This window comes from Thunnus maccoyii, chromosome 2, assembly GCF_910596095.1.
Source record: "Thunnus maccoyii chromosome 2, fThuMac1.1, whole genome shotgun sequence".
Lineage (NCBI taxonomy): Eukaryota > Metazoa > Chordata > Actinopteri > Scombriformes > Scombridae > Thunnus > Thunnus maccoyii.
In genome coordinates this window covers 26,517,569-26,575,609 of record NC_056534.1, presented here as the reverse complement: position 1 = coordinate 26,575,609, position 58,041 = coordinate 26,517,569, and the positions used below count along the sequence as shown (strand labels likewise).

Below are 58,041 nucleotides of genomic sequence, written 5' to 3'. Positions count from 1 at the left end.
GTAATGCTCATAGAGCCAATGTTACATGAATATATGCTGTTGTGAGTTTTTTTTTCCATCACCACAACTGGACCCATTAAAGAAGGGCATATGAGTGGAATACAAACTTGATGGGTCTCACCAAATGTGCTGTTTCCACAAATATGTACAAAAACGGCTTCACCCTTTATTGAAAAATCACAAATATGCACAATAACTACAGTTTCATTGTAGTTAATATTTTCTTACACAAGTGTAATGATAACATAACTAATTCAATTCCAATATCAACACTCTTACATCACACCCCTAACTTTACAATTTTCCCTGTCTTGTTGCCCAGTAACAAAATGACTACAGAACATCAAAACTATATATTAAATAGTAATTTAAAAAGATACTTACAGTGAAATTTATTTCCAAGTCACCTTACAACAACATAAAGTTGTTACACCCTTATTTCCTAACCTGCCGTCCTCCTCTCCTGCAGGATATATTTGTCCAGCTATAGGTAAATCGAAAGTATTAAAAGGCTTTAGTTGGTAAATGTAAGAAATAAAAGTATTATAACAAGTGACTATCTATCCTATATAATTAAAGAAGTATATATACATATACAGTACAAGTAACACAAATACTACACATTCATATACTTTATTTGAGTACTACAGAGGGTATACAGGCTAAATAGAAGCATTCTGGATGTATCAACTCAATCTTACCACTGGTCCTGCCATGCCGAAAAGTTGTTTCAGCTCATTCCACTAGCCCAGGATATGAAGGGTAAAGCCTTCACTGTGCCTCAGGCAAGAGCTGCAGTCTTCCCCAGAGCCCTGAACAGACGAGGCCACATCACCTGCTGTCAATAAAGCTCCCTTCACATTGAAATTGACTGTTGTTTTTGCAGAACCTTCAATAGTGAGCGGGATCAGGCACCAAACAGACAGCAAGCTCTGATTTAGAACTGATTCAACACAGTGAAAATATGTAACAAGGCTGGTAAATGTTAATGTTGATAACTAACAGAGGATTCAGTGAAAACCTGTCATATCCATGAGTTAATATTTTGTCTTCTGTAATGTCTCATAATTTCAATTTACTTGACTTACTAGCTCATAATCGTGTCTCTAAATGTCATTGTATCTAACATAGTAAATCCAATAAGTTTAACTTGAATTAGTGTCTCATGATGTTGACTTAAAAATTCATAATTCACAAGTCACTTGATACCAGGTTGAAAAGCAGTGTGTCACTGCCATAATCAGTGTCAGTGATGGCTGTGTTCAGATGTGTACTCTATAGCACATCTAATCCCACCCAAAGGTAATGTCTGGGTGTACTGGTGAGAAGTCATCAAAAACAAGATTTTCAGCTGGTGTTACGTTGCCTCCTAAAAAGTAATAATTTTGGATTCTTACCTCATCATTTTGAATTTTCATTTTGGGTTTTGTTTTGGCCATTCCTACATTTTAATGTACTTTTTTCTTGTCCTGGTAGAATTGGAGTGTTTTTGGATTTAAGTGCCACTGGCCAGACTCGCATTGTACTCATCATACGTGCAGTTTACTTACATTTGAAGTATTCAAACTGTTGCACAATACATACACTACTTTACTATGGCTACAATACTGGTTATACAATTTTACATTGCATATACAAATGTGAAGGAACCAATTCTGGAGCTATCAATCATAATAACATGATCTTCAGTTGTCATGGAATTATCGATATTAAAAATTTTTCTGAGCACTTTAAGGACATAATGTACACAATGGTTTGAAAGTTGAGTTACAACATATAACAAATTCAGTAGTTTGAGAACAACCGATGCTGATGTTTTTTTCTGGTTACAAGGCATTGTCAGTTATAAGTATCATTGCTGTGAATTTGTTTTGAAATGTTTTTTGCCCTCTAGTGGTGAAATCATTTAATGCAGCCTCTCTCCAGATTTATTCACAGTGCCAGAAGTGCACTACTTCATAATCACAATCTTTAAGAGAAATTAACAGCGGCAATTTCATACAAACAAACCTGTGCAGAAGCAGCATTGACATTATGTGAGCATGTGTGTTTCACTCTTTCACTGATGTTGAGAATTTCATCTATTTTAAATGACAGATGATGTGATATCCCCAACTCTATTATTTCTTTCAATGCCACATCACAGGAACAGGAGTAAGGAATATAAACAGTTGAATGAATGAAAAAATAAGTAAAAATAGGTATCTGTGTAAACATAGTGTCAGTCATCTTTGGTGCTAGTCTATTTTTGGTGTCTCAATACCACATTTTGCTATGTGACATCTGAGTTTTCCACCTCAGTCTGGAGATGATCTGACGATGCTGAGAAACAAAAGTGGTTATAGATGTAAATGTCCTGGTGGCTGTTTGGCTGAATGAGCAAAGAAGTCACAAATGGATGAGCAATAAAGAAGTAATAGAAAGAAAATCTGGACATAGTTTTTAATGGTGGGAGTTGAGCATTACAAAGCAAGAGCAGACGTCATCATTCAGTCAATCTCAGATAAAATCCCTGATGAAACAACAATGCATTTTATGGCTTATTACAGCATGCTTTGTGAGCACAGATGATGATTTAAAAAAAAAGTTTTTTTTCAAACATTTGTATGGGGCAATTTCCTCCTGGAGATAATAGTTATTCAATTCTTCTGCAAATTGGAAATAAAATATAAGAAATTATATTTTGTTGAAACAAAGGGAACAAAACATTACAAGTTAACGAATAAAATGTTTCAGCAAAATAGCCATTATAAATATATATAGAAACACTGTCTGTAATATATTGTGTTCCCAGTTCTGCAGTGGTGAAATTTCTCCAGTGAACATGCAAGTCCAATGTGCGTCAATCCTTTTTATTTTAAGAAACATTCCAAGTGAAAATGCTGCGATACAACAGCTTATCCACAAAAGCTTTAGGTAAGTCAGTGTTGCATATGATTTTGTGATGAATGTGTTGAGTTTAATGAACTCCAATGATTGGATCAGTTTCACTGATTTTCTCTTAAACCCTTCCATACAGTGTGTCAATCAAAGGACAAAAAAGCACATACGGATAGTTGACTGTGCTGCATTCTGTATTTCTGCACTGCTTGGGCTATTTGTGCCCATATTTAGTCACCGGTTTACTAGTATTTGTGGCCATACTGGAGCATCTGTAGTATTAATGCACTTAGTGTAAGGGACAGTGTAGTCTAAGTCAGCAAAAAGTCCTTCCTGCTGAAGGTCCCCGTAGTTCAGACACAGATATGCAGGTTTTTATGATGTTAAAAAGCTTGCAGAATGTTGCAGAATGTAACTTAAGACTCTTAAAATTATCATCAAACTATATAACACACTGTATGTATCTTTGGGAAATGGCTTCATCAGGCCTCCTATAGAACAGAGATTCATGATCTCAGTGGATATTTGTTAGCACTAAATAGAAAAAATAAATTAATGTATGGAAAAGATCAGTGGTTGACAGCATCATACTCATGCACTGGAGGGCTCAGTGTTTCACCTGCAGGTGGAGAAAGCAAGTGCTGACAAACCAATGAGAGAAAAGCTAGCAAATGTATTACACTTCCATAAATTATACTAAATGACAACAAACTGAATGTGCAAAAGACTGTGCCTCACCCAAACCTTAACTGTTGTTTTATAAAGTCATATAATGCGCATACATCAGCATTCTGCTACTAGATTTATAAAATGGCAAACACAGCTTTAGGCTTGATACATGTGATTTGATAAATCATTTCTCACTCTTGTTTTTGGTTTTGTAAACAGTAACATTCAAAGAACTCCTCACTGACAGCCTGGCAAATGTCAAGGTATATAAGCATCAGTAAACTGCAGTGCTTTTTATCAGAAGATCAAAGGAAGTTAAGTCATCTTTAGATGGTCAGTCAGTCGGACAAAAGGCCTACATATGAATGGATGAATCAAAGACTGATTCACTCCATGTATATGTATGTGTGTGTGTGCGCGCGCTTGCGTATGTGTGTAAAAGGCCCACTACTCTGATACACCTCTACTCCTGTGTCTAAAGCTATGCCTGTAAACATTTCCAAATGTCTCCCTTCATTGTCTTTACATTCCTTGCTTGCTCATAAACACACTGTAGTAACTCATGAATTAAATAAATGAATTGATAAACGTAATAGAGAATACATTCAAGTACATCAGTTCCTCAATACTGGAATGCAAGCTGGTTCTGCTTTTGCAGCTTGCACCACTCTATAGTCTGGTTGTTTGGTTTGTGGGCTTCAGTACGTGCACAGCATACAGTCAGTAACCACATGCACCTCACCAATCTATGCCCTGTAAACTGCACAAAAGTGCAAACCTGCTCAAAGAAGTTGTTGTGATCATTTGAGCAATCATGGAGCTCAGTGACACTAGTGTGTTTCACATGTAACCTCACCGCAGCTTTGCTGCCCATACATACCCAACATAAACATGCCGACTGTCCCAGTTACACTCTGCCCACATCTACAGCAGCTGTGGACTCACTAGTGACCCCATGAGGTTACACACCACAGGTTGCTTGAAGGTCATTTCAAAGTCTGCAGAGGTTGTTGTCTCATAGTGCAGTGAGAGTGCGGAACAGCTGAGTGAGGCAGAAGACAGAGGCGGTGAGCGCGGTGCACTGTTTGGCTAGCAGCTTGGTGCTCAGGTCCTGGCAGCTGCGCTTGCTACTGGCACGCTCCGCTGCCAGACAGAAGTCCCTGAATGACCGAGCCACATCTGCCAGACCTGCAACTGCCTCAGCGTTCCTCCGGTCACACCTGTCACAACCAGAGAACCAGAGGCATATCCCGGCCAACTCCACCAGGGTCCGGAAACTGTCAGCCAGGGAGTGAAGCATTTCCTCTGGGCTCTGTCCAATCCCCACCACTTTCTGGCAGCCTGACATCAGCCGCCGTGCCTCTATTTGGAGCACCCGCTTGTTCTCTGTAAAGTGGGCAGGACAGGTGTCCCTTGGGTGGCGACCTCCATAACCTGCCACAGATCGGTCAGCACCACTATTCTCCAGGATGGAGAGGAGTTGGTCCACGTCTACACGGAGCACTTGGAAACCTGTGGGGGGTTCCGGGTAGTGCTGCTGGCCTAGTCGACTGATGGTGTCCTTGTGCGTTTGAGACATGAAACAGTCAGAAGCGTCAGACAGTGGTGAGAGGAGAGGGCTGAGCTCAGAGGTAGAGGAAGAGAAAAGGATGGAGCGTGGAAAGGAGGGAGAGTGGGTGGCGGAGGTGGAGAGGAAGGAGGGAACAGGAGGGGCAGTTATGAGAGGAAGACCTGCTCCAGAAGTCTGAGTCACACCGCTGCTCTGTGTGCGGCAGGAGAACTCGTAAACTGTCAGCTCCTCATCAAAGCTGTCCCCCCCACTGAAGCAGTTGGTGTAGACCGCTGGACAACCACAAGCATCCAGTGGCACCTGTACCCCCTCCACAACTGACTCACATCCAGATGCTAGCACAGAACTGCAGCCAAACTCAGACTTCAAGGGTGGGGCGGTCCCCATCTCGGCCGTTGTTTTTGTCTGGGAAGGGTCCTCACAGATGGTAAACACCCTGCAGCCTGAGGAAAATATTTTTGGCGAGTCTAAGTTCTGCTCTGTAGGTCTACAAAGACCCATTAAAGGCCTGTCACTACTGTTCCTTCTTACTTTGTGTGTCTGACTATGAAAAGGGAGTCCTGGCCCATTTAGATTCTGTGTGGTCACCACTATCGGAGGGGGGATGGAGGGTGATGGATTGCTCATTTTATAAACTGGAATGTCTTCACTTGGAGTTGTGACTTTCACCTTTGATGCTGGGGCATCTTTTATAGGGCCGGGAGTGTCCATATTCAGGCCTGTAGAATCTCTTTGGAGGCTGCTCAATAAGGAGGCTGGAGGCTCTGTTATTGGTCCTGGTGTGTTCTTGTTAGGTCCACTGTAGAAAACTTGATTTCTGTGTTGTGGTTTGGGCTCAGTCTGGATGGGAAACAATGAGCTGTCATCGTCCACCACCACCAACACCTTCTCTACTGCTTCCTTCACTTCTGATACCGAATGAGAACTCTTAGCTGAGGTTGTTTCCACAAAAATCTCCCCCTCTACCTCTGATCCTGTGACCGTTGTATCTGAATCGTCTGACTCCACTGATTCTTCATTTGTGCCCATTTCAAAATCTATCGTTTGTGTGACATCATGAATGTCTGTTACTTTGATGGTGATCTCTTTGTTGTCCCTACTGTTGTCCTTAGCAGGACTCTGGGCTACATTTCCTACCCCAGCTTGGTTGAGGGTTTCTTGGGAGCGCGATAAATAAAGGGGCAACTTTTGAATCTTCCCCCTAAGTGTGGAGGCAGATAAGCGGCCCATGATGCCGGGGGAACAAGATTGGAAGAGGAAGTGAGTTGGAGAAGGAGGTTCTTTGGAGAGATCATGGATCGTGGCTGTCCTAGCTTTTGCTAAGCTGGGACTAACCAAACCTTTAGCTTCAGCACATGGCATGGTGAATTCACTTCTGGGTTTATCCACAGTTTGATTTGAGCATGAAGAAATTTCGTGTGTCACCTCACTTTTCAATTTAGCACCTGAATTAAATGTAGGAGAGGTGACACTTGTTGCAGCTCCAAGCTTTGCTGTGATAGAGTTTATAGCTCGAGTATATTCAGAATTAATGGAATGAGTTCTTGTATGAGCTTCAGTGTTGGTAAAAGACGTACATATACTAATTTGAGACTCACCTTTATCTGCTGTGGCTGATTTAGCACTGATGCTAGGCTTTATCGCTATAGTCCAATCATCTCTGTCTATAGCTTTCATGTCACTTGAACTAGAATTTAGGGAATTAATCATTTCGTCATCATCAAAAACATTGTCTGAATTGGTGCTGTTGGTTACTTCATCGCTAGCAGTCATGGTAGAACCTACAAAACTGATGGCTTTGTCTTCATTAACACTGGATGTGATTTCTAAATGTAATTGTGCTTTGTTAGTGTGATTTTGATTACTAAGTGGCATCTCCTCGGAATTAGATATAGACATTTTGATTGAACTTCCTGTGTTTGTGCCATCCTCTTCTTCCCTTACTAAACAGTCACTTTGGGATTTGTGATGAACTGGTGTTGGAGGTAGAGGGGATGAGGGTGGAGGGGGTGGCGGTGAGTATGACGGAGGATTTAAATCAGCACTCACATCATCAAGCATGCATTCCTCTACATATGAATTTTGCTCTGGAGCAATCAGATGGGCTCCCAGAAGGCCGTTACTACCTTTTTTATTCACATCTATCAAACATGCAGTCAGTGTGTTGGCCTCTGGATGCCTTTCAGCACCAATGAGAGGTCTCTTTGAACTGGGCAAGTACTCTGACGTTCCCCCTTTACTCTCTTCTCCTGCGTCTTCCCCCTTACCATCCTCTTCAGGGATCTCTGGCAAAAACATATGAGTAGTGAAGGGCCCGTTCCCTGACACACCTGATGCCTCCTCTTCCTCGCTCTCCAACTTCCCCTCACCCATCTCCTCCTGTCCCTCCCCTTCCTCCTTTCCATCACCCCTCCGATCAGCACTCTCCTTCCCATCTGGATCCACTCGGCACCGGACGACAGTGATGGTAGGAGACGCTGCCTTCAAGAGGTCTATGACTGATTTGGATTCCATTGCATCAGGTTCCATTTCCATTTCTTGCTTCCTGGTCCTGGAGGAGGCCTGTGGGTCTTTCATCTGCTCGTGAGACACAAAACCAGAAGGAAAACCTGGACTGTGGGGGCGGGGTTTGGACAGGATGGGTTTTGATTCGAGCTGGGCTGGTTCCCCTTCAGAGTGAGTGAGGGAGGAGACAGTGGGACTGGGATTCTGAGTTTGCTCTGAGGGTTCAGGGTCAGAACTCAGCATCTGGGCATCACTGATTTCAGCCAAAAGGTTTTTATGAAGCCTGTTGGAGACTGGATCATGCTGAGGTTGTGGATCTGGTTCTGGATATGACACCCTAGATGTGTAATCAGTTTCCATGAAGGAACGCCGCTTACGGGATCTTTTTCTGAGCTGGTACAACGTTTCTCTGCCTCCTCCTTCCTCTTCTCCTTTTCCATCCTCTTCTGGATTCCCATCTTTGTCTGCATCTGACACAGAGACTCTGATGTCACTGAGGCTAAGAGTGCTTAGGAAGTCCACTTTCATCTCTCTGCAAATATCTGCAAGATAGTAAAAAAAGAGGTTTAACAAAACTTGTGTTTTAAACAAGGGGTACATGAAAACGAGCTTTTCACATTATCAAAAACTAGTAAATATCTCTCATGTTCTTGGCGCTATAAAAACAATGAATACTGATGAACATAAATCAACTCATAGACCAGTGAACTTCTAATTTTGAACCACTTCACAGTATTTTGTGGAAAGTCCAACTTAAATCACAATTAGTCATCTGTTTTTGAGGTCAAAATCATGTCAAAGTGAATCTTAAAAGTTAATTGACTTTTAGTACTATAAAGTAAAAAAAAAAAATTAGATATTCTATGGGGATATTAGAAATGCTCCTTTTTCTCAATACTGAGTGGACGTTCTTGGTGTTTGTGTTTGATTGACAGCGGCAAGCTGAGCCCTCGCAGGGGCATGGAGGGACAAATTAAACAAACCTGTACTAAGAACTAAATCTCAGACAGTGTTTTTTTAGTGGTGGTGTAGAAAAATAAGGACAAAACGACTTTGCTTCTGCACCACCGATGTTGACATTTGCAGGTAATTTCCTAAGCTGTTCAATGTGCAGCAGTTGATCAGCTTATTAGCTATGTAGCCTGCAAACTGCCTTTGGTACTACATTTTCTCCAGGGGCTGATTGTTTGGTATCTCATTCAGAAAACAATGGTACAGGGCAAGACATGTCCTTGTTTGTAGGGAAGAGGGAGGCGTTAGCTGGAAAAGTAATGTGGGTTTTTGTTGTTCAAAGTCTGTGTTTCTGGTTTTGTTGTGTCTCAGGCTGTAGTCAGGCTGGCTCCATGGTGTCCATCTGCCTAATTTAACTGGCTATTTGCAAAGAAGTTCTCCATCTCCAGCTGGTTTATGCAAATATAGGGGGGACAATCACAAAACCAAAATTGTGTCACTGTTGGATTCCATTTTTTTTTCAGGAGATCACAGGGCATTCATTTGAGTTGGACTTAAAAGGTTTATATCAAAGATGAGTTGCAGATTAATGCTCTATATAAAGCTTTCATTAATTTGTTTATTTATTTACTAGTATATTGAACTATGGGTACTGCTAAATTTCTTCCTCATGAGACCCAAAACCAGGGAAAGCATGGTTGCTCTAACATCTATAGGCTGAATCTTTAAAGTTGGTATACCACATCCAACATCACTGGTAGGTGTGGTCAGAAGTGTGGCCTGCAATGTTCCTGCTAATGATAGTACATTGCTCTATAATGCATTGCTGTATCACTTTTGCAGGGCAAGAACTTCAGCCACCAGATGGCAGCAATTTCAAGCCTGTTTTTTAATCGCTCTAAAGGGCTTGAAACTGACAGCAAATGCTTGTGACCACATGAATAAGAGGCTCAAAGAAAGCCTCACAGAGAAAACTGAATCACCTCTAGGCACAGCCCCCGAAGTCGGGTCTTCAGGTGAGGTGAAGCGATCTCTGGCATCAAAGAACTCTTCATCAGAGCTGCTGTCTCCAAAGCCGGGTGGTGGCTGGAGGATGGGGATCGGCTCCAGTTCTACCTGATCTCCCTCCACTTTATCGCCCTCTTCTCCCTCATTATGATTCAGGAGGCGGGGAAAGCTGCAAGCGCTGTCTGGGGTGATGTTGGAGCAGAGTTTGTAGTAGGAGCTTGTGTTGCTGTGGTCAAAGTTAAACACAAACTCCATGTGGGAGGAGCACGACGAAGAGGAAAGTGAATGTTCTTTAAAACTACCCTCCCCACTTATGCTTCCTCCTTCTCCTGCTCTTCTCACTGACTCATCCATCTCTTTCAACATCTTCCTTCTCCTTCTCCTCAGTTCCTCTTCTTCGTCTTCATCATCGTCACTGGCCTCTGGGGGGCTCGGCAGGAAGTCCACAAGCCGGGAGAGCTCAGCGAAACACAGGGAGCTGTCATCAGAGCAGGAAGTGCTTAAATGTTTTTTGACGTGGTGAATGTTTGCTGAGGTTGAGACGGGTCCGAGGAGTTGGGGATCAGCGCCATCGCCTGACCTCCTGCAGTCCCCTTCTCCTACGTCGTGAGTTGAGAAGTGAATAAGGGGATGGGAGTGAGCAGGTGGAGGAGCGAGGAGGTGGGTCTGAGCGTGCCTATGAGAGTAAGGATGAAGCTGTAGGGGGGAGTCGATGTGGCCATGAGTTTGTGTGGGAGCATTGGGATGGATGGAGGAAGACGAACACGAAATCAAGTCATCTTCCTCCAGGGCATCGAGAGAGTCGCTGGAGGGGCTGGTGAGGACACGCGAGTCAGAATGACATGAATCTGATGCTTCTGATACAGACGGCTGCTCCTCCGCTGCTTGCACCTCTTCTCCACCTCCCATCTTGCGTTCTTGTGCCTCTTTTTGTGTCCCCGCTTTTTCCCGTTGTTCCCCAGAGTCATTGTTTGCTATCTCGATTTGTATTTGTCCACCGCCCCGTGCTCTCACTGTCTCCTCTTTGTGCTCTCTGTCCTCATTCTTGTGCTCTTTATTCTTATCTGGTAGAGACCTTTCCTTTTCTGTGTTAGCTTCCTTTTCTTTCTTTTGTTTTTTATCCGCCCATGGTTTATCTCCCTTTTCTTTGCCATCTTTGTGTCTCCTTCTGTCTCTGTCTTTCCATTTTCTTCCCTCTGGGTCTGATGAGGATCTGACACGTGGGCAAGGCTTCTCATTGTGAGACACTTGGGAGACCAGTGGCTCCATGTCCAGGTCTGAGTTGTCTGAGTCACTGCCACACCGTGACACGTAACCTGCGAAAAATGCCCATGAAAACACGACACCATGAACAGCTGGATAAATCTAACACTCTTATTAATATCCCTTATTTTTTCAGTTACTTAGAGCCCACAGGTGTGTGACTTTTTACTGGTGTGAATGTGTGTGCTTTCTCTGTACCTTCCTCAGCAGACACTCTGTGTTTCTTGGAGACATCTATCCAGGGAAAGATGTTGAGGTTGGGGTCAACAAACACTCGACAGTACCCTGCTATTAGGCAGGACATATCTTTGGCTGCCACTGACTCCAGCAGTAATGTGATGGGCTTGGTATTAGAGAGGAAAGAAGATGATATAAGATGGGGCAAGGAAAGAGAAGGAATGAAAAGACAGTTTCAGCAGTGGAAAAACACTTAATGTAATGTTGTATTCAAAAGGATTATACATTAATATTGATGAAAAAGCATTTTTACTTCTCTTCATGCTGACGTCTACACATTGTATACAGGAAGTTCAAGAAAGAATGTAAACAGGTCAGTCAACACTAAAAACACTGCTACAGAAGGGGGTCATATTAAGTTGAATGCCAATTAAGGCAGAGAGGTCTGGCAGTCAGCGGTATGCAAACTTTTAAAGCAACAAGAGACAACTAACAGACCTCATGAGAGGCCAAATCTCCTGTGCGCAAACTGCAGGTGCATCAAACTGAAAAAGCACAAACAAGCGAAAAAAAAACAAAAAAACCAATACAAAATTACATAACTCTATTTGATATGTGTAAAATCATGGCAACGCAGGCCAAACAGACATACTGCACCAACAAAGAGGTCAACAAATAATGCTAATCGGTACGCAACCTAACATGACCATCCTTTGTAGCAGCATTTGTAATGCTGATTTAGTCGCTTCAAAGTTAAAGCGCTTTTGATGTGGTTTACAGTATTTTGCATAACTTGTGTGTGTGTGTGTGTGTAATACTGGTCTTACCTTGATGTCCTGCAGGTATATTTTGACCAGGCTGACCTTGTCTGATTCAGGCAGCAGCTCGATGCGTGTGATGCTGGTGAACTCTGTGAGGGTGGACAAGATGCTCAGTTTGTGGTTGACCACCTGACTCACCCCGTAGCGTGCCCCCACCAACAGGGTCACCATGGACTCCCTGTCCTGGAGCTGAAGGGTGGGGAGACATAAGAAAAGCAATGACAGAGACAGAGAAGATTGAAACTTCAATCAACCAAATCTCAAAAGAAACATTTATATAAATATCCAGTATACAGTCCAAAACCCTACCATCATGGTGGCACTGAAGGATTTCCCTCCAAATGACTTGAGGTCGCTCAGCTCCTCCAGATAGTTTATCCGCGCCTGATCGGCTGGCAGGCCCTTCTGCTTGGGATCGTGCTGTGATTGGCTCTTCTTCATGTGGTAGGCAATGGCCTTCCTCAGATCTTTCTCTCGCATGTTCCTCAACAATGTGGAAGACACAAAGTTCTCTATGCCCCAAGTCTTCCTGGAGGAAACACACAAACACAAATTGATAAAGTCTGTTTGTGTGTACATATATGTTACCAAGCTGAAACTCCGGTTGTACTATACAGCTTGTGTGAGTGTGTGACTGTTAGTGTCGCTTGAAAGTAAACATGTTCATGAAATTTTCCACAGATATTGTAAGTTAAGTTGTGTGTATGTATTTGTGTGTATGGCAGGCAATGTACAGGAAAAGGTCATATTAAGTGTTAAGACTTTAATTTAATGCCACCAGAGCTAAAAATGGCTTATTGGACGAACATCATTAATATGAATTTCTTTTGTGAAACTAATATTTGTCTGTTACATTTCAAGCAGAGTCTTATTTGTGTGGTCTGCATGTATGATAAAAAATAACAAAAATATGACTTATAGGGATGTGCTGTTTTAAATCAATTATACAATATTTGTCTTATTACACACTCTTGATTTCAGGAGCTCAAGGACCTGCTCTATGGTAATGTCCTGGAAATTTTAAATGTGTGTACGTCTCACGTTATTGTCTTCAGGTTGGTCTTTGGTGACTGTCCACAGCTCGCCAACCTCTCCTGGATGTGCAGCGCAGCGAGTCGCAGGGCGGTGTTACACCTCATCTCTACAGCAAAACGCTCCTGCAGCACATCATTCACCCCCTAACAAACACAGAGATGAAACAAGTTTGAGATGAACAAGTCATGATTTACTTTTCAATGACATTATGTGGCTAAGCTTAACATAACATATGTTTACATAATACAGAATTGCTGTAAGAGGAGCTTTTTGGCTTTTTCTTCCTAATTGTGAGCTGAGGAGGTCAACATTTAGCAGAAAATACCTGTAGGTCAAGCTAAATGTTGTATTTATACAGTGTTAATAGTATAGCAGTATAGTATTCAGTTTTACTTGCTGAGTGACAAACTATCTTTTGAAACAACTTGTCAAAGAACCACATGGCAGAGATAAAACTGGTCTGCTGAGTGCTATTTTACACTAAGGTAAGATGCTTCATCTGCACTAATAAGTGGACACACTAACTGGATTTCTTGAGGGTGTTAATACTTTGCTTCCTCATTTGATTTAGATATCAAAATCCTGATTGCAGCCCTTTCACATACTATATAAAAATAATCAAATTAAGGGGAAATATTGAGTTTGAATTCAAACAAACATTAAAACAGACTGGTGGTGGTGTGGATGGTGAGTTCAAATGCAGTCTGGTGGTTTTCTGTGGGTCAGAGGTTCATTAATCTACCTGCAGGTAGAGGTACTCGAAGGCAGTGGGATCCACCTGCAGCAGAGTCTGGAGGTTTTTGGGCATGAAACAAATACGGAACAGACATCTGAAGTCATGGGCCTCTTTCTTCTGGACCACCTGGACACACACACACAAAGAAGGGGAGTACACTGACTGCAACAAATTTTGCACCAAAGAGGGTGAGCTGGTTTAAACTGTTATTTAAGGAGAGAGGTAGATTTATTCTTATTTGTGTGTGTGTGAGTCTGTGTACCTGGTGTATCCTCTCTTCATCGTGTAGGAGCAGCAGTTTGGTGGCACTGTGCCTCTGCTCCAGCATCAGGGAGAAATGTTCAATACGGCTGAGAGAAAGCTTTTCCTTCAGTGTCATCACAATGTCCTGGTGCACAAAGAAAATTACATCTTGTGAGACAATATTTTATCACATCAGGAAATATATTTGCTGAGGTGAGCTGAGCTGAGGTTTGGAGGTCTCAGTGAAGCAAGGAGGAGACTGGCAAATCCAGGAAACAGATATATCTAATACTGATAAAGGCTGAGGGAGTGAGTGAATCATATCAGCTGTAGCTCTTAAATTTGGACTTATTCAATCCAATAGAGTCTCAGTTATATGGTTATGTTTAAATATGGAGCTTACTGCAGGCTTAAAGCTACATCACATTTCAAATTCACAGAGGTGAACATACAGGATCCTTGACTTCAGGTTAAACACATAATGAATGTTGGCTTTAACACAGTTAAGTATCCAGTATAAGAAAATTGTAAGCCTGAATGTTGGTAATAATTAAGAATGGAAGTTAATATGGTCGACTGTATCATTGCACAGTACCTTGACTGTGGTGCTGGGTTCAAATTTAAAGGCCTTGGTCTGCCCGTTCTCCAGATACACCTTCAGAACGTTAGGCAGGAAGAGCAGCGAGTTGCCCTGCAAGCCACACAAGGGGTCAGATGTCATGGGAGGTGTCAGATGAAAATGTGAGCATCATTAAACCTGCTGGTTCAAGAGGATTATGAGTAACAGGCGGATAGAGAGATATGAGCAAGAAACAAGAAAAGAAAGATGTGTGTGTGTTTGAGACACAAAAATATAAAGATTTAACTGGATGTTTTATTTTGCCTGGGGAATGTTTGTCCTAGATACACTGACGCTGCTGCTTTTACACACAAAACTTATTTATATTTTGAAATACTGGGAAGCCAGATTAAAAATATAAAATAGCATGTTTTGCATATTACAACACACTTGCAAGAGGAAAGAGAGAGATTAGGCCATGTCTCATTTTCAGCTCTGCTCACGGAGCTTTTCTTCACATCATATCTTCTTCTCCTCTGGCCTGTTTCTGTCTGCCCTGCTCGTTCGCTGTAGTGAGTCATCTCTCTCTACCTCATCCCTGTTCTCTCATGATTTTAGAAAGTGTTTTGCTGTATTGACACTGTGATGTAATGCAACATTGATGTCTGTGTGTTGTGAAGTTCAAACGGAGAGCTTTCAGATTTAGACAACCCCTCCCTTGTCACCCTCCCATCTTCCATTTCTCTTGTTTTCTCTCCCTTTTAACAATGGCAACCCCCCCCCCACACACACACACACACACACTCCCCCTAATCTGATGCTTATTGTCCTGTAATCACAGACATTAGGACGGGAGGATGAAGCAAATATCGATCCGTGTTTTCTCTGTGATTAGTAATAGGCACTCCAGCCTATGTGGTTTTCCTCATTCAGCGAATTTCACATCCGTTGGCATGATGGGAACTCCAACCAGAGCCAGGCTTCAAAAAGAAAAACTGCATATAGTATGGCATAATACTAACCAATTATAAACCATCACTACTCCTCATAGTGCAAAGGTATACCTGACATATAAAGCACTATCTGTTTTATCAAATATTTTCATTATTCAAAATCTAGGAGACCTTAACTCAGTGTAGAGCTGCAATAATTAATTGACCGACAGAAAATTTAATGCAAATATTTTGATAATTGATTAATCATTTAAGTAATTTTTCAAACAAAGGTGCCAAATATTTAATGAGTCCAGGTTTTAAAATTAAGAATTTGCTGCCTTTCTTGGTCATACATCATTGTTAATTAAATATTTTGGGGTTTGGACATTTGTTTGTCAAAACAACATTGGATGATGTCACTTTGCACTACGATATTGTGATTGTCATCTGTCATTGTTTTCTGATGTTTTATAGACCAAACGTCTAATCGATTAATCGAGAAAATAAGTGACAGATTAATTGATAATGAAAATAATTGTTAATCCAAATAAGTTGGAAGGTCATCGAACTGACTTTTCCAGCTATCACAAGCAAGTCTGGAAAAAAGCTACAGATGATCCTTTCCTCAGTAAAGGAAAAATAAGAGGAGCCCATATAACACCGTCACCTCCCTTCATCTGAAACACATGTTTGTTTACAAGTCCAGCAACTCTGTCTAACTAGTTATTGTTATTGAGAGTGCATATTGAGATCTGATCACACTGCAGGAAATGAGAAAATGAGATGGCTTATTAATAACAGATGTTAGACGTCATTATCCCGATTATGTATCCAGATACAGATTGTGTGCAAATGGAATCTGAAGAAGAATTCTTTAGTGTCTCAAGGAAATGCTGCCAAACAGATGATGATAATAAACACTGAAGAGAGGGATGGGAGAAGTTCTCAGAATAACTGGACAAAATGTTTTCACGCTCACCTGAGAGTGTCCGTTGACCTCCACCTCCTCAGCAAAGTGAACTTTCACAGGGTTGGATTTGAGCTTTGCCCTCTTCTCTGGTGTGATGAATGATGACTTTGGGCCCTGGGAGTACATGAAAATAAACTGTAAAGCAGGTTATATTTGCATAATTTAATCAGTATTTCATATGATGCTGGTACAGTATATGTTCAGCAGAGCATAAAGTGGTACATGTGAAGAAAATGAAAATATATGCAGCCTTATTTTGCATTTAATTCAAGCAATTAATAATAGGTTAACTATATGAACCCCGGTAGTTTTCTTGGGATGATACTACTCGGTTGTAGACTAATATTTGCAGTTAAAATCTTTGCTATTTTCTATAGTTGTTTCTTGTCTCATGTTACTCAAGTGTTGGAAAACTGTATAAACAACCAAAAGCCAATGTTGATATCAAATATATCATGTTGCAATGCAATGTGTTGAGAAAAGGTTTTGATTATTTAACAAAAGCAAGTCTTCATCTACACAAATACTATCAAATAACAAGCACTGTCAGGGTCTAATGTGAACTTTGTGGACTGGACTTCAGCTAATATTGGAAAAATGTAAACGATAGGAGGCAGAATGAGACAAGTGATTATGATACATTGATGTGTGCAAGAATTTTAAAAATGCATTATTGAAGTATTACCAATCCTATCTGTGAATACAACACAGGCATCCAAATACATTTTACATTTAGAAGATATTCGTTGTGCATTTATATTCATCGTAAGTACTGGTGCTTAGTAACAAAGATAATCTTTCATTACTGAAAGCATCAGAGGAAACTGTCAAACAATCCCTTAAAGCTCTTACATCACTGTGTGATTATAATACAAGTCTGAATCACTTAGATGAGCCTTGGTTCAGGACTCTTTTGATGGTTTCTTACCATCAACAGGCACAACAATTGTTGTTGTTCAATCATGTTTCATTACCTGAGGAGTATCTCAAAATTAAGGTCTTTTCTCTAGCAAGTCTGATCTGGAGAAAGTCATCCATGCTATTATTTAATTACTGTAATTCATTGTATTCAGGGTTAAGCCAAAAAATGATCTCATGCCTTCAGCTGCAAGGCTTTAAACAAATACTGGAAGAAAAGATCACATCAACCCTGTTTCAGGATCTCCTCACTGGTTACTGGTAAGTTTTAGAATTCATTCAAGATTTTACTGATCACATTTAAAGCACTTCATGGTTAAGCTCCCAGCTACATTGCTGAATTGCTGCTCTCCTATGAGCCAGAGCGCTGCCTCACATCCCCGGGCAAGGCTCTGCTGGCTGTTCCTAAGTCCCAGCTCAAGACTAAAGGTGACCGGGCCTTTGCAGTCAGGGCCCCTCAGCTCTGGAAGTCCCTGCCTGAGAATCTGAGGCTTGCAGGATCCGTGACATCTTTTAAATCACTTCTCAAATCATATCTTTTTAAAAAAAAAGCCTTTTATTAATCCTAGCACACTGTTTTTATTTACATGTATTACCTGTTTCATTATTACTGTTGTCTTTTTTCTTTTTCATCTTTATTCTTGGGGATTTTATTCCACTTTATTTTTATATTATATAATATATATTGCACAATATCTATCTATCTATCTATCTATCTATCTATCTATCTGTCTACATTATTATTATTATCATGACAAAGATGAATATTTTCTGTGAAATGCTAATAATTCCTTGAAGCTCAGTAATGATTTCTTGGAGGAGCTGTGAGCCATGAATCAGACCATAAAGGTGCTTCCATCAGCAGAGCCGCTGATGAGAATCACTGAGGAGCAGCCATTTATTTACCGATCCACTTCACCTTAGCGCAAACACGTATGTCAACTTCACACACACAGATTGAGGTGTACAACCTACACACACACACACACACACACACACACACACACACACACACACACACACACACACACACACAGATGGAGTGACCATGATAGAGGGTATATAACACGTTGTCACCTTTAACAGTGATGCAGTGGTGGGACCTCGGTGACACAATGGTTGTTAGCAACGACGCTTGACCCCAAGCCTCATTGACATGCTGATTTATGTGTTTGTTGACAACAGCATTTTAGAATCCCATGTGTACATAGACATTGTACATCTATAGCATGTAGGCATGTGTACACATACTGTACATGCTTGTGTTTGTTTTCACAACTGAATGAAAAGGGGAAACTAGAGGAATTGTCCAAACAGCCATCATCCAATTAAGTGTCTACAAGTGTGGAAATGAGTGTTTCTGTGAAATGTTTGTGTGTGTGTTGTTAGTTAGATGCAGTAGACTCACCAACATTGTTCTGAGGACAGTCATTGTCAACGTTTCTTGACACTCCCTGAAAAGAAAAGAAAGGGTGGCTGTTGAGGTGATGTTTGTGGAGATGTGATGTACAAATCTTAATTTTAAACACTTTTTTCTTGTGTTTGTACCAATACTTGTGCATATATGTGTGTTTGTGAGTGCAGCTGTCTGTGTAGACCTGATTATTTCAGCAGCTTGCTCCGGGGTCAGGTCATCGACAGCGACGTTATTGATCTTCACAAGCTGGTCGCCAGGGACGAGCCGGCCATCTGCAGGACCACCTGGACACACAAAATGTCCTTGTGTTGTCATGCCTGAGGGTGCTGAATTGGTCTGCATTCATACCGCAACTGGGGCTGGTGACAGGCAGTATGTTGTATTCTACTGATCTCCTTTCATCTCACACTGATGCATAATTTTTCAAACAGCTCTCCAAACCCAGCCATTAAGGAGGACCATAATCTAATCGTTGTACTTGCAATTTAGTGTTTTGCTGACCACTTAGTCACTACTGTACGTGACTAACATTCAAACAATGCCCTTTTAAAAAATGTAAAAATACAGTCACCAATACTGACAACATTAGGGGCAAAGGTAGTGGATAGACTAGACTAGGCAATGAATTGACGAAAAACCTTGTACAGTCTGTAGTGTTAAAGAAGATGCACAATAGTTCAATTGTGACCAAAAGTGACAGTAGATGTTCATAACAGGAGATGATATTTTGTACAGACAATGCTCGACAACTGCTCGAATTCTGCAGATGACACTGTCCCTTGCTGTGTTCGCAAATTTTGTAAAAGGGTGGTGAAAAAACCCCAAACTGAAACACTGAAAAACTGAAAATCTGGAATGAGAATGGAATTGCATTAGTGAAGCTGAGTTTTACACTATTAAGGCATTGCACCAAGCATTTCTAGCGCTTTGAGCCAATATGTTGAATGCTGGCAAGATTTGATTTTACAGAACTGCTGGTAGCTCTAAATTAGTTTATTATATTTATGCACAACCTCATGAAAAAAATCTGATTTCATTTTCAACAAGTAATATCCTGGGATACAGTGTATAAGTGTGCAAAGGCCCGAACAGGGTCTTTACCCTGAGTTTCCACAATACAAATGCTAAAAGACAAATCACTGGTGGATAAATCAAGTTGTAATTTCAGGCGATCTGAAATGGGTCCACTGGCAGCAAAGCAAAAATCCTGGTTCTGACTGTAGCATCTTCAGCATATTTTTTTCTAAGTAACACTTCAATACTGAGTTATATCATTGTGATTTAAGTTATTAATTGATTTTACTACCAAAATGAACATGGACAGATGCAGGTGACATTGATAGCTCTGAAAATGCTTTTAGATAAAGGATTCATATTTCACTGTCAAGATGCTGCAGCACGTGTCATAGAGACAGAAAGAAGAAAAAGTGAGGCTTAGCAGGGCCACTGGAGACATGAGCAACAGTGCGTATGTGTGTATGTGTGTGCGTGTGTGTGTGTGTGTGTGTGTGTGTGGGACAAGCAGAAGCAGATGGTGACAGAGCAGACTTGAGCCAGACAGGAGAAAGCGAGGTAATCTGCCCCTGGACCTCAGGGGGACTCAGACCCTCTTGGCTCTGCAGCTCAGCAGACAAATTGCACTTCAGAGTACAAAACATAGGCAGGATATAATACATAGCATTCATTTCATGATTTTTACATAATCATGCAATTTTCTCTAACTGACAATAAAAAAATTGTAAATACTGAATATACTTGTTAAGTTGCATTATTACATATGCAGCAGTTATGTTTTCTGCATGCACTGGATTTCTGTAAGTTAGATAGTATATGAAGTACAGTGGTGGAAACTATGTCATTGTCATTAGCTATAACATATTCATGGAGCTATAGCTTCTGGCTGAAATACTTTTCCAATAATGAACCTTGTTATAGTGCTATACAAATGATAGTTTTTATGATAGTTTGCTAGTTGGTAACAGTAAAAATGTCAGTACCTCACTCATCAGTACTATGTTGGGTTTTTATTAGCATATCTTGTGAGATGTGTGTGTGACTTTTTTCTTTTTAACTTTTCATGGGAAAAAAAGCTACAATTTAATTTTGTGGCCAATGCAAAATAATTAGTCATTAAGATGACTAAACATATATATAAGGACAATCAAATTTATAACCATGTTCTCATTCCAAAAAAATATCCTATTGACTGGGTGGAGGCTGGTATTTGTTCAAATGTATTCAGTTAATCTTGTGTACAAAGGTAAACAAGATTAAACAATGAATGAATATAATTGACTGATGTTACAAAACTGACACAGATTTAGGAACTTTTCATCAATCCATTGTTTTAGTAAAATGCATTGTAGCATGCATGTTTAGTGCTAGAAAAGTGTTGAATATACATTTTTGTATTTTGCCTCTTTCAGTCAGAGCCATAAGCCATAAGCATGCATATATGGGAGTTGTGTACAGACATTATATAACAAAACATACTGAAGGCAGTGATGGTCAATTGGCACAAGTTAAGTAATTTTTGAATGATTCACTTTGCATGGCATACAGGTTGGCATCAGCTCTAAAAGGCAATTAATCCTAAAGTGAGTGAGAACTACGAGAGCTGTAAGTAAATCATGTTCTATTTTGGGAAAGTCACTGAGGAACTGTAAGACTGCAGCTCTTCATTAGATGTAACAGCATTAACAGCAGCAGATAGTACAGATAGCACATACTGACTAGGAGTTGACCTGTAAGAGGTGCTGTGCCATGGGATGCAGTAGGGATGACATGTCCACCTATTACTGCTGACACACCCTCAAGTCCCACAAACTTAATTTAAATCAGAGGGCTTTTTTTGCCCTGAGTTAACCTTCCCAGACACACCTCAGGCTATTTGCAAATCCTACCTCCTTTGCTGAGATTCCAGCAGACAGAATCCAACCTCTATAATACCCCTAACCCCTGCATTAAACATGTCTTGCATAGCACACAGTACATAAAGCATTTGATTGGTAAAGGTTCTTGTGGACAGTACTAGTCTGGGTGGAAACACCGCCTGAGAGCCTGAGTTAAGGGCAAAAACTCCATGCCTCTTACAAATCCCAAAACCATTTTGCTTCCTCGTTATACTGAAGATGCTGCACATGCACGCACGCAGGCACACACACACGCATGCACACACAACATCAGTCCGAAAATGCGTTTCCTTTGTTAATGTGATTCTGTGTGCATGTATGCAGAATGAGCACATCAGCCTCCCTTGGAGGTTGCACTTTTTACAGTTTGTTTTGTACACTGGCCAGAGGCCTGTACTGGTCTGGCACAGCTCCAATTGTGCATTTGCTGAGGAGACTTGCTGTATGCTATGTGGATTCTGGAAAGAAGAACAGGGAGAATAGGACATTTCTTTTTTTCTCTCTTGCAAGAACAGAATATATTGGATTTTAATCACCTCCTACCAATTATCCTACAAATTATGGCCACATACTTGGCTGGAGTGTGTTCCTGTCTGAATTATTTCATGCCAATGTTGTACATTCCAGCTCTTTACGTAAGACAGGAAGTTAAGAGTTAGTCATTTGAGAGATAGAGATGGCTTGTGACTAAAAGGTTTCTACATTGAATCCTGGGACAGTCTGTTATCCACATAACAATGCTTAACAGCTTCTGTTAATTAGTATGTCCTGGCTCTGTCCAACAATTTCATCATTGTACAGTATGGCCCTGAAGAGACCACTAGGCTGTCTTCACTATGTTACATATATTTCTACTGAAGGGTGGCTGTGGAGACAGAACAGTTTCTCTCCCCTCAGCTGGGTGGTACAGGCTATTCTAAGTCCACTGTCGTTGGACAACAGGCACTGACAAAGCAGACCAATAGACTGCAGACCTTGGCAATGGAAAGTGGCTCTTGGCACATAAAATGTGATCTCTGTGGGGGAAGGAGCCTGAGCTGGTGTGGGGAAGATGAGAAGTACCAACCAGAGCTGACCTAAACATTCAGTGTCAGCAATGAAACCAAATTCACCAGGGTGAGAGGTGCTGCATTGGTTTTAGGGACAAGACAGTTACATCAATGTGGATGAAGTCTGACAGTTATTTATGCATCTGCTGTACACAGCATTTCAGAATACATGGCCTTTTTGTAGACAGTGGATGTGGAACTAGGGACCCTGGTCTTATTAAGAGCAGCACTGACAGTGTTGACAGGGACACCAGGAGGGGTGTTTCTGATTGATCTGATCTGAACCTGAGCAATGTGTTGTTACTGCTGTGTTAGCCATTTCTCCTAAAAACAAGTATAAACACACTGAGGTTTTTAAGTGTGCATAGTAGCAGACCACTTTGATTCAAAGTTCAAGATCAGGTTTTTGAAATGCTGTTTATATTCTGTATATATTGTTGTACCTGGGGTGACCTCCTGCACCAGGATGGGAGTCTGGGGGGACAGAGTGAGGCCATGAGAGTTGAGGTTTGGGTCCCGCTGGATCTGAACATTGAAGCGGAAGGGGTAATTCCTCTGGTCGGAGCCACCGGACTCTGTTGTCTTCCCATCTACTGCAACCCTGTCTCTGGAGGTGGTCATAACAAGAAAAAGGAAACATGTATTTACAATTGTGCTCTGGCAGTTTCATCAGTTTTTGGTGAACAACTTCATAATTGTTTGTATTAGAAAAATAAAGACAACAGACAATATCAAATGTAGCATACATTATTTGTTATTAGATTGAAACACAGGAGCCTCTCAGTCAAAAAACGAACAGGTCAGATTAAACAGAGAATCTAAATTGACAATTCTGTAAATGCAAATGTAAATGTTAACATAACCATCCATTTAAATAAGACAACGACAGAGGTTTACCTGCTCAGAGAGTGAGATCTGCTGCCTAAGTCTCGGGACCGTCTCAGCCATCGTCCAACTACCTGCTCGACCCTGCTGGTCCTGCGGGACGGGGAGCGGCTCCTGTCCTGCACCTCCATTTACCTGGCAGGGGGCAAAGGTCAAAGGAGTCATACATACAATAAAATGGGTAAAATGGCTCAAGAATACATGTGAGATGTCTGGAATTCAAATGCATATGACTGGTCATGAGATTATGTATGTATGTAGATCTAGCTAGCTCAAGCACTTCAAGAGCTGTTAAGAGAAGCATTTGGCCACATAAATAATAAAGTATGGGTGATATGAATAGCCAATTTAATAAATGTTTTGTGCATGAATCCAACCAGGAAACATGAGAAAATTAAACAGGAGCTCAGGTGCAAAAAACCCTTATCAAAACCACATGACCTGTATGGTGAAAAGCAAGCCAAAGGGTTTTTGTCTGTTTTAAAAAACACAAATATGATGGAAATCTGTGTTTTCATGAGAAAATGCCATGTGTAAAATAAACTCCATCAGATCTTTGCCATCAGAACACATGATGCAAGGTAATCGCAGGTGTGAAAAGAACCTGCAAAGTGTGAAGCTTAAGAGACACAGCGGCCAGAACAAAACGAAGCACACACACACACTCACACACACACACACACACACGCATTAGGCTTGGCAGTGGGACTTCTGGGTATTAGACAGGGACTGAGGCCAACAATGATGTCACTTGTGGCTTCATGCAGTCAAATAGGCTCTTAGCCAGAGTTATGAGCCAATTGCTTGCATGTTGCGTTCAAGCTTCAATAAACATCAATATCAATAATTCCTAATTTCCTTTAACATTAGCGTCTCCTTTAAATGGGTCCCTGCTGTGTTTGCTGTGAGGCAGGTGGTCATCATAAATGATTGTTGACAGGCCGTGGTGGTTGGTGAGTTGGATGTAATGGACATGGGTCACCTCTGGTGTCTGTGAGGTTTAGTTGGGCTAATTGGTTCCTTGTGGAAGCATAAATATACAGTATTTTAGGTAATGCCATATAAGCGTACACACACACACACACACACACACACACACACACACACACACACACACACGTACAAGCCTACAGACATTCATGTTCCCTTGAATGACTGGATATAGTCCCAAATAAACACAGACACACTGGGTTAGGATGACTAAAATCCTTCATCCGGTAAAAAGAGATAGTTAAAAAGATCTAAAAAGTGAACCAGTTGAGGTACTCGAGTTGAAGGCACCTATGCTCGTTATGTTCCTGTAAGCGCAATAAAAGCTTCACCAAGGCTGACTGGACCAGATGATCAGCTCTCCACACAGTGAGAAAAAAGGTGGTTAGATTAGCCGGTGAGTTGCCCCGTTCTCTGTTTATTTTCTGTGTGACTGAAGCGTCCCTGTTACCCCGTATCTCTATAATGGAGCTGACAAGTGCAAAGTTAGCATAAATCATAGAACCAACAATGGCCACATTATGGGAAATACATCAGGTTGAAATAAACGGGAATTTTCCTTTAACTATTGATCACTTGCCAAAAACAAAAGCTGCCAGATTTTGTGCTTTTGCTTTTAAGTGAACTTGCAGAGGCTTGTCAAAATGCATAAACATTAGCAGAGAATACAAGTATTTGCTCTCAAAATCTCCCTCTCACTCACCACACACACACACACACACAAAACCATCCTCCCAGTGAGAGGATGACTGAGTCAGACAAAGACTTGGTCATTAACTGTTACCTAATACATCATCAAAAGCTGAATTTACTAGGCTGTGACTGGGAAGTAGATACTCAAGTAGGGAGCACTCATGTAGAATCACCTTTCTATGAAATAAGCGGTCAATAAAGTTCTTTAAGAATGAATGAGAGCAAATGAATGGATGGTTAAAGGATGCATGAATGAATTAATGTAAAAATGCATAGGTGGATGGATGAATGAATTAGAAAGCTACAAATGGACAAAGAATGATTAAAGACAACAAACAGAGGAGGGATGAACTGATTTATGGATGGAATGAATGAGTGAATGATCTCAGCAGGCCTGCTGCGTCCCTCAGCGAGCAGCTGCAGGAAGGAATCTCCCCCAGACGGACATTGCTGATGATGGGCATTAGTAGCATCCATTAGAGGAAACAAGAGGGCGGGGAGGGAGACGAGAGGAGGCGAGGAGTTAGATGTTTAAAGAAAGGAAAGAAGAGAGTGGTATCCAGTGCATCAGGTACAGTATGATGTGACAAGAGCAAAAAACAGAATGAAAGGAGCACATAAAAGAGAGAAGTGTGATAAAAGGTGAAAGAAGAGGAAGGCTTAGTGATGAAAGTGTTGAGTGACACAGCCAGACAGCAATGTCTCCTGGGGGATCTTGAGTCATAAGCACATTATCCATCCATCTGTCTGTGAATACCCTCTCCTGCTTCTCTTTCTCTCTTGTTCTTTTCATCCTATTGGCCCCTCACTTTTCCCCTCAATTCTCTCTCTTCCATATCTCACTCTTCCTGTTTGCTCCACTTGCAGGATTTCACTTCTCAGGTTACAGAGACACAATGCAGAAGTGTACTTAGGCTTGTTGGGGTCAGAATATATCCACCATCACTCTAGTGTGGTGATCTCACAAGTGAAATAGATACATACTGTACACAAATACATAGACACATACAGTAAAAGCTCTGAAGCCCTGAAATCATGGATTTCCAGAGAAGTGGCTTCCTTCAAGAGGCAGATAATCAGTGATTTAAACAGGTGTAACATTAGAACATTAGAGGCTGCTGGGAATATAAAACTGTACTTCCCTTTCACACCAATCACAAGATGCTTTTCATTTCTTTCATTTCTCAACCGCACACTTTTCATGAATATTGTCACTGCATCAGGACTGTCACAACTTGTTTTGTTTTTTTTAACCTTTATTTATTCAGGGGAATTTTCACTGAGAGCAATGCTCTCTTTTTCAGGAAAGCCCTGATCACATTCACACAGTTACACATTCACACCTGGAAGCTGCCCAGTACAACCACCGTCTGATTTACCAGCCACTGAGAAGCTCCACTGGAGCAGGTTAAAGGCCTTAAGGGCACCTCAGTGGTGGTAATGAGGGAGGTGCAAGCACTGCTTCTTCACTTTCCCTACCCAGATTTATCCTGCCAGTCTGGGGTACTGAATCAGTGACCCTCCAGTCTCAAGCTTGCTTCTCTAACCTTTAGGCACCACTGCCTTACTATTGGATAATGTTAAGATAGCTATGTAAAGTCCCCCTCCACTCAAAATCTGTTTTTCTTCTTGGTCATTTTGTTGGAAGTGCAGAATAATGTATGTGGTGAGTTTGACACTAGTAGCTTGTTTTCAAATTCACCTGCTGAAGAAGAAAAGTTTCTCTGTGATCACCTTAAAGGTCCAGTGTGTAATATGTGTGGTATTTAGCGGCCTCTAACAGTGAGGTTCTAGATTGAAGCACTCCGCCACTAACCCCTCCCCTCCCTAAGACTTTGGAGAGATTCCAGAAGCTACAGTGGCCTTCAAGGACAAGAAGCTATTTGCTGAAGATGTCATTGTCCACGACAACTTCGAGCATTGCTAACAAGTCAAGCGATGAGGTGGAGATGTTATTTAATTATTCAGTCTATAATACTATAGGTTATAGCTCACAAGTAAGATAGCAGTTATGAGTGTTTTATTGTTTTGGTAATACAAGCTAACATTAGCAACGTCATGCTAAATAAAACTTATGTTATTTTATTCTAACGTTAGGCATTATTGATAGCGAGATAGCGTTGGCAGGATAACGTTACATATTTTATTATCCGTTTGCAGAGTCAAGTACTGGAGGTTAGAGGAGGAGGAAGAGGGCGAGAAAGAGGGCGAGTTAGCGGTTCTGTTGCAGGCAGGGCCAGGCGAGGGAGGAGAGCAAACACCAGCACTGCGGAAGCAGGGCAAAAGGCTGGAAACCCTCTGAAGGGACCGAAGCAACTGAGGTTTGTGACGTTATTTATACAATTATTTTATCATATTCCTACCCGTTCTGCATGATATTAAAAATGCCAATACAACACAAAGTGGTATTTACATAGCAGCTCTGTGCTTTACATTACTGTAGTCTGTATAGTTTGATGTGTTATCAGTGTAACGTGAGTCAGTAGCCCCTTTTACACAGCCCGTTCAAGGCGGGAATACTGCGCCTGTAATCCGCCTCGCTGTTCTGTTTAGCCCGTATTCAGACCAAATCAGGCAGCGCAGTGCATAGCTGTAGGGTTGAAGAGGTGTGTGGGTGTGTTTGTGCTTTAGAAACTAACCGCTGTAAAACAATCAGAAAATAACGTTTATCAATCAGATTCACCAGCTTCCCCACTAACTTTACTAGTGCTCCCTCTCTTCATTCACCCTCTAGCTCACTCGACCACAGCTGCTCTCTCTCTCTCTTTCTCTCGTCTTTTTAAAATGAGTTGGGAAGCCGACAGAAAGGTCTAACTTTACTTTTAACGTTATCAAACGGAGAGAAATGTCCTCCCCTTGGATCCTCTTTACGGCTATAATGTGGGTTCTCCGTATAAAAGAGGCTACTGAAAACATCAGCAACACTACTGAATGATTATATAAATACTATATAGGAACAGCATATCGAGCAGCAATATTTTGACTTTTTAAAAAAAATCATGTTATTGTTGTAGACATGTTTGGGAACACTGGACAGCCTACAATCCATATTCTGCACTACCATTACCATATTTCCAACATATCATGGAACTTATAACCTATAAAGCCTTATCTGTGTTTTTCCTGTGTTTTATTTTTTCAGAAACTTCTTGAAGAGATGACCTTGGAGGAGTACAGGCAGCTCACCAGTGAACTGCTTCAGAGGCAGCCAGGGTTCATTTTTGATGCCTTGATGATGCATCAGTGCAGGCATGGTGTCCCACCGTTTGCTGGAGTGCCAGGGGTACCATGGAGTATTTATAGTAACTGTACAGACATGCCTACGGACCGGGAGAGGAAATGCTGTGGCCAGTACCCTGCAGATTGTGTAATAATAATACCGCACTTCTCCCAGTACTGTCTTGAAAATGCTTTTTATGCATTCACAGGCGGTACTGGGAGGACATTATGGTATTTGGCCAAACCAGGAAGCCTGGGGATGACAACCGGGAGTACCGTTATGCTGTAGGACCAGGGACAAGTTCCCTGGTCCTCCAGAGACATCACACTGGTTTCACACCTGGCCTCTGAGTTTCCCTCCAGGTCCTCTGGAACGTCCACACAGTATCTCAGGTACTCACACACCTGCCTGTTCATCATCAAGGCATCAAATCATCTCATATTTATTTGTTACATTTCTGATATTTTATTTATTTTATACTTGTTCTATACATTTTCTATATTTATATATTTTCTGGATAATTATTAAACTTTTTGTTTATATATTCACATTTATTCAACTTAAATGTGCAAGTTTACCAAATAAAAGATATTCATCAGATGTGCTGTGATAATTACAATGATAAACATATTAATATATACTTATACAATGACAGTATTTCCCTGTAGTCCGTATATTGTCATTACCACTTCCACCATCAATTTATATTGTCATTATTTATATTTATAAAGTAACATAAAACAGTAGTGAAGTCAGAATACCACTGATCCTCAGAACAGGGCACTGTAGTACATGTTATGGATTCATTTTCATTGCCACTTCAGGTTATGTTAACTGTAATTCACTAGTTTGAACCACAAAATAAAAATATAAAAAACAACACTAAGAATAATGACATTTGCAATAAAAATATCTTTTATTTAACAGAAACATTTTTGGACGCCCTTTTCAATCTGGACAATAAAAGGATAACATAAACATGCAGCTTTTACTGTTCAGACAAACATTTTGACAGCTTATTCTGTGTTCTTCAGAGTTGATTCTGATAAAGACAATAATCTATCAAATCATTAGTCTGTTTGAACACTAAAAGCAGTGTGATTAAACTTATCCGATCACCGTCCAGCAGTCAAATTGCTGCACATATAATAGCTGACAAGGGTCAGACCAAAACCACACCAAAGGTATTCAATTTACTGCTCTGGATGAAGATGCTCTCATGGCAAGAACAACACCCATGATTCACTGGCACTGCTGTTCCTCATCTGCTCCAGGAGCTGTGTGTAGAGCAGCAGCTGCATGGAAAACTGCTTCTGTGGAAGACAGTACCGTTACACATAGAGATAATTTACTATTTCATACATTTTATACAGTTGTACATGTGAAAATACTGTTATTTAACCAAGAGTAGGACTTACAGGGTATGTTAATATGCTACATAGGCAAACAAATGTGTATCACTTACCTAGACCTCTCCTGACTTGGTCTGCAATACTTCTGATATGGCGGGTGTGAATGTCACAGACATGGTGAATAATGCCAACCCATAGTGCCTGAGAAAAATAAAACAGCACAAATGAATGAACTTACTATTATATATCATCTATCTATCTATCTATCTATCTATCTATCTATCTATCTATTTATCTATCTCTCTGTCTATCTATCTATCTAATGTGCTCACCAGAAACTGTTCAACCTTATTCCATGCAGATTTTCATCCCAACAACAGACTAGATCAGATTATTTAATTGATTAACACACTTTCAGTCAGAGACAAGTAGCTATTCAGTGAAATCAACTTTTGTTGTCTTTGGTTGTAATGAAAACCTATGTATTCCCAGCCATCAATGGCACATGGTGAAATACCCCTGACCTATTACACAGTCACTTTAGGAGGAAGATAAAGGCAATACCATGCATCAATGCTACAGGACCTCTCTCATAGCTGGAGAAACAACAGCAACATCAAGAAAATAAGTGCTACATAACAAAGTCACAAACCCTTGTAATACATTATGTTATGTTCTAAGATGCTGGGAGCCTTGGCTGGCCTGGATAAACATACCAAAATAAATAACAGAAAATTCCACTTCTGACTGATAAATGTAAAATTAAAACTCTGGTAGCAATTACATGTTTTTCAACATTGAAACAGGGAAAACATTACTTGTGTTGGACTATAAGCTAACTTTGCCCCCCAATGTGTACATGTGCTCCTAAATGACAAATTAGGAGCAAACAATGAAATCATGGAGCACTGTGAAAAATATAAATATAAATTCACAGGATGTATTAACTCGGTGATGAGCAGACTTCTCCTCAGTTTATCTTTCACACTAACTCATTACTCTGACTTACTGTCTTTAGCACATCACCAGCGCTAAATATCTTTGCTATCAATCAATGTGTTGTCTTACTGCCAAAGAAAATGAATAAATCGTTGGGTTATTAGCATGACGTTGCCTCCCTGTTGTCTCTTATCAGACCACCAGCTCCATGAGAGGCACAAACTGAGGCTAAAGTGTGCTAATATTTAACGTTACGTGATGGCGTTTCTTTTCAGGGAAACTAATATACTGCTAATAAACATTGTACATCATCTAGGTTTTGAACCATTACCAGCTGGGCAAAATAAATATACATTACACTCTTACCTGTCCAGCCGTAAACAGGAAACTTGGGCGTCAGTCTGCAAACATTTCTCTCATCAGGGATTTCCATCTGGGTTTATCCTCGTTTTATGCCGTTGCTTGTCCCGATTTTGTTTAGCTTCTTCGTGTTTTCATTTCTTTGACGACGACAATTCACGCTCCTGTGATTTTCTAAATAAGTATGATCCTCCATTTATCAGATTTTGGTTTCAAAAACTTCTCACAATACAAAATGTTTGGTCCGTTCTTCTTCTTCTTCGTTTTAAAACCGGTGCATTTCCGGTAGTCGCCCACTGAATCTAAAATGCGTACGGCCCTCACTGGAGCCAGTGTTAGGTTTGTCCGTTCTGCGCTACTGTAGAAACATGGCGATGCAACATGGCGGCCACCATGGAGGGGGACCCGCTCCCATGTAGATATAAAGGGCTTATTTCTAGGGTAACAAAAACACAACAATTATTATTTTCAGCTGATTAGACACTAATTAAGATATACTTATAAATAATCTATTCAATTTTCTTTTAGAGTCTGTTCTTTTAGATGTTACTAAAGACTACACACTGGACCTTTAAGTTGCGTACCTACCAGCAGGAAGTGTGACATCATAACTAGTGTGGAGCCAATCATGGTCCAGTATGCAACTTACACAAGTGCAATATGGAAAATTGAGGCCTCCAGTGCACATACACTGAGAACTAACTTTTTAGTGAAGTAGGAGACATCCTACTGCATGTGTCCAGCAGTCAAACTAAATATTTGAATATTCATGGATTCTGGATTTTTCAGTGAGGGAGAAGAAGTAGATATCATTTTAAGGATTTGAATGATGTAATTGTAATTTCCTTTGTGGAAAAACTATAATTAGAAACAAATTATTTTTCAAAGCATAGTATTTTTATATATCTAAAAAAATGTCTAGAGGGGTCTTAAAGAATGATGTTGTGCTTGTTGCCATTTTCGATATATAAGATATTTTTGAGTCATGAGATAGAATTTGGAAAGAGAGGCTTGTGACTGAAAGGTTTCGATGTTGAATCCTGGGACTGACTGGCTGGAGGAAGACACTTCCTGTCAAGTTCTGTTCACTCACTGGACCAATAATAAGTACTAAGCTCACACTGACTTATTACTAATGAACCAAGACATCTAAACATGAAGTCACATGGACTGATAACTGAGGTAACTGTTTTAGTGACTGTCATCCTGTATCATCAGTGCCACGGCTGGGAGGAAAATTAAGACAAAGTTTATTCCGAGAATGTTAAGGGGTCATGCTGCACTTTACTGCACCTTATGCATTTATTCATCCACTCTGGTGGTCACAAAGAGCTCACAAAGACATAAGTGGTTATGAGCATTATTAGGCGAGACTGCATCTGGACCACATATGACATAAATAATGATGGACAGCTGGAAACACGATGAAAACAAGACATTTTGTACCGTGATGCCAGGGGAAAGTTGCTGTGTGGTCACTCACTTTTTTATGAGGAACTACCAAAATTACACAGAGTAGGACGCAAGCACAACACACCTCTTAAACTCATTTTCCCTTTCTGATGTATCAGGGAAAATCCCTGCACTTGTGCTGATGCAAATATGTGTTACCATGGCTACCAAATAATCTTGCATAATTCTGTAGTTTGCTTATATACAGTATATTGCTTACGGAATCGCTTACTTGACAGTTCCAATATATTCATTTAATATTCTCCCAATTATGTATGAGCTTATTATACTTTTTATCTATTCTCTACATTTTTGATGTGAATGACTTCAGCAGCCTGTAGAGAATAGGCATAGTGCCAGATAACCATGTTCATGGGTGTGTTATTGTGTCCACACCCACACAGTTGGGACATGCACAGTACACTGCAGCCTAATAATGATGCCAAGAGCCAATTTTATTCAAAATCACAGTGATTCACACAATAAGAGCATTTTAGAGAAATAAATAAGACTGGATTCTGCGTTAGTGCTTTGCAGGATTTCTTTTTCTTATTGTTTCACTGTAGTGGTGCATGTAATAAGATATGGCTACATTCTACAATAATGTCAATACTGTCAAACTACTAGTTTCTTTGAGCCTTTCTAAGCTTGTATAAGTGACAATTTCCCACAATTGTTTCCTGTTTAATTGTAGTGTTACTGGAATGCCAGTTACACTTCTCCTGCTGCACCTATTTTAGTGCAAGATGAGTTACCAAAATACCAAATGAGTGCAGGCTAGGTACAAACTCTAAGAAGTGTGATTGACTGCACTGGAAATATCTCAATATGACATCATTTCCAGGGTTTTCCCCCAGGTAACTCTGTGATCTGAGACATTAATGTAATTGACACAGAGCTGAAGCAAAAGCACAAGTTCAAACAAACATTTAACTTTAAACTAACTTCAGATTGATTCAAACAGTATTGGATGAAATGTGTACAGCTCGTGATTATCAAACTAAAAACTAAACTGACAGAGTTTTTTCCTCACACATCTTCACCTGATTGTGACTGTCTGAGCTGTTTGCTTCTGTTTTACTCAATTTATAGAGTAAAAAGTTTTCTTTTTATCTAACATTATGACATGCTCTGAACCCACCATAACAATCAATTTTGTTATTCAGTGATGATCTAAACAGTCACCTCACTCCTTAAAGACTACATGTGTCTCTTGCTGTGAGAATTAATGCCTCTGCTTTCCTCCCAAAAGGTTAAAAGTGTAATAATTTCTTCTGACATAATCAGGGAAGTCTTTATCTCAGGTGAAGTGGCATGCCTCTGAGATAATACACTGTGGGAAACCCTAATGTCATCTCCCAGCAATGAAGTGTTTTAGGGTGGATTTTTCCCCTAATGCTGAGGCTGGGGCTGGGCAGGGAAACAAACACTGCGGAGAAATAAACACACACACAAGCTGACTAATGGGGCTGTGGCAGCATTTATAGATTATCCCCCACTGCCCACACTTATGCTCTCTCGTACATTCGTTCACTAGTGGCATCTCCATATTCTTCTCTGTATATGTTATTGCATTCCACACATACTTAGTCTAACTTGTATTTCTAATACAAGTTCATTAGTATTAGAAACACCTGTGTTTTTACTACTATGACAAGTCAAAATGTCTGCTTTGAAAAAAGCTCATTGTTTCTTGAGTTGTGGCCATGAGAGCCCAATATGGATAGTGGGAAGGGCGAATTCAGGTGTACATAACATACAAAGTGTGGTAAAGTAGTATAGTTTAGTTAGTTAGCTTAGTATATCCTAGCCTCATCCTTGCCTTAGAATAAAATCCCTAACCATGTATTCAAGTAAATATTACGTTTGGCCAATGTTAGTTTTACTCCAGTCTGCAAGCTTTATCTAACTACAAACAATGCTAACTGACATAAATAAATAATTACTCAGCACCTCCAAATCTGAGGCCATGGTGCTCTGCCGGAAAAAGGTGGACTACTCCCTCCGGGTTGGGAGTGAGATGCTGCCCCAAGTGGAGGAGTTCAAGTATCTCGGGGTCTTGTTCACAAATGAGGGTAAGATGGAGTGTGAGGTTGACAGGCGGATGGGTGCAGCATCAGCAGTAAAGCAGGCGTTGTACCGGACCGTTGTGATGAAGAAAGAGCTGAGCCAGAAAGCAGAGCTCTCAATTGTGTTTGCGTCCCATCCCTCACCTATGGTCATGAGCTTTGGGTAGTGACTGAAAGAATGAGATCATGGATAGAAGCGCCTGAAATGAGTTTCCTCCGGACAGTGTCTGGGCTCAGCCTTAGAGATAGGGTGAGGAGTTCGGACATCTGGGGGAGCTCAGAGCAGAGCTGCTGCTCTTTTGCATTGAAAGGAGCCAGCTGAGGTGGTTTGGACACCTGATTAGGATCCTCCTGGACGCTTAACTCTGGAGGTGTTCCGGGCATGTACAACTGGAGACCCCGGGGCAGACCCAGAACACACTGGAGGGACTACATATCTCTCTTGGCCTGGGAACACCTTAGGATCCCCCAGGAGGAGATGGACGGCATTGCCATGGAGAAGGATGTCTGGGTTTCCTTACTCAATCTGATGCCATCGGGACCCGGTCCCAGATAAGCGGGGGAAAATGGATGGATGGAATAAACACTTCCAGTCTTGTAACAATCAACCTGATATGCAGGTACTTTTGAAAATGTACTAGGTTACAGATTACTAGTTACCCTGTTAAAAATGTAAGATTATTTTTTATTACATTTGATTACTTTTGAATTACTTTTCTAACAAATGTTTTAAACTGGGTAACAAAGCCGAAGAGTTAAAAGGCGTCTGTTAGCTAGCTAGCAATTAATTGAATGAATAGAGATTAAAAATAAATATGTAGCCTAGCCTACTGGAAGGGCACCGAGCAGAATATAGAGCTAAATTACATCTAAATAACATGGTAGGGTGGGAGGTACTTTGTTTTATTTGATTGATTGCAGTTACATTAACTTACCTGAAGATGTTTCCTCAGATTTGACATTGAGCATTTCAATGTTGAAAGCCTTTTCACTGCTGGTAAACAAGCTTTACACTGTACAGTAATATTAGAGCCCTTTTCTGATATCAAAAGGAAAATATTGTTGAATATCCAGCACTGAAAGATGTTCTTATCCCACAACATAGCCACCCGCCTTGACATAGTCGGCTGGTCAGGGGCATAGCAGACTCAGCTAGCTTAGAGCAATGTGCCTTGATTTGATTTGCAGATGAGAGGTGGTGCAAATTAAAATAAGAGAACCGATTAAAAACAATGCTCAAAATTTGAGTGCATACTGCCGAATGAATGGAGCCTGTCTAGACATACACTGTATATGGAACTGCCTACTACATAATACCAACGAACGCAGTATGTACTATGCACAACACATGGTACTGCATACTGCTTTTCATAATAGTATGCAGTATGAAACTGTTCGATCGATTTAATTTGCAGTATGCTAGGACAGGCTTAGCCGGTTTATGGGTGTTGAAAGCAGAAGTAAACAATAGCAAGACTAATGACAAACCAGCACTACTGTGTAGCATCCCTGGGTTTTCATGATTCACAAATGTCAAAAAATGAATTTTCTAAACGTTAGTTAATAATGTGATGTTGACAGAATGAAAAAGGCGTAACTCAACTGCGAGGGCATTGTGTGCTGTAGAGGACAGTCTACAGCACACACAGCAGATTTGTGACATGTTCCAGATACAGAAAGCATATGTTAAGTGGGGAAGTGGCTTATATAACCAATTACAGCAAATGCATTTCATAGGAAAAATAATGTCACTCAGCTAATGTCGCACTTTTTGTAATATTTAACCAAAATCACAATCTCCCCCTTGCCATGTATAGGCTAACCCTAACAACATATGAGACACAGACTGCAAACTCACATCTCTGCTATCAAAGTCCTGTGCTCTACACATCCATCCAGACAGCCTCCCTATGACTTATCTGCAGTTTCCTCCAAAGCAAATTTGCCAAAGCAAATGAAACATGCATTACTTACAACTTGATACACAACTTTTGTATAATGCTCTGAATGCACACACACACACACACAGAGGAAGCAAATGGGATTATAGAGTGTATCTGTCTTTGTGCGTCACTCCTGCTGAGCCAGATTAGACTGAGCTTCACCTCAACCTTACAGGTCTGTTTAGGGCAACAGACTGGATAAAACCATAACACAGACACTGTCAACCTGTGTTCTCTACTCACTGTCTGTCTAACTCTCTCCTTATCCCACACTCTCCCGATCCTCTAATCCTGTCATCTTTATTTCTGTGCACACATACAAACAAAATGTGTTTCATATTAACAGACACAGACAGATGGACACACACCTGCACTCCACCCTGTGTATCAGGGCTCCATAAAGGTGCCAGTTACAGTCCCGCTCTGCTTTCTTTCCGTCCATCGTTCCGCTGAAGAGGACCAGGGTGACGTGTCTTCATCTCCTGATGAAAAACACGTCAGAATTAAGAGTTAGAGTACGCCGTGGTGTACATGGGATTGTTGTAGTCTGAATCACTTAGAATCATCTTACATCACTGAGGAAAGATACAGGCACAGGCAGAATCAGATCTAATGCTGTAGATAGATAAACAGACAGACAGATGCAGGAGTGTCAGCATCAGTGTTATACTATTAATGACTGTTCCATGAGCCACACATGATTTTCATCTGAAAGGAAGGGAAAGCTATGAAGAGGGGACTGGAACAATGGAGAGGAGCTTAGCTCTTCATTCATACGCGCTAATCAAACAACTCGGTAATCATCACGGGGGGGGGGGGGGGGGGGGGGGGTAGAGTAAGCGTAGAGAGGGAGAGAAAGAAGCAGGGCTGAGCAGAGGAGAACACAGAGGAGGAAGCCGAGGAAGAAGAGATAAAATGGGTAGAGGGAAAAGACAAGAACAGACACACACTGTCCCATCAGAGAGTTTGACAGACAGACACAGACGACGGCTGAGAGAAAGGTCGGAAAAGAGGTATGGGCCGGGAAATGAACGAGGGAGTTAAAGTGGTGGTGAAGTGAGTCGAGGGAGGAGGAAGACGGAAAGACAGACGAGGGGAAAAAGACAGCAGGGCTCCATCACAACAGGAATGGGCCTGCCTGGGCTGCTTGTGCTGTTTGTGGAGTCCCACTTGCCCCTGCTCTGCTCCAAACACCATCCATATTTAATGAGGCCCTTACAAAGCCCTGGGAAAAGAGATGCTGGGAACTCTTCTGTCCCCCTCCTCCCACCTCCACCTTCCCCATCACTCAAATTCTCACCCCTCAGTACTTTTTCTCTTTCATAATTCTCCCTCCTCTCGCCCTTTGCTGTTGTCTCTACCTCTTTTTCTGAATACGTCTCTATACATCACCCTTTAGTTATTTTTAAAGATTGATTGTCTCCTTGCACTCCACTGCCAACTCCTCCCAAAGTACGACATGATGTTAAGCAAGCACACAGCGCCGACCTATTAGCTCAGCATGTGGCTGCCAATGCTTAATTTTAGTCTGGTGCATTTCAAACAGGGCGACTCCTCCATCTTTTCTTAAAAACAGAGAGAGACTTGGGCAGGATCAGCTGTGTTCTCTCACCCATAAAGAAACAGCATGCACGTGTTCTCTTTTCCTCTCTTGTACCCACTCACATTCAAAAACAAATTGAGGCACATGCTCTTTGTGATTGTGCATATGTGTATATGTGTGTGTATGTGTGTGTGTGTGTGTGCAATGATGTGTTTGATTTTATGAGTGTATGTATGTTTTTATTATGTGAGAGAGTGGTTGGAGTTTGTGTGTGTGTGTGTGTCTGTGTGTGCGTGTCTGTGTGTGTGTGTTAGTCAAAGTGCTGCATGCATCAATAATGTATCTAGATAATGCAGCCGCTTCACTCTACCAACAACTAACAGGCATACCGACGCAAAGAGGAAGAGAATGAGGGGGAAGACAGACAGAGAGACATAGAGGCAGGAGAGAGAGAGAGAGGGAAAATACATGAGGTTGCAAAGAGAGGAAAGATGAGAAAGGAGAATATGAGTAACACAAAAAGAGAGCAAGAAGGTGACGTTATGAGGGGAAGGGAAACCTTAAGAACATATGTCCGTGTGTCACACCTGGGTGTCAGATATTATTTGGGAATGATTCTCAGTGTTTTAACACACTAAGAGCGGGTGGGGTTAATGCAAGAGGCTAACACAGATGTCAGTCATTGAATTTCAAGTACTCTACACATTATGGCAGATGTTGTATTATGTGTATTATTTACAGCTTGTGAATTTATTTAGTTTAGTTTGCCTATAAACCAATGAATGAAAAAAACAATAATACAAACATTCAAGTGAAAATCAGATTGTAAAAATATAATTTGCAGTGTAAAGCTGTTTTCATGTATTAGCAGAAAAACATGGCTCTTGTTCTGCACAAGTTGCTTTCATTCTTGGGAGGAGTGGAGGAGTCTATGCAGCAACTTATTGGAATATAGCTACACACAACATACAAAATAATGGAGGAGGTGCACATAAGTGCAGTTTTTCTGGAATAATGTGAATATGCCTTAACACATGTAACACTCAAAGTTAGTTTAATAACTGTTTTCTTCTGAATGTTCTCTTCTATTACAGAAACACTTAATGAGCTGAGCTGTCCTTGTTGCCAAGGAACCTTATTTTCTGTAAACTCCCCCATCATAGCAGACAACTCAACCACTTTCGGATGCCTGGGAACCTAAAATTTGAGTGAGAATTCTGAAATTCAAAAACAATGATCTTACTAATAGTAGATTAAAGGCCCTGCACAAACACGCAGGTGTTTTCAATGTGCCTGTCTGATTAGACTATGCTAACAGTTAGTGGTGTAACAGAACATAGTTGATCCATCATCCGTACAGATTTAATGTGCAAAATTTAATGTCTCTTTGGAGACAAAGTAAACAAACTGCTGTAGCTACAAGTCATGGACAGACAGCGTGTCGCTAACAGGGATTTTGAAGAAGAAGAACCAAACCAGCATCTAACCGGTGAGATATGACATATTCAGGTATGTTTACATGCTGTTTAATGTGCTGCAACTGAGCAGCTAATTAGCTATCTAGCTGCTAACTGATGTTAGAGGTGGAGGTTTTCCCTGCTGAATGTTTGTTTGGTGGCTCGTTCAACAAGCTAAGCTGCAGGACAAGATGTGTTTTCATGTTTGTAAGTTCATGAAGTTTTAATGATGTGGACACTGACTATTGTTTCATTCGCTACTGTGTTTAAAAGAAGAGGGTATCATGCCTCATATTGCACCTTAATTTAACAATTGAGTATTGAATATTTTATATATTTTAAGATTTCTTTAAACATTTGACTTGAATGTTGTTTTCATTTAAGACCATGGGCAAAAGTTCCTTGCTTTTAGTTTTACAAAATAATGAAGAGCAGAGTTATATTTGTCTCCTTTTTTTTTTGCTGATCCAAAAAATGACCAATATTTGACTCAAAACGTTGATACAATCTGAACTGTGAGTTTTATGATCTTTTGCACCCCTACTAGCAGTGCTGGCAACTGATTGAATGATAACAGTGTAAGTTGTCCTGCACTAACAGGTGCAACTAAACTAACAAGAGTGTGAGATAGCTCTCAATCAAGCACAGTTTGTACACACATACAGTTCTGAGAAGAGGTTTTGTCAAGAATAAATGAACACACCTGTGTGCAGATACTATGAGTGTGAAGGTGGCTTTAAGGATTCACTAAAAATCTCCAGATAAAAACATTAGGTAACTTCACAACTTTATCTATAAGGCCCAGTGCTAATGTATCATCCGTAAACTACCCACATTATTGTAATGTTTACCAACTCAGCTTTGAGCATCTGCTTCATGATGTACAATATACTTCTCCTGGACAAGATTGGACACAAGAGTGTGAAGACGTTTCCTGTTCTGGAGGTTTCACCCACTAATTCCCATTTGACAGCAAACCATTTATAACAATAATCTCAATATTATAATCAATATCAATAATATTCAACACATTGACAGCACAAATGCCTTTACATTTCACTGCAAATATAAAAACTATTGTCAGTATTGCACTAATTTGATGAAAAAATGCAGATATTTATATGAAAATGTCATGGATTATTTCAAATATATGAACATACATTTTGTATATAACATTTAACGTGAATTATCTGGTGTACCTATGAGTGAGTAAAATAGGGCTGCTGCTAAAAATTATTTTCATTATTGATTAATGTGCTAATTATTTTCTCAATTAATCATTTAGCCAATGAAATGTTAAGAAACTGGCCTCAGTGATGCCTTCAAACTTCCTGTTTTGTCCAACTAACAGTCTAAAACCTGAAAATATTCAATTTACTGTCATGTATGACACAGGAAAACAGCAAATCGTCACATTCGAGAAGCTAGAAGCAGAGATAGTTTGGCATTTTTGCTTAAAAAATGAAACAATTATTCTACTATCAAAATAGTTTCTGTTAATTTTCTTTCAATCAATTAATGAACTGGTAATTGCAGCAGTGCTACAGTAAATCATATCAGTCTCCTCCTACTACATGGTTGATGCTAGATTGGATCAGGGACGGTTTGAAAAACTCTTTCAACATTAACGTTAACCATAAGCTAAACCTAACCGCACTTGTGACAGTTTGTCTCTCCACCTGATCAAACCGAGTATTTATCCTACTACATGGGTCTGTTGCCTTATGTGCTAATTCAGTGTTTTTATTCATTCAGTCTAATTCATACCTTTCTCAATTTTTTCTCCCCTTTGTGCTGCTCTGACCCAAAAGTATTATATGTTCATTCCTGTAAGGGCAGCAGAGAGGGGACACAATCCAATAAGCATCACATCACAGTCAGACACAGACACACACGCATCCACACACACACATTCAAACAATCCTTGTAATCTAATGACCTTTTAAGGTAAATGCCTACCATGTAATTGACACAGACAGTGGCTTACACGGGGTGTGTGTGTGTGTTTGTGTGCAATGATGTGTGTGTGTGTCAAGTTGCACATGTCAGCAAGTGATTTACATGTAATTTACATTAAACTTATCAGTTATTTGACTTCAGAGCAAAGTTTACAGATATTTCTCAAGAATCTTGGTTTAGTACGCAGTGCCAAACAGAGTGACGGTTAAGATGATATGTTGCCTTTCTCTCATCAGTTGATTCATATTTCATTGCAGTTTATGAGTGTTGTCTCAGGGAGCAGAAGGTTGGCTTTGATTCATTTATTCATTTACATTTATCTTCGATCTCCACTCTGTCAATAAGTTAAATGGGTGTTTGGCAAAAAAGAAAATAGGATCGAAGGTAACACCGGTGCTATCATATTCATTCATGTGTATTTTTGTCTATCCGATGTTACAAACTCTGTTTCTATTTTTTGAATTCACAAATCCTTGAGATTTATGATCTATGACTAATAGATATAAATCTCAAGCTGGTTCCTTCCTGTTAGGGAGATGAAACAGGCATCATAGGGATCAATTGTTTGCCATTAGTCTTACGGATCATTAAGTTTTTATCAATGAGGCACAGACACGCAGACAGTGGCTTTACTGTTTAGTAGGGTAATTAATCCACTGACACGTGGGCAATTAGACTGGTTCTAGTGAGAGGGATGGGTTTTCTTTTTTACATTGGCTTATTACTTTATCTGTCCTCTGCCAAATTCACAGTGAGAGCTGACAATTAGAAAGATAGTCCTCATGAGTCCCTGAGTCATTTGGCTACCTTCATGATTTGGCTTAGTCGACTGTCTAAAATATCTTATTTTGACAATTGATTTCATGCAAAAATGACAATTGATGGTTCTAGCTTCTTGAATATGAAGATGTCATATATGACAGTTGATTGAATACCTTAACATTTTATAGTGTTAGTCAGATAAAGCAAGCAAATTGAAGACATCACTGTGGGCTTTCCTTTTTTAACATTCCATAGACTAAACAATAAATCAACTAATCAAGAGCAGCCCTTGCTCAAATCAAGCCTGTAAAGAACACAGATATGTTTTCTGGCGCTGCTAAAAACTTCATGTCCCCTGGATGCAGCTGCATCATGTTCAGATTGCGCCATGGCTGCCTCATGTCTCTGTTACTGCTAAAATGTTGACTGAAAGTGCCAAAAGAGGAGCGTCAGTCTACTAAAGCCACATTTCCAATAATGTTTAGAGTTGTTTTGCAGACAATTTCCGTGTCTTACAGGCGTATTGGAAACAAGTTTGCATGACAACAGCTTGTAGCTGTACTGTTTTAATAACTTGTCTTTACTGAATCTTGTGTATTAACAAAGGAAAACCGTAGAATTCCTAATTCTTAGATTTTGTCAGAGAGGTAACATGAACAAATAAGAATAACTAGTTTTTCCTTTTGTTCACCAAGTAAAGTAAACAATGAAATAATGAAGGAAATGCATCATTAAATGCTAATTAAAAGCAATATATATAAATATTTCCATACAAGTGAACGACACACGTCTGGAAAAAACAGACCTACCTAGCGTATAAAGCGCTGCTACATCATGTGGGCTGGAATGGCAGCAACATGATCTAGCCAGAAATCAACACAGCCACATTTGATGGACATTGATGGACATAGGCTTCAGAAATATACTCTAGATACTTTGAGCATATGAAGAGTACAGACAGGTAACTAGAAAACAACCAAATATGGTTTAGACATATATCCCACCTATATTTATAAATTTCAATCTGCACAGCTAGAGGAGGAGAGGAGCTACTTTAATGTGGCCCTGAACAACAAGGGCCCCTCAGACAGACAAGGTGATGCAGTACGAAATGACATGATCAAAGGAATAAATTGACATTTTGGGAAATACGCTTGTTTTCTTACCGGGAGTTAGATGAAAAGATTGATACCACTTTTATGTCTGTATAATAAATATGTAGCTGGAGTCAGCAGCTTAGCTTAGTAAAAATGCTGAAAATAGGGGAAAAGAGTTAGAAAGGTTCTGTCCAAAGTAAAAAAAAAGCTCATTAATTAACACATTATATATTGTTTGTTTATTGCGGTGCTGGAAGCATCAATGTTTCAATCAAGTTTGTTTAATCCTTACAAAAAGTGTAAAATGACAACTTGTGATTTTACGAGGGGCTGTGTGCTGGACTGTTTCTTGGTCAGCAGCAGTAACTTCCTGGAGTTTCCAGTGGTTGCCTGGCAACTGTTCCTGGCTATATATTTATCGTACAGACATGAGAGTGGTATTGATCTTCTCATCTAGCTCTCTACTCATCTAACTAAGAAAGTTAATAGGTGTATATTCCAAAATGTCAGACTAGTCCATTGGGAGTGGGGCATCAGATCATGTTGTGGAGGAGAAAAGCAACACTCTTATAACTCTGTTTAGATATTCTTTCTTCAAGATCCTGAAGAAGTCAATGTGATGAAACATCAATCTTCAGAACTAAACATGTGCAGCTTTCTCCTCCTGCCTTTTATGGCTGCCTGTACGCCAGCACCTCACTAGAATAGGTGGGCTGTTTCCTTCAGCTCTTCATCGGTGGCCCAGAATTCCCACTAACTGCTGCATATATCAGATTTACAGAGGTAAAATCTGAAGCAAAAGAAAGCACAATGAATCAGCACAGTGGCATCAGTTTATCGTCTGTCCCCATCCAATAGGAACTGATGGATAGCCTCTGATGGGCCTAGTGCACTAAAAGCGCTTAAAGAACTATTTCTGCTGTTGTCGGAAAACCCTTTAATAAGGAGTTTCAGATTGAAGCCAAACTGGCTGAAAGTGCCGTCTATATGGTAAAGGAGATTAGGGTTGACCTAAAACCTTTTAGACCTTATTAGAGCAGTTCTTCCTAGCCTCTTTACTTTCTCATTCACCGCTGTGCTGTAACAAGTCAGGGAGAGCTGCATTTTCAAAAGTAGCCTAAGTATACAGTAGCACAATGTAAAGGCTGATATTGAGATTTTGGGGTCGAGAGTTTGATACGTAACTTCTTTGGTTTGTCGAAATAACAAAATTTTACTTTGCTTCCAATTTTACCTCTGAGTGTAAAGCTTAAAAGCTCTGATGGAGAAGAATGCTGAGGAAGATTTGGTTACATCAGGAGACCAGAGCTGAACAGAGTGCTATGCATGTGTGTGTGTGTGTGTGTGTGTGTGTGTGTCTGTCTGTCTGTGTGTGAACCAAAACGAGTGGGCAATAAGCACTTTTCTAATCTTCGTTTTGAAAAGTGCAATCTGCACAATCTGTATACAAATTAACTTTATTATTATTATTATTAATGCAGTGCCAAAGGTCCTTACAAGTATCTGCATACATCATTTGTACGTCTGAATGTGTGCAGGCATGTGTGTGCACCTTATGTTTGTGTGTAGAGAAACGTACACACAGCTTCGTACCAAGGTTGACAGACACACCCCGAGTTTTCACCCAGTATTAAACTTGACAAATACGAAGCATCAAAAATGTAGCCGAACCTAAAAATAACATCATAAATTAGTAAAGCCTGGGAGGGTCTTCAGAACTCAGCGGGCCTCATATTCTTCTTCTTCTTCTGTTTCATTTCTGCGCTGAGTGTCAGGGCTCGCTTTGTATTCACATCTCACCATGAAACACAGATACATGTTTGCGTTGTACACACCCATGGATGTGGGCACACACAGTTCACATGATACAGATGCAGACAACCCACACACACAGACTGTGACACTTATTAGCATGTAACAATGACATCTACACAGTGTGCTGTGTTTCAGGAGGCACGCTGAAGCATGATGCAGCAAAATATCTGGAGCAACATCTTACTGTAAAATGCATGTAGTAGTGTGTGTCTTTGTGTCTGTATGCACATAATGAGTGCTTGTGTGTGTGGTTGTGCATGTTCTTGCTTGCAGTGATGCATTAGTAAAGCACATTTTGATTTTACACAGACTATGTACTATTAGTCTATTCATCAATTGTTTAGCAGTAGTTGAATATAGAAAATGACAGAGGCATTTGCTTTGAAAGGAGCCAGGGAATGCCTCAGTCTGTTTGTATCTTATCTGGCTGAAGTGAGATATCTGAGAGCATTAGGACCACCTTCCTGATACCTCCCAGTCCTTTCCGCACAGTCCATGTGTCAGACTGTCTCTAAGCTTAAGAGTCCCTGCCTCCTCCCCCTCATGTGCACCTCTCCTTCATCATATGACTTAGGTGGATTTAAACAGGTAGAGTCGTCAATGAGTGGTAACTTTCACCTGCTTTATCCCAGATGGAGTATTTTTTGGGAGAGAGCAGGTATTCATTTGCTCATTCACTGCTGGTTATGCATTTAGTTACAACTTAGTGGTTTGCATAAGAGTTTAATGATAAATTATGACTTTTCTCATTTCGGGTGGGCTATATTGAAAGGCTAAACCTGCCAAGCTTCTTTTACATTCTCAGTTTGTTAGACAATAAACAAGATAACAGTGTAATCATACATATTTTTAAGCATAACTTGAGTTTTCTTTTTCTTATTTTTCTTTTAAAAAATGTGTGGCGTTTGTCGAGCATCGTCATTTGCTTGCTAGCTTACATCGGGGTACTCAGAGGAAACAAATACAATTTGTATTGACAGAAATATATTCCTGGCTCTTTGTATCTAGTTGTTGTTCAGTCTAGTTGGCTGCATAATACTAATGAGGTTTAAAGACCTTACCGAGTAGCGGGTATCTCCTCTCTAATCCCCTCCTGAGCGCAGGGCGGGCCGTCCAGACCGCCCTGGATGTTGAACAACTTCGAAAAGCGGTGCAAAAAAAAAAAAGCCGCACCTCCGACAGACAGTGAAGAAGTCAGTAATCCATATCAGCTGGTGTGTAGACAGCAGGAGGTACACTACACGAGACCCCTGTGAGAAATCAAAAGGTGCGTTTGATAAAGTCCCAGAGCAGGTGAGCGCGCGAGATGCGGATGGGTGAGGCGCACGCGGCTCGCGGCTTAAACTACTGTAATCTCTCTCTCTCTCTCTCTCTCTCTCTCTCTCTCTCTCTCTCTCTCTCTCTCTCTCTCTCTCACACACACACACACACACACACACACTCGCACGCACGCACACACATACACAAAGTTTTAATAGTGATGGTTGAGTCGTCGCTTCATAAAGAGTAGCCTAAACAAACAGTCGAGATATACACTTTGAGCTCTCTGGTGTTTACACACCTGCATCTCTCACTCTCTTGTGCATTTGTGTATGCGCGTGCTCGTGCGCGCGCGCGTTAACACAAAGCGCAAGAGCCATACCGTCAGAGGACATAACATCCCCAAAGAACACAAATATTTCAGCAAACTATAGCCTCCTTTACAACAGAGCTATGCTGTTTTATTGGGAATTAAAATACCATGGCCAGCCTACAAACTCATGAATCAAGTGTCACAGACATGTGGTAGATCGATCGATCGATCGATAGATAGATAGATAGATTGATAGATAGATAGATACATAGATACATAGATCATGAATTGACTTATGTCGCCCCCTTTTGGCGTTAATGTTTTACTGCCACCCAGAGTTACTGCTGTGTATGTGAGGGACAAATGTAATTTAGTGAAGGCTGGATTAACTGTAGGCAAAGCATGAAGCTGCCGATGGCATCAGACCTCCAGTGGCCCTAAAGGCCCCAGGTAGTGCTACAGTGTGTGTCTATTGATTTATGCTGATTGGATCGCTTGTAAATTGATTTGGGAATTTGCACCATGGAAATACTATATCAACTGTGTCCTTCATTATTCAGTAATCTTGTGGGCCTGCAGTACTGTATTTCTTCTAGAGGGCCCCTTTGTTTAAATCTAGTTCTAACACCTATATTATTTCAATTTGTATCGTTCTCACGGGGTATTTTCTTTAAAAAAAAGTTTGTTTTTCATCAAATTACTACAAACTAACTGAAGTATAGAAAACCTGGGGCATGTAGCAATCTGGTATGGGAATATTGGTTGGTTTTTTGGTCTCTAAAACACATGGAAGCTGCCATCTATAGTGTTCTGTGTGAATTTTACTTTATGAGAGACAGGGGCCCAGTAGCAAATTTCTGCCTTGGCCCCCCTAAACATGTCAACCTGGCCATGATTATGGTTGACTGAAACTAAAGTAGTAAACTGAGAAAAAGGACTGAGCTGGATAGAACGATTAATGCTGTGCACACGTACAGAAAGTACTGCAGAAAGCCTGTAAACACTCCGGTGGACATGCTGCAGTGCATTAGGTGTCCCTGCTGATTGTATTACTCACTGTTTATAAAAAAATATGTAATACATCACGCTCAACACACAATCAAAAAGCCAGGTGCTGAATCCTTGAAATATTGAAATTGAATAAAGAAGTCACCACACAATGGTGGCAATTCAAAATTAAAAATAGTTGATTAGGTGTGCTCTCCTAGCCCCCTTCCTTACTCACTGTTCACCATGTGGATACTAACATGCATACGCACTTTGCTTCAGTTCCATTGCACTCAAATAGAGCAATGTCGACACAAATATACAAAAACCTTTATGCAGACAATGCACTGAATCCAGAGGGTTGAATGGGAAGTCCTCATATAAGGTAGCTGTACATTAATATAAAAAAACAAAAAAACAAAAAACAAATGATTCCACTTATTCTCTGCAATTTCTTTGTTAGCTAATTATCCAAACACTGTACTGACAAAGTTGTTAACAGCATGAGCAAGGGGTGGGCGATCAAGCCATCCTGAAAAATCATAATATACAGTATAATATATTGATATATGATATATAATATTAAATATATTGGGATTGAGGATTTTATCCATATGGACCACTTTTTATCAAGTGATAGCTAGATGAAAATCTGTGGTAGTAAATGATGGGTCATTTGAACTACATATAGTTAATTAAAAAGGGTAGATGTACTTATGTTGATTGTGGTGTACTGTAGTACGGTTACACATCTGGCCACAAGATGTCAGTGTTACATAACTTTATTTCTGCCTCCTCTCTCTTTTTCTTTTCTGTCTGTCTTTCCCTCAGTCTCCTTTTCTCATCCACAGGCACACACACACACACACACACACACACACACACACACACATACACACACACTCACCCTCACACAAACTAGTCTCACATACAGGTTTAGCACTTGTCCACCCTCCACACCGTCTTTATTAATCATATCATAACCACTTCCAGTCACTACTCGAGCCCCCACATGCCATGCATGTCTACTCTAATTTAACAGAGATTAGGAAAGGAAACCCTTTTATTGCTCTTATTTCGACCCCCCCACTTTGTGGCCGGTTTGATCTCTGTTCTTGGCCGTCAGCTGGTGGACAGAACTATTTTGGGTGGGTGTGAGGGGATTTTTTGGCCTGTTGAATGTACTGAGTCATAAGAATTGGCTCCACTTTTCATCTAGAGTGGAGAGACTTGCTGCAATGGGAGCAGGAGAATTTTCTAGTGCTAAAATGAGAGAAAAGATTGGATTGTATTCATATGGGGTAATGACAAGAAGGGGAAATAAAAACACAAATTCAACACTAATCTTACAACATATAAAGAGAAAATAAGACAACACGAGAAGGTGCATGAAGACCAGTAGAAGAAAGGCACATGCTTGTTTTCATTTTTTTTATTTTTAGCCAAAACTTTAATTTAGTACACTGTCAAAACTGAAAACCAGAAATACATTTCCCCTCTTGACCAAATGTTCCAAAGTTTCAAAGAGAATTCCAACAAACTATTGTATTGACTACAGAACTGAGCGTATACATATTCTCATTGCTTCCTTTCCCTTTTTCTCTCTATATGGAGATGAAAAGATCTTTCATGTTGTTTCCTCTTGTTGCATTATTTATTGCCGTGTGGCGCTTTATTAGCTAGTTTCATCTCAGATTTCGCAGGCTGTTTTTGGGGAAGCCTTTGAAATGTGTTTCTGACTCCAAACAATCCTTTTCTCGGTTTCTCTCACTTGCTCCAGTCGCCTCCTCTCTTATCATAAAAAAACCCTAGATTTTCAAAGCGAACTGAGCTACCCTGTGAAGCCAAAATCCATTCAATACTGTCCTAAGGAAGGGAGATGTTGTTCTTGTTTCGTGGCTGACATGAAAGGAGAACAGAGGATCCTCTTTGTCATTAGCCTTATTAGCATCATTAGCGCAGTATGGATGAACTTCAAATGATTGGCTTGGAGTTATTTGTGTTACCATAGAAGCAACATGAGTACTATTTCATGTTCTGTGTTCGAGACTGTTGCATCGTGAATGAGGTGGGTGCATTTTGAAGAAAGCTGATATTTTTCTGATATGACCACTAGATGGTGGAACTACTCCTGATTCAAAATGAGACTGACTGAAGGGGGAGAGGAGAATTGGAATTACTGGAAGATATTAGAGATTTGAGGATATTTTAAACCACATAATCACACATTAAAAGACGTCTGTTTCATTCCAGTATGAACAAAAATTACCAAAATATACACATCTCCTGAAACCTTTTAAAACATCTGCATACTTCACATATTGTGTTTTTCAGTAAAAGCTCAGGTATTTTCAGACAGAAAGAAAGAAAGAGGACAAAGGCGCATAACCATACAATCCAGCTGTGCAGTACAAATTGGTTTAACTGGTCTATCATGGTATAAGTGTATGTTTAAACACAGCACTTACCACCAACAAATTTGATTGATACATCACGCCACAGAGCATTTGATAATGTGGTCATGGATATCATTGGTTTAGTGAAGAAGACTTGGGATCATCATGTTAGACTGAAGTATGTGGCATAGAGGCCCAAGAACATGCATGTTTTCACTCCACCTGAACATTACAGTAGTGTGACTGTAATCTTGAGGCGTACAAAAAGACATTACCTAGAAAGGTACCATATCCTGCATTCTGATAGTGTCCACTTGTGATAAGTGCCATATGTTAAGATCAGTTACAGATGGCAATAATATACAGTAGAGTTCATATAATAAATTAACCAAGATGAAAAGAGTTCCATATGAAGATGTTATCGAAACCAAATGTAACTGTCTGCAGTGTGTCTAATGAATAAATGGATTCAACAGTTTTCTCTAATCAGGAAATAGAGAAATATCTTACTTTAAATTACAATAAGGACAGAAAAATCTCCTTTGGCTGGTTAAGAGCTTAAAGCACCAGCATGACTCTGGAATCAAAGGGGCCATCACGTAGGGTGAGAGATGAGATGAAGGTGAAAGAAGAAAAGGGCGAGCAGATTTTGGATGGCTAGCGAACAGTTGGTAGTCGGGGTTGAAACCTATGTAAACTTAATGGTTCAACATTTTTTTTCTCCTTCTTCGTCTCAACGTGGTTCCTTGCATCTTTATCGGGAAGCTCCAACCACTCTGCAGTTGATGGTGGATAAGCCCAGCAGGCCTGATTTGGTTTGAACTCGTCTTTTATTCATTCCATCTCTCCCAGTACCCACACCTCCACCATGGCCCGGTTTCTCCTGGCAGGCCTTAATCTCTCTCCCTAATCGGCTGCAGACGTGAGGCTTTGCCATTCCCCACAGGGTTGCGCATGGGATATGGCCAAGTTTTCAGAGTGAGTGCGGAGGTAGTCATGTAACAATGGCAGAAGTGTCGTCACTTTCAGGTATAGAGAACTCAGTGTGCCACCTTGCCTTTAGCCTTAGTGTTTTTCCAAATCTGCTGAGGTGAGTAGGGAGTGCTTGAAAGCCATGCATGCTTCTGTGGGGAAGCTGAGCTCATGCTACATCATGCCGAAATGTCAGCAGAATTAATGAACTCAGAGTAACCAGCTGATCCCAGCATTCAAGACCACTCGGGTCCAGCATCAAACACACACCAGCACTTTGATTCTCTGAGGGAGTCTTCCTTAAGGTTCCTATTGCGAACCCAAGTCATAATAAAAAACACACATAAACAGCTCTGTCTTTCATGTCAGCCTTATAAAAGAGGAATAAATAAGTACAATCCACTTCAGTGAGGGCCTTTGTGGAGAGGAAGCAGCTGGAGATGGCACTGGGCCCTGGTATTGTTTGCCAGCAGCTCCCTAATCAGACCATGGTGCCTAGCTGGCGTCTCCTGGAGACGCGGGCAGGACACGTCACCCACATAAAAGCAAACTTGAATCTGAAAGTGCTGCGATGGTCACTGTGGGTCACTTTGTTGTCAGTGTTCTGTCTGCACTGGATGAACGCTTCCTCATTATTGTTCATGTCAGTGATTAACCTCTTTATGGATCCTAGAACGATCAAATTACCTTTGATAATTTCTCCAGGATAACAGAGATCAAACAAAACTTCCTGTTAAGTGAGGATGGAAATTGTGCATGGCTCCAAGGTTTACTTTGGACTAACCACTGTTGAAAATGTACTTTTCTGTCTCACATAACCTCTTGTATGGGAGCTGCATTTGAGGATTTAATTTCTGGGTCTGAATATTGGACAATACGGTATTTTTCTCTCTCTCTTCCTTTCTCTGCCCTGAGTTGGTGTTTTCTTGCTAATTCTGTCTCTCCCTTAGATGTGGTTCAAGCTATTTACAAATCCAACTTTTGGAAGTGTCCAACTCCCTTTCGTCTGGGATTAGATAGAAAGAGAGAGGGATGAGGGATCGGGAGGGAGGGAGAAAGGGAGGGAGCAAGAGACGGATCATAACACATACAGTGCTGCTGAGAACAAACTTGAAAGGATTAGGGAAAAAATACAAAATGTCCACCAAGTAATAAAAGTGCATGTTATTTGTTGTTGGTTACAAAGTGAGATAAGAGGAGCTTCAAAGGACCTGTGATTAGTGCTGTGAAGTTACCAGATACCGTCAGGAAAAAGTATGGCCAAAGAGCTGCATAGAATATTTACCAATATACACAGCATGGCTTGGGTCCTCAGCCAACTGGCAGAAGATACTGAGAAGTAGACAGAGAAAGTGTTGTGGAGGCCAGCAATGATGATACAGCTAAAAGAAAGGGAAAGGTATGTTTTATGTTAAAGTGCAACAATAAATGCTCAGAGGTAAACAAGGTGCTCATTAATGCAGTGGAAGAGTCTGGAGCTTATCGAGTTCAGATATTTCAGATGCAAAATCTGTCTCCTAATCATTGCCATCATTAATAAGCAATGTGTTTTGATAGAAAAAGTCTCATTTTGCTTCCCCCCATCTAGAGATTTCTATTCACAGTCAGTGATAGTTAAGGCTGAGTTATGCTTGAAACAAACTAGTGTTGTCTAACCACATCTGAGGGCAAATGTCTTGATACCTGTTCTCAATGGCCACACATGAAGGTGTGGCGAAAGGTCCGCCGTCATAGAGAGGGATGAGAAGTGATGAATTGTACAAAGGGGGTGTTACCCTGCTTTCACACTAAATGCGCAAGCGCAACATTGCCCAGAGCAAGGTCAGTGTTTTCAATGGAGAATGGGGCTGCCAAAGAGCACTTAAGTGGAGCCATAGTGGTGCACACTGCCCTGATTTTCTGCCAGATTTTGCAGCCAAATTTAAACTCAGTTGAACTTTGACCCCCAAAAGCATATCCAATGGCATTCCAGCAGTAGCAGGAGGTCTAGGTTATGATGACTCCAGTTTCACTTTAAAGAAGAACGGAGGACAAGTTAATTTTGTGTATCTCGGTATTCCCAGAGTTATGTAACTCTACTCTGTGATCCTCCCTTCACTTGGGTAAAAAATCTCAAGTATGGCAGAATATCAGAAAAGGATGGGTGACTATGTACATTCCAGTGTAGTCCTTAGCATTCTAGCTTTCTGCTTTGTAGGAAGCTCTAAGCAATGTACTTTATTTTATGCCGTACCTGCAAACCATTAGGAGGGCGTTGTTTGCCATGAATCCTGCTTTCAGCCAACAAGTTGAAGTTGTACATTACTGAAGCTAACATGAGTGGCATCAGCAGACTGATGATGTGGCTGCCGTGCATTCTAGCAGGGCTCAAGCTGGACTCAATGCAGTCTATAGGTGCAGCATGCCAACACATGCTGGCCTTATGTTTAGGATGGAGACTGTCTGTATTCAATGCACATTGTTAGAACTTTTCTCTCTCACACGCAGAAGAGTGAGAGAGACACACACACACACACAGAGAAAGAGAGCTTTATTTTTCTTTCCATCTGGTCAAGATCTAGCTGGCGTGCAGATGGATGCAGTAAAGCAGAGACATGGCTGTGACAAAAACTGTTTCTCTGCAATCAAACAGCTTAAACTGGAGAAGCACATGAGCACCTTGAGCACCTGATTACCTGGTTTTTACCTCAAGTCTTTCCAAGTGCCGCACAGTATCACAAATGCAACATGGGTGGCCGCAGTAAGATCGAAACTCCTTGACTGTGACAATGCTGGCATGTATGAGCTGTCAATAGAGAAATGCCTATTTGTTGTCCATGGAAATTTACTTTCAGTTTTAGCAAAACATCAAAATGTGCTTTAGATTATTTGCTTCAGAGAGTTCATTTGCATTTATATCTGTGTTAATAACCAACTGAGTAACGTGAAACAAATGTGTTTAACTGCTGCTGTGTGAAGCGGGTGCCACACAGCGCCATGTGAATACATTAGTCATCAACAGGAAGTTGATACTAATAGCTCCCAAGTTGTGGTTTGGAAGGACACATGTCGTGACAATTAACCAGGGGCTGGAGGAAGTGGGTTACTGGCAACACAATGCCCCAGAGTGGCCTGATATATGCCTGTCTGATAAACACTTTGGTCGGAGGAAAACCAAGTGTCAGCCGGATATGCTTTTGAAGTCTGTTTGTATTGTTTTTTTGCAGATAAAAGAGACAGGTGCCTTTGTTGTTGGAGGTTGGAGGAATGTGAGAAAAGGAGCTGCCATTTTGTGTCATTATATCCTCTTTCATATTGGTTCCCATTGAAAAAAGGCACGTACAGTATTTACAGGAAAGGCAAAGCTCCATTACCTGCTAGTTTTATGTTACCTTGAGGTAATGGAGGTTAAAAAGACTGCTGGCCTTTGATGAAATAGAGCAACACTTAAGCCCCAGAAACCATGGGTCTTTGATCACTTAACCTGATCTTCTTATATTTAATAGCAAGACCCAAGGAACAAGCATGGGAATGGGCTGCACCTCCTTTGATGATCTGAACCGAGTTCACATGTGCACCTCCAGCAGAGGAAACATCATAATGTAATAGTGTAAATCACACAGCTGAGACAGGACTGTGAGGGGTCTGAGTGAGTGAATAGGTGCACTGAAACACATATGCAGAATTGCACTTGCACTGTTTAAAAAAAAAAAATTAACATCCGTTTTTCCTTGTATTGAATGTTGAGCTCTTTTTTCTTAAAGCTGCTCTAATCAATATGTTGATACCAACAATGGAACAAATGACTGCATGTAATGTGAAAAGGGTCCGTCGTAGTGACAAATTCATAGAAAATTATCGCCAATTATGCAGTTCACCTCAACTATTTTGAGCTATTTGGCACCATATTGCTTTAGATTTACAGCCTGCAATTTTAGTGTTTTGGTTCACTCTCACTGATCTCATCAGCATTGTTTACAGCAGCAGCAGGTGGCTATTTTCAGTGAAGAATCTGTATGCTATAGCTGCCTAACATCAAACGACAGACAAAGTTAATGACTGGCTTGTCAACACAGTGGAGCATTTACCAGCTAAGAGTTCACCCCATTTTTTAACCTCAGCACTCTGTATATTACTGTGATTTGGTCGCATAACGTCACCTTCGTAAACCTTAGTGTGGGGAAAAACCAACGTTTAAATCCAACATTTCAACAAACTACACACCTCTTTTTCTTTGCTGGAATGAAAGCTAAGTCTGCTGCACATTCTTTCTTAAATCCATTTTTCTGAGACAATTTCACTTATTTCCAAAGCAGCTGAACTTGTTCAAGTCAAAAATGAATCATGAATCATTTTAAGATTTAAATTTTTCTAGTGGAGATATTCTGTCTGGTTTCAAAGTACTAAAATCTATTGCTACAAAATTATTGAAACTGCATTGGGATCAATTTGATAATTGGGTTTAAGATGTCATATACAATGGTGTTAAATACAAATCACCAAATTTTAGTATCACAATTTGAGAGGCTTTAATAGTACCAAATCAAATTCTGATTAACCTAATTGAAATGAAAGAAAATAGTGCAACATCACAACAATTTCAAATCCTTTTATCATTTTTTATGTTTTTTATCATTTTCATATTGTTGCAACTATGAATGTCTTAGACTCTAATAATTTGGTCTAAGACAGCAGTACACCCAAGTGTTTTGATTTTACAATGAAATGCTGTGGAGGTGCTCTGTGAAACACATTCATTCTACAGTTTTTTTCTCTTTTTTACAAATATCTATCATTAAATCATTTTTGTAAGTAATGGCTCTGAAGTGGATAGGCTCTTCAGGCGTGTGCCAGAATTGCCAGATGGCCAGTCTGGGTCTGGCTGCAACTCTGCATTTTCTCCCCCTAATATATGTTACATCTGATTCACTGACACTGACCTACATGGCAGTGGGAGGAATGGAGGATAAATAAACCTTTTTTCTTTATCCAAAACAGAGAAAAAAACAATCTGTGGCCAAGTTTAATGATGATGGCAGTTTGTCTTTTATTTGAGCAGAAAAAAAAAATCCCCGTTTAAAGTGGCCTTTGATGTAACTCAGCCTTTCTGACTTGTACCATTAAATTTAACACTGAGTACAACTTGGCATAAAACTGCTTTCTTTTCCCCTCTATTTCCTGTTAGCGCTGTACTGTGTTCAGTTTGATAAACTTCCATCAAAGGGCATATGCTGATCCATCAGGCATCTTATATAATCTAAGCTGCTCATCATTACTGTAATTTACTTCTACTGGAAAGATCAGCTCCTACTCACAGTCTTTATTATTCCACTGGAGTTAAATGGACTCCTTTAAGTGTCACGGATGGCTGTTTGGGTGGGTACAAAAGATGAAAAGGGTTGCCTTGAGCAAAAAGAGGAAGACAGAGTCAGAGAGAGAGGCTGATCTTTGTATGAAACAAGCTGGGGCTTCTCACAGTTTTTGTTTCGTCTTCTTTCACCACAGAGCTGACTTCTAAAGGCTGCAGTTGCACAACCAGCACTTTATTTTCATCTCATTCTACGCTATACGTGTCATACATGTATCAAGGCTTCAACCCACAGTATCAGTTTCCTCTCTTATAAGATACAGTATATGCTTTTGCAAGTGCTGTTTTTCATACCACTCTCATACGTTTATTGTTAGGTCATGACATGTTATTATTCCAAATGATTTGATACACAAGACTCATATTCAAAAATTAAATAGTTAAGCAAGTACTGTAATTAATCATTAAAAGGCCACAGATGTATTAGAGTTCATTTTAATGGAAATTTAATGTGTATTTAGCTGCTACTGGAAGGGTGACAGGTTATGGTCTATAATTTTAACTTTGATATACTGTCTCAAGGTGTGGTGTGAAAAGAATAATTTGAAATTACAAAACCATCACTTGTTGTAAGTTACAGTGAGTGCATCAGATATTTCTTTTCTTTCTTGATATTTGCAGGGACCATCTCAACAAGATACGATCCCACTGAGGTTAATTTAAGGGGGGAAAACACAAAAACTTGGAAATTGTAAACTCTTTATTGTAGTTTAAGTCAAGTCACAGAACAGCGTGGCATGGTTTTGCAAGAAGCCTCCATGCTAAACTGGGCGCTCTTACAAAGTGCCATTGTGCATTGGATCTTTAAAGAGTTGCCCAACATTAAAGGGGAGGTAGTGGTAGCAGGTGGTGTGCTGGAGGAAGAGGATCTCCCTGTGGTCTCATTCAGGCCTGAGAGAGAGGACTGAGACAGGTGGTCAACCTCTTTAATGTTCGTAGGCTTTTAATCTGTGCATGTGGCTGTAAAACAGGGCACACTGTACACTGACCAAGAAGTCTTTACTGGCAAACGTGTGATACAACTTCTGCTGCTGCTGCTGCTGGCCGTTTCATGTGGTTCCACCCCGCTTATGTCTACAGTTGCAAGACTTTGTGCATGGCATGGCTACTTAATCCACCAATGACATGTGTATTGCTTTTGGTGTTCTTGACACGCAATGTTGTTCAAGCACTGAGAAATTCTTTGTCACCTGTCCATGACAACTGGCAGCTGACTTATAACAATTTCTGTGATCCTGTTTGTTCTCAGGTTATTCTTGGACAGACCTAATGGAAGAATTATTCATGTTATCCTGGATATCAGAAACTATTTCAACAAGCACAAAACTCATAAAAGTAGTAGAAGTTAGGATGCCTCCCGAGCAGCTACAGTTTGGACATGTTTGGAGTTGTGATATATAGTTAACTCCCGTTCGACTTCAGTGCAACCACAGCCAAGTCAGAGCTGGAAGCCATTTGGTCAATGTGTAAAAAGAGCCATTGGCTCACAAATGTGAGTTATCCTGTTGTTGTGGAAACAAGCAGGTGCATTATGAGGGCTTTAAAGCACAACGGTATCACTTTGCATAGGGGCTGCCGCTTGTTACTGTTTCTGCTTGATGGATTGCATCCA

The 58,041-nt window shown here is 40.5% G+C and overlaps 1 protein-coding gene and 1 long non-coding RNA gene across 4 annotated transcripts; one reads left to right on the top strand and one right to left on the bottom strand.

Annotated features, from left to right (window-relative positions):
- Nucleotides 1-3,007: 3,007 nt before the first annotated feature.
- Nucleotides 3,008-46,485, bottom strand: LOC121885541 (FERM and PDZ domain-containing protein 1). Of its 3 annotated transcripts, none has more exons than XM_042395102.1 (17): nucleotides 46,216-46,485; nucleotides 41,289-41,348; nucleotides 36,890-37,003; nucleotides 23,516-23,638; nucleotides 23,062-23,225; nucleotides 18,839-18,941; nucleotides 18,649-18,694; nucleotides 16,332-16,436; nucleotides 14,454-14,549; nucleotides 13,878-14,003; nucleotides 13,622-13,741; nucleotides 12,886-13,022; nucleotides 12,154-12,373; nucleotides 11,851-12,033; nucleotides 11,045-11,189; nucleotides 9,559-10,899; nucleotides 3,008-8,166 (listed from the first exon to the last, which is right to left on the bottom strand). In XM_042395102.1, exons 4-17 carry the CDS (start codon nucleotides 23,632-23,634, stop codon nucleotides 4,565-4,567), a joined length of 6,507 nt encoding a protein of 2,168 aa, XP_042251036.1. In that variant the 5' UTR covers nucleotides 23,635-23,638; nucleotides 36,890-37,003; nucleotides 41,289-41,348; nucleotides 46,216-46,485; the 3' UTR covers nucleotides 3,008-4,564. The 3 variants fall into 3 exon arrangements, with proteins under 3 accessions (XP_042251036.1, XP_042251045.1, XP_042251027.1); XM_042395111.1 differs by lacking the exon at nucleotides 46,216-46,485 and adding an exon at nucleotides 43,052-43,093; XM_042395093.1 differs by lacking the exon at nucleotides 41,289-41,348.
- On the top strand, nucleotides 27,039-28,867 carry LOC121885553. Its single transcript, XR_006092582.1, has 3 exons — nucleotides 27,039-27,129; nucleotides 27,347-27,507; nucleotides 28,329-28,867. It is a non-coding gene; the product is annotated as an uncharacterized LOC121885553 (long non-coding RNA).
- Nucleotides 46,486-58,041: the final 11,556 nt, after the last annotated feature.

Coding starts and splice junctions, on each gene's coding strand:
- LOC121885541 (XM_042395102.1), bottom strand. CDS start 23,634: ATGGAGGTGCAGGACAGGAGCCGCTCCCCGTCCCGCAGGACCAGCAGG. Junction 13,742..13,877: donor ATGAAGAGAGGATACACCAG/GTACACAGACTC, acceptor GTGTGTGTCCAG/GTGGTCCAGAAGAAAGAGGC. Junction 12,374..12,885: donor ACCAACCTGAAGACAATAAC/GTGAGACGTACA, acceptor TGTTTCCTCCAG/GAAGACTTGGGGCATAGAGA.